Genomic DNA, 72,089 nt, shown 5'->3' on the forward strand with positions numbered 1-72,089 from the left:
TACTATCAAAAGCTTCCTGGCAGTCTTCGGTCCAATCACAAGACTGATCTTTCTGAAGAAGCTTGAATATAGGCACACATGTGGCAGTCATGTGTGAAATGAATCTCGAGATATAATTCAAGCGGCCGAGAAAACCTCTGACTTGCTTCTCAGTTTGGGCGCATGCATCTCTTATATTGCTTTGACCTTGGCAGGGTCAAATTCAGTACCCTTCTCGCTGACAATAAAGCCCAACAACTTACCCGAACGAACACCAAAACTACACTTATTGGGATTCAAGTGGAGTTTGTACTTCCTCAAACGTTGGAATAGCTTCAACAAATGCTCAACATGTTCATCTTCATCAATAGATTTAGCAATCATATCATCAACATATACTTCGATCTCTTTATGCATCATATCATGAAAAAGAGTAGTCATTGCCCTCTGGTAAGTTGCACCAGCAGTCTTTAAACCGGAAGGCATCACTATATAACAGAATGTTCCCTAGGGTGTAATGAATGTGGTCTTCTCTATATCTTCGGGTGCCATCTTGATCTGATTATATCCGGAAAACCCGTCCATAAACGAAAAGACTTTGAATTTAGCTGTGTTATCTACCAACATATCAATGTGTGGCAGAGGGAAATCATCTTTCAGACTGGCTTTATTCAAATATCTATAATCAACGCACATACAAACTTTTCCAACCTTCTTCGGAACAGGTACAATATTGGCCACCCACTGCGGATATTCAGCAGTCACAAGGAAACTGACATCAATCTGCTTTTGTACTTCTTCTTTGATCTTCACTGCCATATCAGGATGAGTTCATCTCAACTTTTGTTTGACTAGCGAGCATTCTGGCTTTAACAACAATCTATGCTCCACAATCTCAGAATCCAACCCATGCATGTCTTGATAGGACCAAGCAAGCACATCTGAATATTCTCGAAGAAGATCAATTAACCCCTTCTTCAGTTCAGGACATAGTCGAGACCCAATCTTGACTTCCTTCATATCATCCTCGGAACCCAAGTTGACTAATTCAATCTGCTCTTCGAATGGATGAATGGCTTTTTCCCCGTGCTCAAGAAGACGAGACAATTCATCACTTACTTCTTCATCACTTTCCTCCTCAGCCTCAAACACAGGGCATTCAAAATTTGGAGAAGGAGAAGGATCATTGTATTCAATGGGGTTAGAAACCAACCTGCATAATGATTTGATATTTTGATTTTAGAGAAGTGATTTGTGACCAAATATTATGCAGATGGACAATTATATTATTTATTTATGTTTTTTGTGATAACCAGAATAAAGCAAAAAGTAAAAATAAAACATCATAGAATGGATGAATAGAATTATATTTTATTGATGACCAAGTTTGAAAATGCCCAAATAATGTTCACTTCTCCCTTAGGCATAGGAGAAGGATTTTCAAAAAACAAATAAAAGTAATTACTTAGATCGATGCATAATAACAGGAATATCAATAGCAGTCCAATTGTTGCAAGCTTTTCCATGCGTCACAAAATTGGTGCAGTCTTCATCTTCATCCTCGTCTAGCACAACAACTAAGTGTTGTTCATTACCAAGAATGAACCCTCCGCTACAGAAACTGGGTTGCACATCTTCAGATCTAACCACAGATGAACCTTATTGGAAACCCAAACCGGCTCTGCTCTTGTTGTCGGAGACCTCTACCATTTGTCCCCACTGATCAGACTGACCCTCCTCAACAATTTTCTTTGCATCTTTGAATGAGGACATGGGTGCCCCAACTTTTTTTTCTTCAGCAATAGATAAGGCTTGGAACGGAGTTCCAACCTCATTCTCAGCTTCTACATAAGAGAAAGATGACAGGTGGCTGACCAACAACAACTTCTCCCCTCCAATAATGACAAGCTTTCCACTTTTAACAAATTTCAGCTTCTGATGCAACGTTGAAGTAACGGTTCCTGCCTCATGAATCCATGGCCTTCCCAACAAGCAGCTATAGGTCGGGTGGATATCCATTACTTGGAAAGTAATTTGGAAATCACTCGGACCTATCTTCACTGGAAGGTCCACTTCACCGATCATATTTTTGCGAGAACCGTCAAATGCCTTGACGATCATGTCGTTATATCTCATAGGAGCTCCTTGGTATGACAGTCTGGACAAAGTTGACTTCGGAAGTACATTCAATGAAGACCCGGTGTCTACCAATACATTGGATAGAGCGTCATTTTTGCAGTTTATTGAGATGTGCAAAGCCAAATTATGATTTCTACCCTCCTCGGGGAGTTCTTCATCACAGAAACTGAGATTGTTGCAGGAAGTGTTGTTTGCCACAATATGATCAAACTGATCCACCGTAACATCATGTTCCACGTAAGCTTGCTCTAAAACTTTCTACAGTGCTTCTCTGTGCGCTTCTGAATTCATTAATAGAGACAGTACTGAAATCTTGGAGGGATTTTTGAGCAACTGCTCCACCATATTGAACTCACTCTTCTTTATCAAACGAAGCACCTCATCATCATCGTTAGACTTCAAGCCGCTGGATTCACCAGACTGACACCTTGGAACGCTAACAGACTCTACCACTGGTACATCAACCTTCTTGCTAACAGACAAATCTTCCACATTCTTTGGGAACACCGGCCCAAAGACACGACCACTACGGGTTACCCTAGTAACATCAGTTATACTTACAACGGAACTGGTCATAGGAAAAGGAACCTCTTGACCATTCTCTAGCATGGTAGCATTGTACTAGTATGGGACAACCTTATCTAATGCATACAGGACGGGGCTCGCTAATCGTATAACCAACGGCGATACCGATTTGTTGCTGACGCTGTTACTGCTGCTGTTGTCGTACTGAATCACCACTCTCTCAGGAGTTTTGAAAACTGGGACTATAACGTTGACATCGTCATCTACATGATGGGACTGAACAATCTGAATCAAACCTCCATCCATCAACCTCTGGATGTCTCTCTTCACAACCATACAACCTCTGGGATTAACACTCCAAATAGCACAACCATCATGATCATGCTCACAATCGCTAATCAAGCAAATATCCTTGTGCATCCTCACCAAGGACCTTCTAAAGAAGCGTACATCAAATACCTTAAACTCGCCAGGACATCCGTCCACCATATTAACAGATGAATTTCCATGGGCAGGTAGTGGGTTAGCTTTGACGTTTGGTGCACGGTCCTTAAGGACACCATTCCACTCTTAACCAGCTTCTGGACTTCATATTTTAACGGGTAGCAGTTCTAGATATCATGACCGGGAGCTCCTTGATGAAAGGCACAATGGAGTTCTGGTTTGTACCACCATGGAAGTGGTTCAGGAATCTGCGGAGGATTTCTCGATTGCAACAGGTTCTTGAGAATCAAAGATGGGTACAATTCAGGGTATGTCATAGGAATTGGGTCGAAAGAGACCTTATTCCTCTCAAAATTTGATTATTGTTGAAGATGATTGTTGGTATTGTTGTTATTATAGGTGTTTGTTCGTTGCGGTGGCGGTTGTTGTTGACGTTGTTGTTGTTGAATTGGTGTTGACTGATTGGTTGAAAATACGGGGATCACAGATGATACTTGATAATGGTGCTTACGGGATGGTTGACTCCTTCTTACATGAGGCCTCCTTTTCCTCCCAACGGTCACTGCATTGGCTTCACTTTCCTTCTTCTTACCAAAATTGTTGTCATACCTCTTGCTGGATGACACTTCCTCTTTAGATAAACGTCCCTCTCGGACACCTCCTTCTAGCCTCATCCCCATGTTTACCATTTTGGTAAAATCACTGGGGGCACTGGCAATCATCCGCTCATAATAAAATGAGCTCAGGGTCTTGAGAAAAAATTTAGTCATCTCCTTCTCTTCCAAAGGAGGGGTAATCTGAGAAGCAAGCTCCCTCAATCTTTGCGCATACTCTTTAAACGTCTCCTTTTCCTTCTGAGACAACGACCTCAACTGGTCCCTATCTGGAGCCATATCAACATTATATTTGTACTGCTTCACGAATGCTTCGCCTAAATCATTGAATGTGCGAATGCTCCCACTATCCAATCTCATGTACCACCTCAGAGCAGCACCAGTCAAACTGTCTTGAAAATAATGGATCAATAATTGATCATTATCGGTTTGAGTAGACATTTTTCTGGCGTATATCACAAGATGACTGAGTGGACAGGTATTCCCCTTGTACTTTTCAAAGTCACACACTTTGAACTTCACCGGGATCTTAACATTTGGAACCAAACAAATCTCCGCAACACTCTTTCCAAACAGATCCTTACCCCTCAAAGTTTTCAACTCCTTATGCAGCTCAAGGAATTGGTCCTTCATCTCGTCCATCTTCTTATACACATCAGGTCCCTCAGACAGCTCAGAATGATAGATGGTGTCTTCCACACGGGGTAGAGTATGCACAACTGGTAGTGGCATAGACATGACCACGCTAGATGCCGACATGGAAGAAAAGGTAGGCGCAAAACCTCCAGGCATAAAATTAGACGGCATTCCCCACGGGAATCCAACAGGCATGTTGGGTGCAAAGTGAGCAGCAGTTGCAGGAATGGTAGAGGTATCAACCTCGGAAATAACAGTCCTCTGAGGAGGAGGAGTTGCAGGCGTTGGAGAAGACTGGCTCTGAGCGGCTAGCACTGACTTCATCATGGCAGTCAGACGGGTGATCTCATCCTTCAAGTCTCTGTTCTCTTGTTCTAGATGCTCCATAATCTTTGAGTGGTTGGCACGAGTATTGTATCGATGAGTCAGCTTGGCTGAAGCACAAAAGAAATACCAATAAGACATCTGGCGAAAGAGAAACCTGTTTATGCAAATGATGCATGAAATGCAATGCTTGATTGTTTTATTTTCAAGGAACTTACTATATTATTTGCAAATGTATATATTCAACAATAATTGCAACAATTTGATATGACCATAAAATCTCTTTTATTTATAATTGGAAGGATTACACTGAGTATAATTTCAGAAACCAAAAATACAAAATACAAGAGAAAATGAGACTAGTCATCCTAAGGATCCATAACAACATCAGAAGATCTGGCTGCAGGCGTATACTTTCTTCAAATGCGTCGGATCTCGGTCTCAAAAGAAGCCTTCATCTGAGTCTTCTCGAGGACAAGCTGGTCAACAATCCTCTTCCAAGCAACGGGAGGTTGAGGCATACTAGAGGAAGATGAAACCTCTGGCTCTCTCTGTCTCTTCATTACTTGGTCTTCCAGTAGCTCAATAAGTGCATCTTTGCCCTTAGACTCAAGTTGCAATTCCTCATACTTTATGCTTAAAGCATGGAAACGCTCTTCCCACATATCCATCTCTTGCTTCATCTTGACGAGCGCGTCTTCCAACTCCTCTACATCTTGGTTAGGGAGAGTTAATGGCTCAACCACAACCATAGACATAGGTCTTTCGCAAGCATAAGGCATCTTCAACTCCAAAGCTCTATTCTTCACCCAAAGAGTGTAAGCTTCCAAAGCTACACAATTACGCGGACCAAGCTCAGATCTTCGTTTCCTATGCACATTATGACAAGCATGCACAATCTTCTGCTTTAAATATTGGGGATCTTTACCCTCTTGATAGAAAATACCTTCTAACAAAGTGTTATTAGGTTTGTCTCTCAAGGGGAACCCAAGTTGACGACAAGCCAAAGCGGGGTTGTAGTTGGTTTCTCCTTGTGTACCTGAGAGGCACATTAGAGAATTCACCACAACAATCAATAATATCCACACTACTCAATGAAGGATCATACCAAACTATATCATCATTAATGAGAGACATAAGTCTCTGAGACCACCGTAGACATTGTTTATTTTCCACAAAAGCAGGCGTCTGAGGCAAGTGTGAAATAAACCACTTGTACAGAAGAGGAACACATCACACAATCGTTCCACCACCCTTAGAATTCCTTAGATGCAAAGAGAAGTACATATCTCCTAATAAAGTAGGCACAGGATTCCTAATCAAGAAAATTCTAATGGCATTAACATCAACAAAACCGTCAATGTTAGGGAACAAAGCCAAACCATAGATGAGTAACACAAAGGTAGCTTTAAAAGCATCCACACTACCGGCTTGAGCAAATTTCATAGCTTCCTTGATGAGGAACTCAGAAGTCAACCTAAACAATCCTCCTTTCTTCACCCAATGAGCCTCTATCTCAGACTTCTTCAAGTGAAGAGCTTCAGCTATAACATGAGATCTGGGAATCTCTTTCAATCCACTAAAAGGCACTTTGTCAGAAACAGGTATTCCCAAGAGATGGGCATACTCCTCCAACATAGGCACAAGCTGATAATCGGGAAAAGTGAAGCAACGGTAGAGAGGATCATAAAATCGAACCAATACACTCAAGAGTCCTTCAACCACATCAGCAGATAAAATAGACAGAAGCTTCTCATGACGTTGTTTGAAGTCCAAGGGATCTAATATAAAAGATGCTAGCTTCCTTAACTCTTTCAAATCCGGACATCTGAAGTTGTACTTCTTAGTGTTCCTTCGTCCATAATCCATGGGCTGAAAATATTTGCAAATAAAACCTCAGTTCCTTGAAGTCATTTTTCATGTGATAAATGTTATGAATGCATGAATGAATGAATGCAACAATCGCAAATAAGGGATCACACACAAGGAAAATAAACAAAGGTCAAGGGATTAATCAAGTCATTGTCAAGATCAATCATCTATTTTGGTGGATTATGGTTTACACCTATCAAAACCCAAGTTCCATTGATATTGACAAGACTTGATTGGATCAACCAAGAATCAAGGGTTTATTATGAGTCACGAGCATGGAGTTTGTGTAAGAACCATCCCAAAGGAGTGAACTAAGGATAAAAACCTGTATATCATGTTCTAAAAAGTTCCCAGAGTCTCAATTCCATCTATCGCTTATTATAGGTTAGGATGACTGACTCATCAACCCATAATATTCTCAAGAGAAACTCGTCTGAGTGTAGTATCACGTAACAACTATTATCAAGTCTACACTTGAACAATCTCCGCACTACGTCCTAAATAGGCCAAGAGGGGTTAAATGTTCTACGGTCCTCAGCTTCTCGGACCCCAAATTAGAGATAGTAATGCCTAACCACAAATAACTTGTGTGACATTCCTAACTCTAAAAGGGTCTCCACTGAGTAGATGGGTCTCAAGCCAACTTGTTAAGGACTACTCCACACAAGTCGAACATGACTATACCATCCTCCTATCTTAATTGCACTCAAGTTCGGGTTAGAACTTATCTCACCACTCAGAGATCACCAAGCACAACAAGCAGATTATATCATACAAGCAAATATACATGCATCAAATATACAATTATATACACACAAAAAAAGTAGGCTAAACCCACTGGAGACTACTCCCCAGCAGAGTCGCCAATTAATTTCTGTAGCGGTAAATTCATGACCATCAAGCTTTGGATAAGCTAGACGTCAATTAAAACCAGAGTCACCACCACGCTTTTATCGTTTCCAAGGGAAAAGAGAAAAGTACGAACAAAACCCAAAAAGATAAGAAGTTTTCAAATCAAAACTAATAAAATGCCAGAGATTACAGGTAAGGGGGTTGGTTACACAGAGGGAAGGTGTTAGCATCCAAAGTGTCCTAGGTACTCCTAGGGAGCCCTTTTTGTGTGCATAAGTGTTTTTGTATAAAATGATGTTTGTAATAAAATAGAGTGGAAGGATAAGAAAAGAATTCATTAATTATATTTTTGTGTTTGACAAGATCTTCGGACTTATGCCTACGTACCAACATAAAATGAGGGATAAAAACCTCGTAGTCCGTGGTATCAATTTCAAAGTGAGTGCATTACTTTTAACAAAATATTAAGTTGAACAAAGGCACCAAAGGCCAAAATGGTTTGAATGGGTGTTAGTTATTTTTGTCTTTTGGAAATTTTAAGTCAAGTATAGTTAAGTTTATTTACAAGTTTATTTAAGAAAAGAAGTTTGAAAATGCAATGGCATAAGGCCAAAGTTTCTAATTTGCAATATGGTCAAAGTTTAGAAATCACAAGCAAAGAAGATTTGAAAAGGAGGGAGAGAGATTTTGAAATTAAATAAATGGGTAGGAGATGAAGACACTAATCCTAAGCATAAATTTAAAAGTTGAGAGTTGAAAAGATCTGACCAATGGGCTGCAATCCAATAGACAAGAATGTCATAAAGAAACCCAAATTTCCCTTGTACTTTAGAATCAAGCAACAATCAATATACAAATAGCAAGTTGGAGAGAAAGGCATGAAATAAAGATAGCCACATCCAAGCTTAGCAACCCCATGATCTTCTTCAAAAATTGCCCATATATCAGATGACTTTAAAAGATGGCATTAGACATAGGTTCAAGATAACAGCTTCACAATGATCATGTTGCAGATGAACTCAAATGGATCTTCAATTTCGTATCAGATGAAAGTTCTCTTTACAAGTACTTGGTTTCATGAAAGTTGGCATTGTCCAAGTCCTTTGCATAGGGAGTGTTGCCTAAATTTTAAGTCCAATAGTCTCAGATCAAACCAACAGTCCACACAAAGTGTTTTTTAGGGTTTTTGTTCTTATTAGGTGCATTAAGGTCAAAAGACCACACAAACACACAAGTATATACAAACATAATATATCACAAAATATGGCCCAAATGGGCAAAGTGAAAATGACTTTAAAGTAAGCAACTTGAATGGTATGAATAATGGCAAATGGATAAAGCTTAAAAATTAAAGTGCATTAAAACTAAATAACTTAAAATTAAATGTTAGTTTTTAGTTGTTAGTTGATTAGAAGTTAGTATTGCTTTTGCTTTGTTTTTGTTTAAGTCATTCTTTGGAGAACACTCAACCCACTTATCACAAGCATGGATCCTTGATCCAAGACATCTTCCAAAGGAAGGAAAAAAGGCCAAGTTTCCATATAATACCATGAAAGAGGGGAGACTTACAATCTCACTAACTAGAATGCTATGCCTTTTGTGTCTTAAATTTAACGCTATGTTAAGCAATCGTAATTGGACTTCTGTAGAAGTCACTACTATTTGAGGTAGAGCAATAGAATTTTGGTGCTAATACATGTTAGAGACATAGTATGATAAACTATGCTCATGAAACATGCCACACACAAAAAGAATATGCAAAATGGGGGACCTAATCTCATCCATACTTATGTTGATTTTGCAATCAACTAGCCTTATGATATAGAGATATCATAGGTCCATGACATGAATGGATAAAGAAGGGGAATGAGATGAAGAGGGAGGGGGAATGGATTAAACACAAATTGGTCAAAGGAGGACTTTCACCAAATTAAGATCATTCATTCATTTTGGGAGATGGAATGTACATTCCATCAATCCCCTAAATCCAATGATCTTAACTTAGCCAACTCAAATCAACCTTGACCAAGGCCCAACAACACAAGTCAAACTAACAAAGTCAATTAAAATGGCTCTACATAATTAATTTGGCATTTAAATAATTAAAAATGATAAAAATATACATTAAATTAAATTATGGTTGGTCAATTTCCTAAAACCTCATCAAAACACCAAAGAAATGGCCATGAGATTTATCACCTTGGAGAAAAAAATTCATAATTTTTGGAAACTTAAAAGTATTTTTCAGCAATTAAAAATATTCACAAAATCAATTAAATCATGAAAAATATTAATAATGATCCAAAAAATAATTTTAATTCAGAAAAGGAAAGAGGATTTTATTTAATTTTTTTGGTGAAACTCTCATATTTTTTGGATCAATATTAAATTTAATATAAATTAATGAAAATAAAACAAATAAAATGAAAATCAATTAATTAGAAAAAACGTGGACCACTTGATCTCCCTCATTAATTGAGGTGGCAGATCAAGTGGACCAAAACACGCGTTCCATGATACACTTGAGTCAGCGCGCCACACCAATGGTATTCAAAAGGAACACTCGTGATTAAAACAAAATGACTTGATCATATGGCTCAGAACCTATCCAGCTCATCACCGGAGCAAAGCACCGGTCGTCTTCTCAAGCGACCTTGGCCGGATTGGTTCTCTCATCACCATCACAAAAATGAAAAAGGAGGACATGATTTTAAAGTAAAAATGGCACTGATCACGAATTTAACCTCAATTCATCCTAACTCTAAGTATATTGAGAGATACATGGAGTTGAAATTTGAGGTACATGAACTGATTTGCTTCAATTTGGCCTCAAAGCAACTCAATCTTCTTGCCTACATTGGTAGAACTTCAGACAACCAAGGATCCAAGAGAGTTGATGAGAATTGAGAGAGAATCGAAGAAAAGAAAAAATCTGGAAAATACCTTCAATGTTGTGTAGAACTTGATCTCTCTTGCTTTGATTCTTGTTTGATCTTACTCAAGAAGCTTGCAGAAGTGGCTTATGATTGAAACAAAGCTTTGGATCCCTGGAGTTTTGAATCTCCAAAGAGTGAGATTCAAACTCAATTTTCAAAAGAATATTCTCAGGTTTTCCTTTCAAATGTGAGGGTTAGAGGTCTTGGATCAAAGGTGGCGTGCAAGGGGTCTCTAATTCTGATGCAAAGGACTCATATTTATAGCTGAAGTAAGTTATATTTTCACCTTCAAAGTTGTTTCCAAATTTGGCAATTGAGTGATGCATGCTTGCATGGACGTGTACAGGCCCATGAAGCTACTCAATTAAGTCCATAATCACATGTAATTGAGTCTGAAAGTGGATTGGAATGCAAGGCAAAAGTGTGCAGTTGTTTGAAGTTGATCTTTGCCAAATGATGATGCCATGTTCAAGCCATGCGTAGACCACTCAAACCATGTCCAAAATGGATGAATTTTGACTCTTTGGAAGGGTTAGATCAAGAGGAACAACTCTTATGTTGAACACTTTTCCATTTGAAACTTGTATCATGATGAATTTTGAGGTGGAAGTTTGGAAATTTCAACATGTCAAAAAGTTTTCTAAGTGTTAAGTCATATGTTCACTTATTCCACCTTGGCTAACGTTTTATGTGAGCTTCAAATTAGAAAAGTGTCTTCACCAAAGTTGTAGCTATTTCAAAAACCTTAAAAATGTCACAAATTTTACCTTAATTGGATTTGGGATGAATGAGTTATGCATTTTTGAAGTTGAGGAAAATCACTTGTTCAATGATATTTGTCCAAAATGACCTATAATGTATCGTCATATCACATGCTCATAAAAGTTGAATTAGCTCTTCCTCAAAACATAAAAGTTGAAGTAGACACCTTGAATTTGATTGTTCAACTTGGAAATATTTCATATCACAAAAACTGAGCAAGTTATGGCCTTGGGAAGTTGACCTCCAAATTAGGGTTTAGACAAAATGACCTATAATCTTTTAACATAAAAAATGACTTTACAAGCAAAACTAGCTCTAGACCTAAACATGAAAGTTGTTTGGAATGTCATTTAGAGTAACTTAGATCTTGAAAGTATTTTAATATGATGAAAATTGTAGGAGATACAGTCTAGGGGACCCCAGTTTTGATCAGATGAATTCCTCTGGTCAACCACCATCAACCACCTTGCAAATTTGCAATTCTCTTGACTTTTGGACTCATGGGAGATCATATATGCATAAGATGATGAAATTTGAAGTGTACCTTGAAATATTTGATCAATTGTTGAAGAAGCTTGTTGAAGATACCCAGATGAACTAGGGTTTCTAAGGCAAACCAATTCCAAACTCTTGAAGAATTCTTGACCAAAATAACATGAAAAGATCATAGGGATTAATATATGATGCCTAGAGCCATTATGGATCATTTATTAGTTGAGCTCTTAGCAATGAGGGTCTTAAACCCTAGATGTGTGCTTGATAAATCAAAGGGGATCAAGTGTTCTACCTACAAAAGAGTTAGACAAATGCAAAGACATATTTTTGGTATTTTTGGTTAGTAAAGATGATGAAATACAAAGTATGATACAATCTCATAGTGCTTGTTGATCTCTCCCAAAACAAACCCAACGAATGAAGGGGTAAGGAGGATGCCAAGGTATGATCCCAATGCTAATGCATATGATGAGATAGCATGAGGGATCTTAGGGTCAAAATTGGGGTCTTACACATGTGCATAAATTATAGAAGGCTAAACAAAGTAACTCGGAAGGATCATTTCCCCTACCGTTTATTGATCAAATGTTGGAACGTTTAGCTAAACACTCTTACTTCTGTTACTTAGACGGATACTCTGGATTTTTCCAAATCCCTATTCACTCAGATGACCAAGAGAAGACAACCTCCACATGTCCATATGGAACTTTCGCTTATCGACGAATGTCATTCGAACTATGTAACGCTCCAGCAACCTTCCAACGATGCATGATGTCCATATTCACATATTTCCTGGATGTTTTCATGGATGACTTCTCAGTATGCAGATCTAGTTTTAAAAATTGTCTTGATAACTTAGAGAGAATTCTGGAAAGATGCGTACAAGTTAATTTGGTGCTAAACTAGTGTCGTACCCCAAAACTTGCCCTCCCTTTTTCACTTTTCATTTGACTCGTGACTTGAAATTCATATGCACACATTCACGCTTCACCCATATGCATCATGCATCCATACTAATAAGAGCATCAATAGATTCAAAGCTTGGTTATTTCAAACCATGGTTTTATCCGAGTGTTAAAGTGTGGTTCATCACACGAGGATAAACCCTAATTTCACGCCCTTTGGGTCTTGATTCATGGAGTTTACACCATGACAGTCATCTATATACTCTAAACCCTAAATCTTGGTATTTGAGCTCTTCGAGATTGCATCATAGTTTTCATTATGCATAAAACATAAACCATTGGGAAAAGATGTTTGACTATGATACCATCCATCATCCATTTTCCACATGTCTACATGGTTGATATTCCGTTTGATTCAGACATTGCCAAGCACTGGTCCACATGTCTTGATTCACCGGGGATTAAATAGTAGTTTGCGTTTCATATGAATCATGTCTTGTTTATAATCCTGTGAAACCCTAGCTCATGCCTCGCAGTTGACTTTGGTCAATTATTGACTTTCTGGTTAACTAGTTGACCAAAGTCAACCATCCATTCCTAAGTCCATATCATCTTGACTTTGGTATCATTAATCATATCCATCCTCCATGTCATTGTGTTCAATTTGTCTCATTTTTAAGCCAAAACAATTCATTTTGTTACTGACTTTTTAATCCAAATGGACTTAAACTTGTGTTTATTCCTCATTTCAATTTACAATCCATAACATAGCATCCAAGACCAAGTCCAAATAGCACCAGTTTCTTTGTTCTCTTTCCATTTTTATCGTCATCACAGATAAATCAAATTTTCAACATAAGTGCTCTGAAATCAAATGGTTGTTTTCTCTATCGTTTCACTCATTCTCCTCGTCATTTTCACATTGATATCTCCTCGTAACCCTTTCGTCCAAAATCGGATTTCTAAAGAACCCTCACTAGGGGAAGTAGATATATGGAATGCTCGGAGACTCATGGAATAGAGACCTTGCAAATGGTGGCTACAAGGACATCGAATAGCTCTACCATGGGAAACTAATGGATATAACAGAGTGGATTGTTATGGAAGCCTCAATCAGAGGCAAAGAGATTTTGTGACGGTGTGGGAATTGCTCATTTGTTAAATGCGAGGTTTGTCCTGCCAAAGTTTGAAGTGGCTTCATTTTGGGAATGAAACAAATGGTTTTATAGATGGATAGGATTTAGATTACTTCATTCAAGATATGGATGGCTTTGTCAAAAACAGCCAAAACGTTACCACCAGAAAAAGCAATAAAAGAGTCTGTTCAAGTGGACTGCAATAAAAGGAAAAGACTATTCTATTACGTGGAAAGCATTATCCCATCTCTATTGAAACACAAACACAATCCAAACACACCAGCAATGTTCCAAAAAAGGAGCAGATATCCTTTGTATGCAAAAACTGCACTGTGTCAAGCTTGTTACAAGGCGTTACGTCTTGCGGAACCATTCAACATTCAATTGCACTTTACATACAAAATTAAACTCCAAACCAACTTTCAAATTACAAAAACCAATTTCTAATTCACTAATTTCAAACCGAATTATAATACATTCCAAAGTTATACATGATTCAAATTATCAACATTTCAAATTTGCACCAAGCTTTCCAAATTCCATGAGCAAGCCTTGCAAGTCCGCTCTCGTTCGGTCATGCCGTCATCCATTCTATCATCTTGGACCTACCATACATAAAAACCAATATTAACACACTAATTATATCCGCCTCATTTCAAATGCATCCATAACAATTTCCATAGCAATCTTCATTTACGCTAACAGAATTTGGAACATCAACTAAAGAAACAACTCAAAATAAATTTCACTTAACTTCAGCTCACTTTCATAACTGAATTAAATTGAGAAAACAACTAACACATTTTAATTTAACATTGCTAACAGTTTGAATTTGGGGTAAATTTGAAATAAATCCCTAACAAACGAATGTTCTAACAACTTGGCAGTACCTCATTGTGGTTCAGAGTGGGGATTTTTTGGCTTTCCCGCATTATTCGCATCCCGCCATTCTCATCCATATAGCTAACCCTGAAAAATTAATTAAAAAGATAAAATCAGCATAGCTCTAACTATTTTCATCCGTTGAGTTTCATAATCCCTTAAGCAGTATGGTAATGGTGTCAAACACCAGCCGATAGCAGCATGACATATACATAAGCTAGTTTAATGCACAATGACTTCACAATTCAATATCAACCAAGCATTCCATGTTCTGCCTTGGTTTTGTATAGCAGGAAAGGTGCAGTATAATTAACCGTTATTTACCGACAATGGCATCCCATTTAAGCTAACATCTAATAGGCAAGTAACTTCAATTTAAATTTGATGTCCAGCAGCATTGCAGTATTATAACAGCACCGCCATTCAACTAACGTTAACGGCATAACAGGGATTAATTAATCTCCTAACTAAGTCTCATAATTGAATCAAAGGCTAACTTATAACTAACTTCAAACAAACCTAACATTCAATATAGATTAATTGATTAAGTTACCATCTAACAAAAAAAAGAGTTCTGAATATTACATTTACATTTCAAGTGACTTTCAATTTCTGAACCTTCACATCTCATTTCTAGTTAACTAACTAACAAAACTAACTAACAGAAAGTGCAACTAACCTGTAACCAATTCTAACCGAATGAATAACAGAAATACACATTTCAATATAATTTGGGGTTAATTTGACTAGAGTTTAACTTGAATTTCTAACAGAATTTGGAAGCAGATAAACTTATAAATAGAACTCACTTCATTCTGCAATTGGCTTTTTTTCTATATCCTGCAATTGGTTTCTCCATTTTTCCATTCGTTTCTCCATGCTGCATTCCGTATCTCCATTCTACAATCTGTTTTTTGTTTTGCAATTTGATGCTGCAATCTGAATATCCTCTATTTTCGCAGTTGGATATTGGCCTGCAAAAGCTTCAATCCTCTCACCTATACGCACAACAAGGGGGAGGCGAAAAGGACTCGATCACAACGACATCGTCACAGAGCTGAGAAGAAGAAGAAGAAATAAGCAGGTGGAAGCATACCGTTTGTTCGTAGGGAGGTCATCGCGCTGACTTCGACGTCGATCCGGTAAGTGTTTCTGAGCTTATTTGTAACATGTTTGCGTCTTTCCCAATTTCACGTTTCGACACGGACTCGAGGCTTTTAATTCTGAATCCAACCGAAACCGAGAATTCGTAATCAACCAAAATCATCGTGAAAATCCTGAACAGAGACGCATCGCGTTTGACGAATTGTTCGTGGAAGAAGCGCTTATACGGATAAGCACGTTTGCTTCTCATCTGAGCTTGGAGGTTCACACCGAAATTGAGATTGAAATTGGAACCTCCATCGTGAAATCGCTTATCACATATTACAACACGGTCGGGAAGCTGGTGTTTGAGATTGATTGAGCGATCGGAATCGCGGTTGCGTGATTTCACCATCTGTATCGAAACCGATGCAATTGGATTTGGATGCAGCTCTGGTTGAATCTATGATTCAATTTCCAGGTCGAATTGGAGTGCGGTTTATGGACGACGGATCGACTCGACTTGAGATTCGATTTGAGCTTGAAGAGTTTCGCTGAAACGTTCTCTTCGTGCGTGCGTTTTGGATCTCCTTTCCTGTTGCTTTCTGTTTTTTATTTATTTATGGATCAAGCCTTTAACCCGATGCGGTATTTCGAGCTGGAGCGGAGTGTCCGCGTTTGAACTTGGAACATGGCTATTCGTTCCGGTGGCAGTTGTTGCGCCTTGATCCTTAGGCCTGAGGTATATTCCTTTGGGAACACCTCCCTCTGCAAGGATATGGTTTTTTGGGGTGTAGCGAAGGCCCAAATAGGCCTTTACGATAAGCATACACCCGTTCAATCCATATCACCCCTATGTGCTGGCCCATTGGTAATTCAATTCTTAATTCTTTTCTTAATCCATGATTAATCCTTAATGATTTGTTTAATTCCAGTTTTTTATTTTTTATTTTATAATTTAATCTTTTAGAGCAAGGTAAATTTTCTTGATTTTAGGATTTAGATATTAGGATTAGTTGATTAGTTAATTATATTTAATTAGTTAGAATTTAGGTGATTAGTTAGACTTAATTCTTGATTTTTCCAGAATTAATTCTCAATTGATTATCCTTGCCATGATTAGAATTTAGTCATTAGGTTTCTTGGTAATCCTTTTGTGGATGTCGACTTTACCTTGATTAGACATTAGGTTAAATCGTTGACCAATAGGATTGTAATTGACCTTTAGATTTGTGAAATGACTATTTTACCCCTAGGTAGAAAAGTCTTGATTTTTTGTATATGCTCCCTTAGCTTAGGGCTTCTAATTGGAAATTCCTGATTTTTGTGCATATTCCCTTAGCTTAGGGTTTTAATTAGAATTGTTTAATGTCACTTAGTTGATTAATTTAATATTTTTATATATAATCAACTATTATTTTAATCTCCTTAATTGGCATTGACCAAAGGACACTTTGGTCAACCAAATCCTTTGTAATCATGTTGTAAGTCCCAAGCCTATTTCAAGTGATCAAAAGACCATTGATCACTTGATATGGCGAGTTCGTTGCACTCAAGCTATTGTGGATATGCTGAATCTCAGGAGCTCAAGACCTCAAGGTTCAAATGCAAGATCAAGAATTTGAGACAACATCAAATCAAGCATAGCTAGCAAAGTGGAATACTTCTCAAGCACAACAAAGGTGTTAACACTTGGTAAATACGATTCAAATTGTACAAAACGAGCCTTAAGTAATAAGGAATGATGAGACAGAGTTTCTCCTATCCTTGTCTAGAGCGACTTTGCGTATGGGGCGTAGGCCCCAGATATTCAAAGCGTTCGCCCTTATTCATAGACTTTAATGCAATTCGAATCGAATAAACTACCAAGTCTTCTTCACACAAAACAACATCAACACAAGGATCAACAATGAAGATTCTTCGCCAACAACTAGTTAGTTAAGAGAAGTATCATGCTCTACGAGCCTTAAGTAGTAAGGAATGATGAAATGGTATTTCTCCTATTGTTGTCTAGAGTGACTCTGCGTACAGGGTGTAGGCCCCAGCTATTTAGATCATTCGGCCTTATTCATAGACTTTAGTGTGATTCCTATCAATCAACTTTCAAGTCTCTTATTAATGCATTCTCTATTCTAATCATTTTAATTAATCATTCAATCATTCTCTTGCCTCAATCACATTGTTTTCAGCCCTAGTGGGCTGAACTACGAAAACTCTGATTTCCTTATTGCACTATAAGGATATGCAGGCAGGAGAATTCAAATTCTTCGCGAGCTACCTTATTTATCAATCTATCATATTTAACGACAGTCATTCAACCCTTCTTCAATGTTAGACTCTCCTCCTGGATGTTTATACGTTTCTTGGGATTATTATCTAAGGGTCACATACCCGTTTCTTAATCAATAGCTTCAGGAATTACCTATCAGTTCAGACTATGGCTTACTTTGTTGCTCGCCCTCAAGGTGCAGACCTTGGCAACCTCCTTTAGCCCATGGAGTTCAGACTCTGGCTTTATCCTTTGCCTCAAGGTGCAGACCTTGGTAATTTCTTTTAGCTCATTGGAGTTCAGACTCTGGCTTTTCTTCTTGCCCTCAAGGTGCAGACCTTGGCAACTTCTTTCAGCCCATGGAGTTCAGACTCTAGATTTATTCTTTTCCCATGAGGTATAGACCATGACATCTCGCCCATACAGTTCAGATTATGGCATCTTTTATTCCTTTCCTATAAGATACAGATCTTGGCATCCTTGCCCGATTAAGTTCAGACTTTGGCTATCTTGATTTTGTCTACACAGTTCAGACTTTGGCATATTATTTTTCCTTACAATTCAGACTTTGGCATTCATTTACCTATCCCTTGGAGTTCAAACTCTGGATATCTCTTTCATTGTCGCATACTTTGGCATCGTACTCTTCTGCCTTGATGGAGTTCAGACTCTGGCGTTCAAATCAGTTCCTTTTCCTTACATAGTTCAGACTATAACATGCTTATACATCTTACCCATGGAGTTCAGACTCTGGCAGCCTTTGACATTAACTCTAGTTCAGACTGTGACATGATATCTTCTATGCCCCCTTTGAGTTCAGACTCTGGGAATCCATTCCTTGCCTTGTATTTAGTTTAGACTGTGGCATTTATCTATCTTGCCTTATGGAGTTCAGATTCTGGAAATATCACGTTTGTCCTTATGGTTGATCACCATCTTTGGTTAGTGCCGCATCCTTGCTTGTTAAGAAATCTACCTTGCCTTTGGGCAATCCTATCGAATCTCTCTTTGTTTTCATCCGTAGTAGGCTGAACTACGATTGCTCTGATTTTCTCATTGCACGATGAGAATACGTAGGCACGAGCGTTCGAATCCTCTGCGAGCATACTTATTTATTATTCCTACCTTAGGGAATTCCTCCACTCATCTCATGGATTCACTCATATTCTACCTTCATTCACTCCATGTGATATATCGGTTATCTTTTAGCCAAATACACTACCTCTTTGCACTTCTTCTTGCATCACCTTGTGAACCAAGAGATGTTTCGGACTATGCCCAAACACCTATTTCTTTGTCTTTTCAGCATTACCCTATAGCGGCAGCCATGCTAGCCCACGTACTGGTAATAGCCACCTTACTCTTGGGTTCATTTTTTCACCCTTGTTGGAGTTCAAAACACAACCCTTTGGTTCATACCGTACTTTGATCATAATTCTTTTCATCTCCCACCATTAGTTCTTTGAACTACAAAGCTCTGAAGTCCTCATTGCACTATAAGGATACGTAGGCATGAGGGCTCCAATCCTCATCAAGCACTTTATCTATTTATCTTCCTTTCCCCATTCTTTTGCGAATAATCTTTAGATATAACACCTATTCGAGCGAGAATAATCAAAACGGTTCCCATGGAGTACCATGGATATTTGGGGTGCTAATACCTTCCATTTGCATAACCGACTTCCATACCCATCATATCTCTTTCCCTCGGGTTTTATCGATGTTTTCCCTTTCCTTCGGGAATAAATAAAGTTTGATGGCGACTATGTTGTATGTTCGAGCGTGCGATACGTTCGGATAGCTTCAACTGGGAGAAATTCCATTTCATGGTGACAGAAGGAATCGTCTTAGGACACATATTATCAAAAAGGGGAATTGAGGTTGATAAAGCTAAGATAGAGATAATAGAGAACCTTCAACCACCTAAAACAATTAGAGAAATCCAAAGTTTCCTTGGACACACCGATTTTTACCAACGCTTTATTAAAGATTTCTCAAAGATAACTAAACCTTTAACCGGTCTCCTAATGAAAGACGTCGAATTCACCTTCGACAAAAAATGTCTAGAGGCGTTTAATATTTTTAAGAAATAATTAATCGCTACCCCTATTATGCAATCACCTGATTAGAACCAACCTTTCGAGATTATATGTGATGCTAGTGATTTCGTTGTAGGCGCTTGTCATACCCCAATTTTGTCCGGCCGTTTGTGGTTTACCCATGAGATCTCTTTGTTTCAAAGGCCCGTTTGCATAAGAGTGTTCATAATCTAAAATGTGGTTTGAATCTTTTTACATTACTAATCCAAAATCTATTTTCTTATTAGTAAGTATTAAGAGCCATGTTATTATTTCTATGATCATTATTTACTAGTCCATTTACACACCCCAAATATTTATGCCAAGTTCTAAATTCTTCATAGGTTCCTAAATTAAATTTGCATTTTTTTGAGACATGTATGTGTTGGTTTTAAATTAAAGCACCATATTTAGAATTGTGTTGTTTTAAATTAAATCACTATATTTGATTTCTTTGTACCTAAGATAGAATTGTGTTGTTTTTGAAATTAAATCACTATATTCGGTTTCTTTGTACCTAAGTTAGAATTGTGTTGTTTTTTAAATTAAATCACTATATTTGGTTTCTTTGTACCTAAGTTAGAATTGTGTTGTTTTTTAAATTAAATCACTATATTTGGTTTCTTTGTACCTAGGTTAGAATTGTGTGGTTTTTAAAATTAAGTCACTACATTTGGTTTCTTTGTACCTAGGTTAGAATTGTGTGGTTTTTTAAATTAAGTCACTATATTTGGTTTCTTTGTACCTAAGTTAAAAGTGTGTTGATTTTAAAAGTTGAAATTGCATTGACATGCCTCATTTTAAATTTCTGGTCATAGTTGGATTTTGATTAAATGATAACATACTAGAAGCAATTTTTTTGGTTGGATAGTGGCCCAAAATAGGTTGTCAAGTGAAACAAGAAGACAAAGTTCAAAATGATTTAAATTAATTAGCATAACTAAAAGTTTTGAAAGGTAATTACATGGTTAAAATTTAATCCAATAATCCAAAATATACATTTAACCTAAAAAATATATAATAATTAATTACATCTTAATTTAATTGCAACTTCAATAGACAAGAAAGAATTCCTAAGAATCATTCTAAAGACCAAAATCAATGGACTGTTGAACCCTCCTTTGGACTTAGGCACGTTTCAAAACATGTTGTCTTGAAGCTTCACGCAGCCCCCATTCCGTTCCATCAAGGTCACTTCACCTGTAACCTGCAAAGAGAAAAAATAGCTTAAATAAAAAGCACTTTTCAGAAGCGCTTAAGGAAGTGAAAAATAACTAAATAAATTACTTGGTTCAAGACTTTACCCAGCAGGTTAACTTGAACATCCAAAAAAGCATTTCAACAATGGCTTAAAACAGTAACAAATCAACAAAAGTGGAATCCCATATAATCTGGAGAAAAAAGCGTACAACAGAAAGGAGTTTTTAAGACTTAAGAAATTATTCATAAAAGGATTTATTGAGAAGTTAACAGGAAGAACACAGAGCAATATTTCTAAAAAGCCCTAAGAAGTTAATAGAAAAAGAACACACACATGAGATAACAAAGCGATTTTTCAAACCCAAAACAACAACACATAATTTTTCTAAAAACCCTAAAAAAAGAACAGGATACAACAAAGCGATTTTTTTCACACATCATAAACACAACAGCAAGAACAACACAGTATTATTTCTCAAAACCCAAGAAACGAAAATAGAGGAAGGAAGTCGCAAAGGTTTGTCTACCTGGTTCCGTTGAGAGCACATCCGTCGGACTAAGTTCCAGGTTGGTTTCTCTTCCTCGCGTTTCCTTCTTTTCGCATTGCCTTCGTGACCGAATCTTTAATGCATGCGAAGCCCTCGCTCTTTTTTGCTTCGAACTGTTGTCGTTGTTGGTTTGGTTAAAAGTTAGGGTTATGTTTGGAATTCAAGATCTGGACGATTGGGTTTGTTTTTTCGGAAATCCGAGCTTGGATTCGAACTCAGAGGGTTTGTTTTAGGTGAGGTAGAGTCGCGTGTGGTTGAGCCACCGTGAGGTTGAGGCGGCGCCGTCGCAGACGGCCGCCCGCCGCTCTCTTTTCCGACGAAGAGGTCAAAGAGAGAGAGACACTCTGTACAGAGCGTTTTCTTAGGGTAGAGAGAGAATAGAAGTGGAAAAGTGTAATTTCGTTTTTCCTATTTTCGTTTAAACTGACCAAGGTGGGTTTCTTTGGGCCTTGCGATTCTGGTCCATCCATTAATCCCCAATAACGTGCACCCCACCTTACAATTTTTTTTAATCATAATTTTACTTAATTATTATCATTCTAATAATCAATTTACTATATATTTCATTTTAATTAGTGGGTCAGGTCATTTAGTTATGAACTAATTTAATGATGGAATTATTTTCTTTTATTAATTAACAAACAATCAAATTTAAACAGACCTAGGAAATTGAGTTAAATATTTTTATTGCATATCATAAACCATGCCTTCCATTATCACATATTTTCTTTCACTTAATTAAGTTAATTAATCAATTGAGATTTTGCTTAATTAATTAATTACTATTAACTAATTTTAATTAATATGATTAGTTGGCTTAAATAAATAATTTTGATAATTAGTTTTAATTAATTTAATTAATCAATTCAATCAAACTTTAATTAATTAATTTGGTTAATTAAATATTGATTGATTTATTTCATTCCAATTCATCATTGATTCAAAATATCCAAACCAATTTCAAAATAAATCACATACTTCTCGATTCAAAGTCGAGCCCATTTTCAAAACACCTCTGTAAGTCGATCGCTTGTAAAAGCATCGCCATCAACCTCACATAGCTTACTCTTGGGCTTTTCTTACAATGAGACCTATTCGGTTTTAATTAATCAATTAGATGGATTATTCACTAAATACATTCAATTCATTCACAAGAATGCAAATTTTAAAACCTCGATCTGACATCGAAAGTTAAATTAAAATACTTAATCACATCTAAACAACACTTCATTTAAAAATGAAAAGGGGGATGGTTTTGAGTTTTTAACTCCTCTCCTCGATTATTTGAATACGCGTTTTCTTACTCGGTTAGTCAAATGGTCGTCATTTCTAAATCATTTAAGTACAAACAAATTAAATCCTTTTATAACAAGAAACCGAAAGGGAGATAACTTTGAGTCTTCAATTTTTCTCCTCAACTATTTGAATACAAGTTCTCTTACTTGGTTAGTCAAATAATTGTCGTTCCTATACCAACTTCCAAACTTCGATTAAATCGAAATATTTTCACAATAAGCTAAATGAAAAGAGAGTTGACTTTGAGTTTTCAACTTCACTCCTCAATTGTTTGAATACGAGTTCTCTTACTCGGTCAGTCAAACAACTGTCATTTTTCACCAATTCATATTGTAAGTCAGATCATTCTCAATCAAAACTATACGAAAAGAGAGACGGTCTTGAGTTTTCAATTCCTCTTCTCAAATGCTTGGATATGAGTTGTCTTACTCAGCCATTCAAGTATTTATCGTTCATGCTAAAATACGTCAACCTTATACAACCTTATTTTCATAAATATTCTGATGAAACAGAAAGCGGTCTAGAGTCTTCTATTCCCTTTCCCGACTATTAGGATACGAGTTGTCTTACTCGAGTATCCGAGTAATCGTCATCCATTCAAAACACCTTAATTATTATCCAATCCTTTTCATAATTACTCAGATGAAACAGAAAGCGGTCTAGAGTCTTCTATTCCCTTTCCCGACTATTAGGATACGAGTTGTCTTACTCAATTATCCGAGTAATCGTCATCCAACCAAAAACATCTCAACACATCAAATCTATCCTTTCCTCGCCCTCGTGCAATCAAAACCAATCAAACAAAACATCAAACACATCAAACCAACTCGTCACCCTCGTGTGATCAAAACTCTTTTAAAAAAGAACACTATTTAATCCTTTCTGATGCGCACAACAAACTAATGCTTAAGCCTCCGCCGAGAGTAGACAAGCCAACGTTTAGCCTTTAGGATGCGATTTAAACAGTCGTTCATTAAAAGACACCAACCAACCGTAGTTCCCCGAACTACGAATGCTCTGATTTCCTTATTATACCATAAGGATACGTAGGCAGGAGATTGCTATATATTCACGAGCACACTAATAAAAAACCTCCCCTTTCCCTTTCTGAGGTTCTCATCCATTTCTATTTTCAACATTTTATAACTTAAAGATAACAAACAAACATAAATTAACACTCGAAACACACATTAGAACTAAAAGGTTCCCGTTGAGTACAACGGACGTAAGGGGTGCTAATACCTTCCTCTTGCGTAATCCACTCCCGACCCCGAATATGGTTGCGACGACCATTATTCCATTCTCTAAAGGTTTTATCGATATTTTCCTATTCCTTCATTGGGATAAATAAAGTTCGGTGGCGACTCTGTTCGAACACTAAATTTTTCCGCGACCATCGCGAGGAATCGTATTTTTCGAGATGCGACAGATGGCGACTTTGATGGGGACTAGATCCAAGCAAAAGAGAGTGAAGCCTAACTTAGTTAAGTTGATGTATTGTGTGTTAATTTTATCTGTTTGTTATTTATTCTGTTATTATTATACTGTCATGATGATTGTATTGTGATTTATTGAATATGTCTTATTTGGGGTTCTCTGGTCGGTGATACTTTGTGAGATAGGCTCTCTACCCGAGTCTGAGAAAAACCATAAGATTAAGTTGGTGGTTGCATAGTGGGCACCCACAAGGAGTCTTCCTTGTTGGGAAGAAACGAAGACCCCGCCTAAAGGAGATTCTCTTGAAATATTATTGCCCGACGAGTTTTCGTCACGACGATAGTATTCTCAAGTTGGATCAATGACTCTAGGGACCTTTTAACCCATTATATCCAGTGGTTATGTAGTATTTACCTGAAAAGTCCAGACTTATTAGGTTAATACGAAAACCCCAATCAGATGAGACCCCTTGGGCGTATTACTACCTTACAGTGGTATTCCCAACCTCGATCTATGACTCTGAGAACCTTATTAGAACCTTGGACTCGAGAGTTGTGTAGTATGGGCCCACTAGGAGTTTTCCTCTTTGGGACCATACGAAGGCCTCACCCAGATGAAACTTTATTTGGGGATGTTATTTGCAGATGAGTTTTCATCATGACAATAATTTTCCTAGATATTGATTGATGACTTTGGGAACTTTTAACTTTAGCATCCTCCTAAAAGGGTTTTGTTAGTAACCAAGAATACCCACTCTCATGACTTATATATCAACCTACATGTGGCACGCATAATATCATTCATAGCATAACATTCATAATATTTTATTTCCAAGGAATTTGAGTATCATGAGTTGCAGGAATTCAAGAAACATGGAATCAAGCAAAAGAAACATTTACTCTTTCAAGTTCAAGGATCCCGATCTGAAGAATTTACGTAACTTGGTCTCTCAGATGCACCCTGTATACAGAATCAACTTTGGAAAGAATTATGGCAATTTGCTCAGCATCCTCAATCAACAAGTGGACCATACAACCTTGATCACTTTAGCCCAGTTTTATGACATACCTTTAAGATGCTTCACATTCCAAGACTTCCAGCTAACACCAACGTTGGAAGAATTCGAGCGTCTTGTTAGGATTCCTATGAAGGACAAGTCACTATTTGAAGGGATAGATGAATCTTTGCCCCTCGAGGTCATTACTAGTGCGCTTCACATGGATGAAAAGGAAGCAAAGGATAACTTAGAGACCAAAGGGAATACCAAAGGATTTTCACTAAGTTTTCTTTTGGAAAGAGCTCATACCCTATTAAAGGCAGAAAGTTGGGATGCTTGTTACTCTGTTATTGCATTGGCCATCTATGGCGTCGTCCTGTTCCCGAATATGGATGGTTTCATAGACATGACTGCCATTTGTGTTTTCCTTACTGGGAACCCAATACCCACTTTGTTAGCCGATGTCTATTATCACATAAGTCATAGATATACTAAGAAGAAGGGATTGATTGCTTGTTGTGCTCCTTTATTGTATCAGTGGTTTCTAGAACATCTTCTGAAGACAGGTGCTTGGGTTGAACAATCAGATGTTAGTTGGCCTCAGAGATTGGGATCACTCCGATCTGAAGATCTCTCTTGGTACTCCAAAGAATATATCAACATAGACATCATATTCAGTTGTGGAGATTTCCCAAATTTACCGTTCATTGGAACTCAAGGATGTGTAAATGTTAATCCAGTTCTATCACTCAGACAACTTGGCTACCCAATGGAAGGCCCTCCAGAGGCAAATTCTTTGGAAGCTTTCTTGTTACTTGACTTTGGGGTTGAGAATCCTAGCTTATTCCAGCAAATCAAAGAAGCTTGGAAGAATATCAATCGAAAAGGGAAAGCTGAGTTAGGGAGAGAAAATAGGATTACAAAAGAACCATATTTTCAGTGGGTAAAGGAAAGGTTGCAAATAATTAAAATGCCATTTGTCATTCGGACACCTATACCTCTTCCTGAACCTAAGCTCACCCATGTCCCTATTGAAGAAATGGAGGAACTCAAGACCACCATGGCAAAGCTAGAAAAAGAGAATGAAGAGCTGCAGACAAAACTCCAACAAACCATCAATGAGAAAAATAATATGAAGTGGGAGCTTGAGAGAAAAGAGGCACAACTTCAAGCCCACGTGGAAAAGTTCAACAAGGAGGAGCATAAGAGAAAGAAGATCAAAGTGGGATTAGAACAGGCTGATCATTGTTTGGATACTCTTAAGGGTCAACTACGACAAGCTCAGAAAGAATGTCAAGACAATGAGCGTTGGTGGCATCTAGCCACAAAGGAGAACAAGACAATAAGGGATACACTTGGGGCTCAGATAAAAGAACTCACCAATTTTGTTCGTCATGCAAAAGCTCAAGTAGATCAGGAGCGCCGACTCAAGAAAATAGCCACTGAAGCTTCTAGGGTGTCATGTAACACCCTTCTAAAATACCCCCAATAATTTAATTAAAATAATAAAAATATAACATCAGAGTAATTATGCCCTTTAAGGGTGTCACACAATCTTCCACACCATTCAACAATATAGAGGTCATGCTCTTTTATTAATTTAAAACTTAAACAATTGCATAAAACACAGCGGATATAATTTCATCAATCATGTAAAACATTACATGGAAAATGGTTCTCAACCAACAATAAAACATTCAAAACAAGTTAAGACAACCCATCCCGATGTTACATCTATCAGAGCACGACCCTCTACGGAGACTACACTAGACTCCAATAATTAGCTTCTACTCAACTCATTTCTCGTTACCTGAAAAATAGTTGTAAGGGTGAGTTCTGTAACACCCCGATAATAATATAATAATTATTTAAATTAAGTTAATAATATGTTTATTAATTTAATTAGATAATTGAATTATTATTATTATTATTTTGGAATAATAATTATTGGGATAATTATTTATTGGAATAAAATAAGTTGGAATAATAAAAAGTCCCATTTTTTTGGTAAAAAGGGTTTGCACGTGAAAAGGAAAACACAGAGAAGCGGTTGAAAGTGGAAAAAGGGCAAAAAGGCAGAGCAAGAGAAGAGGAAAAGCTTGGAGCTCAGAGATTGCTGGATTAACTCAGGTAAGGGGGGTTTTATCATCGATTAACGGGTATTATGGGATGATATGTACTGGGTAGTAAGAAACTATTGTTTTACCTCTGATTAGATTGATGCATGATGAATTGTGAACCCTTTGGATGAACGAAATTGGGGTATAATTGAGAAAGAATTCGTAGGAATTAGATGTAAAAGTGTCAAATTTTGTGTAATCGAATAAGATACGAATTGTGTTGAAAATATGAATGATTTCTGTGTAGAAATTGGACTGTGGAAGGTTTGATTGGGTAGATCTCGTAGCAGAGAAAGCCATGGCAGATCTGAGAGTTCTGGTCTCTGGTCATACGCGTATGGCACTAGGCAATACGCGTATGAGATGGCTGGTACGCGTATGGCACTAGGCAATACGCGTATGGATGAGGAAGATGAAATTTTGAACGTGAAATGGTCTCTGGTGGTACGCGTATGGGGAAGTGATACGCGTAGCATACGCGTATGAGACAGGTGATACGCGTATGGGTTGGGCGAGGAAATGCGCAATACGCGTATGAGAGTGGGCATTACGCATATGGATTTGGTCAGGCGTGGGCAATACGCGTATGGGCATAGGCAATACGCGTATGGGCAGAATTGTGTATTTTCTGTGCTGTTGTTGTGCAGTTTTGGTTGTTTAGGCTGAGTGTTGTAATTCAGCTGATGTATGACATATTAGGGATCATTTCCCGTGGCTTTGAGTAGTATAGGTATTAGTAGAGTGTACTAATACTGTGGTTGTTGTTTGTCATGATCTGATATGCTTATGTGATAAAATATTGAGGATGCCTGATGATATGCATATCATTGTGAATGTATATATTATGCATGGCATAGCCTTTGGGGCTGTAGCTAATTCCCATGGTGAGGAATTAGTGAGTGAATCATTGTGGATTTGTTGTTGATGTTTGCATGCTAGATGATTAGTGTGCATAGTCTAGCCTTCGGGGCTGTAGCTAATTCCCACGGTGAGGAATTAGTGAGTGAGTCATTAGATCTCAAATGAGTGGGACTAGTGAGCTTAGTAGCCGTATCTGGATTTGATCGGTGAGCTTGAACTGTATGTTCAAGAATAGTCGGTACCGCATGTGTGGAGTCTCATTTCATAATGAATGTATGGCATATAATATGAATGGATGTATTCCAGTATTATATGTGTGTTATGTGTTGTGTTGTTGATGTTGAGTATGGTTGAGATTATACATATGCTATATGTTACTGTTGAATATGATGTTTGAACGGATATTGCCGTTGCTGAGTGCGTAGTCTGATTAGGGTGAATTGATGTGTTATTTACTTAGCATTACATGTTGTTCTATAATGCTTATTATATTGATTGAGGAACTCACCCTTACATCTATTTTTCAGGTAACGAGCAGTGAGTTGAGTAGAAGTTAGTGCTATGGAGTCTAGCGTCGTCCTTAGTGGGTCATGCTCTGGTAGATGTAACATCGGGAGGGAATGTTTGACTATGTTTTAATTTAGTTGTTGATTCAACTTTACATGTAATGTAGTACATGATTTGAATGTCGATGTTTTGTACCCGCTGCGAATTATGCAAAAGAGTCTTATTTTGATTTAATAAATGAGCATGACAGGATATTTGATAATTGTTGTGAAATGATTGTGTGACACCCTTCGGGGCATAATTGCTCTGATTGATATGTTATTATTTTAATTAAATATTTTGGGGTATTTAGAAGGGTGTTACATTAGTGGTATCAGAGCCTGGTCGGTCGAGTCGAGTCGTAATTATTCTGTTTCCCCTGTACGGTATAGGTGTTGTGTAACCTATCAGTACTCATGGTTTTAGTTTGTTTGGGTTTTCAGAATAGAGATGGCTGGAAGAGGTAGAGATGATGCTGCAATTGCTGAGGCTCTGGGTATGCTAGCTGGAGTACTTGGAGGAAATCCGAATGTTGTGGGAATGGGAGCTGCTCGTCAACTGAGTGAGTTCCAGAAGAACAATCCTCCAATGTTCAAGGGAGCATACGATCCAGATGGCGCTCAGAAGTGGTTGAAGGAGATCGAGAGAATCTTCCGAGTAACTGAGTGTGCCGAGAACCAGAAGGTCAGGTTCGGTACGCATATGCTATCAGAAGAAGCTGATGATTGGTGGGTTGCTACCCGCACTGAGTTGGAAGCTGCTGGAGGTGCTGAGATCACTTGGGCTGTGTTCAGAGAGAGATTTCTGAGGAAGTACTTTCCAGAGGATGTCAGAGGGAAGAAAGAAATATAATTCTTGGAATTGAAGCAGGGTAACCGGTCTGTTACTGAGTATGCTGCTAAGTTCACAGAGCTGTCAAAGTATTATACTCCCTACAGTGAGGCTACTGGGGAATTTTCCAAATGTGTGAAGTTTGAGAACGGGCTGCGTCCCGAGATCAAGCAGGCGATTGGATATCAGCGGATCAGGGTGTTTTCTGATTTGGTTGACTGTTGCAGGATTTTCGAACAGGATTCCAAGGCTAGAGCAGAGAGCTATCAGCAAAGGGTTGATAGGAAAGGCAAGAGTCAGAATGACCGTGGAAAACCGTATGCAGCTGGCAAAGGTTTTCAGAGACAGAGTGGGATGAAGAGGCCTAGTGGGGGAGACTCTAGTGCCCCTGTTAAGTGTTATAGATGTGGTCGGGCTGGACATCGTGTCCATGAGTGTACCAGTGCTGAGATGAAGTGTTTCAAGTGTGGAAAAGGTGGTCATTTGGCTGCAGAGTGTCGGTTGAAGACTGTGACTTGTTTCAACTGTGGAGAAGTGGGTCATATCAGTCCACAGTGTCCTAAGCCGAAGAAAGAGAATCAGTCAGGAGGCAAGGTCTTTGCTTTATCGGGTTCTGAGACTTCTGCAGATGATCGTTTGATCCGAGGTACGTGTTATATTAATGGCTTTCCTCTTGTAGCTATTATTGACACAGGTGCGACTCATTCTTTTATATCTTTGGATTGTGCTGTGAAACTTAAGTTAGAGATATCTGAGATGTTGGGTAGTATGGTGATTGATACTCCTGCGAAGGGTTCAGTGACTACTACTTCGGTTTGTTTGAATTGTCCTTTAAGTATTTTTGGTAGAGACTTTGGGATAGACCTTGTGTGTCTTCCACTAGTGCAGATTGATGTTATCCTGGGTATGAATTGGTTGGTGTTTAACCGAGTCTCTATCAACTGTTTTGATAAGACTGTGATATTTCCTGGGATTGAGGAAGGAAAGAGTTTGTTTCTATCTGCAAGACAGGTGAATGAGGCAGTAGTAGATGGGGCAGAGTTGTTTATGCTGTTAGCGACTATGGAAGCTAAAGATAAACTGGTGATTGGTGATCTAGCTGTGGTGTGTGATTTTCCTGATGTGTTTCCGGAAGAGGTGAATGAATTGCCGCCAGAGCGTGAAGTTGAGTTCTCGATTGATTTGGTACCTGGTACTAGACCGATATCGATGGCTCCGTACCGTATGTCTGCTGTTGAGTTAGCTGAATTGAAGAGTCAGCTGGAAGACCTGTTGGATAAGAAATTTATTCGTCCGAGTGTGTCACCGTGGGGTGCACCAGTGTTGTTGGTTAAGAAGAAGGAAGGTACTATGAGGTTGTGTGTGGACTATAGGCAACTGAATAAAGTGACGATCAAGAATCGGTATCCTTTGCCGAGGATTGATGACTTGATGGATCAGTTGGTTGGTGCGAGTGTGTTCAGCAAAATAGATTTGAGATCTGGGTATCATCAGATACGTGTGAAAACTGAAGATATTCAGAAGACTGCTTTCAGAACAAGGTATGGACATTATGAGTATTCTGTAATGCCGTTTGGTGTGACTAATGCGCCTGGAGTATTTATGGAGTATATGAATAGGATTTTCCATCCGTATCTAGATCAGTTTGTCGTGGTGTTTATTGATGACATTTTGGTGTATTCGAAATCTGAAGAAGAGCATGCTGAGCATTTGAGAGTGGTTTTAGAAGTTCTCCGAGAAAAGAAGTTATTTGCTAAACTCTCTAAATGTGAATTTTGGTTAGAAGAGGTGAGTTTTCTTGGTCATGTGATTTCAAGAGGTGGTGTTGCTGTTGATCCTTCTAAGATAGAAGCGGTGTCTAAGTGGGAAGCTCCGAAGTCTGTTGCTGAGATTCGAAGTTTTCTTGGTTTGGCTGGTTATTATAGGAAGTTCATTGAGGGATTTTCTAAGTTGGCGTTACCGTTGACGATGTTGACTAGAAAGGGGCAAGCGTTTGTTTGGGATTCGAAATGTGAAGAAGGTTTCCAAGAGTTAAAGAGAAGGTTGACTACTGCTCCTATCCTGATATTACCGAGTTCGTCGGAACTATTCGAGGTTTACTGTGATGCTTCATTGTTGGGTTTGGGTGGTGTGTTGATGCAGAATAAGCAGGTTATAGCTTATGCTTCGAGACAGCTGAGGGTTCATGAGAGGAACTATCCGACACACGATTTAGAGTTGGCAGCTGTGGTGTTTGTTCTGAAGTTGTGGAGGTGTCATACCCCAAAATTTGCCCATTAGTATTTCAAGACATTTCAGGGCACTCCGACTCATTTTTATGACACTTAAAGGAACAAAGGCCCAGCTCGCGAATGACCCAAATTGGCCTACTCGCTACACGCTCACCTAGTGATAATATGAAAGTGGTTTATTTGGAAGCGGAGGAAAAGGGGTGCAAAAAGGAAAGAAAACGATCCAAACAGCAAAGCCCAACCCAAAGTACAAGAACACGGGTGTGGCATCTGTGACGAGCGTCACAGAGGCTGTGACGAGCGTCACGCCTACCCCTGTGACGGGCGTCACACATGGTGTGACGAACGTCACACCATTCCCCTACTTTGTGGGCGCAGGCAACGCTTCGGAGACTTGAAGATCCGTTGGGCCCTAGATCCACGCGCGCGTTGAAGACTTTTTGGGCAGCATGCATGACCTAATGACACCAATATAAATAGCCACCTTGAAAACCTAAAAGGGGGAGCTTTTTCCGAGATTCTTTTTCCTTTGCCGTTTTCGCCTTTGCATTTTTTCTTCTTTTCCAGCAGCTTAGGCATTGTGTTTTACAAGTGCTACACTATTTCTTTTGCAATTCCGGATTCCCTTTTGGTATTTAGTTAATTCTTTTCGCACAATAGTTTCTACAACGGAAACTATTGTGTGCCCTTTTACCGAATCTAATCTTACGGCGGCAGCAAGGTCACCTCCGCTCAATTCTATCCGATCGGCCAATTCAAGGTTGCGACTCAATTGCAAACAGGTTTGCGTTACTATTATCGCTTTATGTTCCTAATTCACATGTGATATCATAATTGAGATTCATAAATATATTTGAGGCTTTGCATGTAACTTAAGTATGCCTGGATACTTTGAATTGTTGTAATGGATGCCGCTGTTCTTCGTCCTATTTTGATCTTTGCCCATCTGACCTGTTTTATCATAACCATGCTTTGTTTACCTATTACTTTGGTGCAACTCTCGATTGCACCCTGATTTGGTATTCTAACCCGTTTGCTGAATTTTGCAAAGGTTCATATGTCCCGGGAAAAGATTGCTGTTTAGGTCTCCCACTTTATTTGTGGGATACCCTTGTGGAGATTCACCCTAAGTGGCCTAATTAATTTTAATGTGTTCATTTTAATGTCTTAATTTTAATGTATTAATTTTAATGTATTAATTTTAATGCATTGATTTTAGTATGGACTTAATTACTTAATTGACTTTAAAATATGACCTTTAAATAAGTGATCTTGGACCTCTCTTTGCTGCCTTACGGTATTACGATAACGGTCATGTCCCGCGAATGTAGGGATACACTTAGCAAAGACCCTTCGATTAAATCATCATAAAATAAATCATGGTCCCTCGGATGTTGCCTTCAAAAATACGATTTTGTCCCTCGATGACCCTTCGGTATAGCCTACGGTTAAATGATGAAAGTCCCTTCGAATGCTAAGGTATCCTCACAACTGTTGCCTTCAATGACCTATCGATGACCCTACGATGACCCTTCTACATCCCAAGGATGAAACTACTTACTTCTCAATAGTAAGGACAATTTTACCCTCATAAGGATAGGAAACGCCCGGAAAGACCTCGGACAGGTATAACCTTAATTGCTCATTCATAACAAAAAAAATGCTTTTCACACCTCACACCTTTCAAACATCCTTTTTTAGAAAATCACCACTTAGCATACATCCGTACTAGGATCATTGCCGGGTTATATTTTTCTAAACTACTTTCAAAAAACTATACGAGATAACCACTTTGTATACATTCATGCAAGAATCATTACAAAGTTAAATTCTCGTTTTCAAAACATTTTTCATACATTTCTCAACCACTTTTTTTCAAACAAGGAAAACATAAATGATTGAGCAATTAAGAGCCCATGGATAACCATGGATACAAAGGGTGCTAATACCTTCCCTTTGTATAAAGTACCTCCCGAACCTAAGAATTTAAAATTAAGGTCTTTCCTGTTCTTTTCCGCCTTTCCTTATGGGATAAAAGAAAAGTCGGTGGCGACTCTTGCTAACCGCGACATTGCGATTAAAAATCCAATAAAGTCCAGTTCACCGTATGACAGAACTGGCGACTCTGCTGGGGATTACAAAGAGAGGTCCATCTTAAAAAAAAAAAAATCATTTATGTTTTATTATTCCTTCTTTTAAGGGGGCTTTGAGTGAAAGATCCTACACCCGGATCTAGTGTACCTTAGGTAAGTAGCAATAGATCATCGCGACTATCCGGCGTATACTGGAATGGTCAAAATGATAGCTACGGTTAATGTGACACTTTGGTTGTCCTGATGGTCCTCATGTTATTTGAGGAAAAATTTGGCTTCCGCGTGGTGTCATCAAAGCATTAACCAGACCTTTAGAACCCTAATTGACTCATCCTAGCCATTAGAAAGTAGTGAGATAACTGGCTTCGGTTCCGACTGAGGTTGGTTGATACTCGATACTACACTCTTTGAGATTGGACTTTAGGGAAGCTTCGGTCAACCACTTGGTGTTGCACTGAAGTGGACCTAAAGAAAGATCGATGATCTGAGATCCTTCTAGAACCCGGTTATTATTCTAGGACAGGTTGAACCAACCAAACTTCAGTGGGGAGGGTACTTACCTATGGAACTCATGCAAGCCTTAAAACCTAGGAATAATTGTTGTGTGACATGCTTGTGCTTGCATAACATCATAACATCATAACATCATAACATCATCATACTAACCATTTCAAGGACTTAGGAATTTAGCTTTGCTCTGTTGAACAGGTTATGGCTTCCAGGAAGACCATCCGGATCAATTTTGTAGCAATCTCTCCTCAACTCAAGGATTTAGTGTCAGAACTTCCCGATCATGCTCAGTTCAGCAAGAAACACGGTCATCTCCTCAATTTGGTTACCACTGGTTTCAAAGAAGATATGATGAGAGTCCTATTCCAGTTCTTCGATCCCAAACATCATTGCTTCACTTTCCCAGATTATCAGTTGGTACCCACATTAGAAGAATTCTCCCAGCTGCTTGGGATACCTATCCTGGATCAAATACCTTTCAGTGGTTTAGAAAAGAGGCCAAAATCTGAAGAAGTTGCCGCAGCTTTACACATGACGAAGTCCGACATCGAAGCTAATTGGGTAACAAGGAGTGGAGTTAAGGGTTTACTTGCCAAATTCCTGACAAATAAGGCCCGAGAATTCTTAAAAGTTATGAACGTCCGTGCTTTCGAAGACATCCTGGCATTGCTAATCTATGGCTTGGTGTTATTCCCTAATCCAGACCAATTCATAGACATGAATGCTATTAAGATATTTCTCACTCATAACCCTGTACCTACCTTGCTGGGAGACATTCTGCATTCCCTCCACACTCGTACCATGAAAAGGCAAGGGACTCTCATGTGCTGCATACCTCTATTGTCTAGGTGGTTTATTTCACACCTTCCTCAATCAGTCTTGAAGAATGAGCAAAATCTGAGATGGTCTCAAAAGATAATGTCACTCTCCCATTCAGACATCTGTTGGTGTCCTCAGTTCAAGGAAAATGTTACCATCATTGATCGTTGTGGCGAGTTCCCTAATGTACCACTCCTAGGGATAAGGGGAGGTATTACTTATAATCCTGCCTTAGCCCTACGTCAGTTTGGGCATGCTCGAAGAGATGGTCCACATGAAATGATTATTCAAGGTACAGTGTTTGACTATGACAATGACTCTCAAGGTCTCCGCCAAAGGTTTGTACGAGCTTGGGGCATGGTGAAAAGAAGCAATTTAGGAAAGAAAAATTCTATTCCTATGGAGCCTTATCTCAGATGGGTGCGCGCCAGAGCTCGCGAACTTGTCATGCCATATCTTGCGGTCGGACCATTGACTGTTGAATCAGAGGCCGAAGGAGCTACTTCCCAGATCATTCCTTATCCAGATATGCCTACTGATGTTGAGGAATTGAAAAGATCCTGGACCCAGTTGAGAGAAGAGAGAGATACTTTCGAAGCTCAGTTCAATGCAGAAAGGAAGAAAGTGTTAGAGCTCACCAGTCAGCTTAATGAGGAACGAAGACTCAATGCATATCTTCGCCCGAAAAGAAGTCGCCCCTGGGAGACTTGAGCTTTGTATTTTTACTATTATTCCTTTTGTAATGAACATTGAAAAAAAGTAGCAATAAAACATTTCCCTCTTGTTGGGGATTTATGCAGAGTTAAATTCCAAAAGTCCTTGAAAACATTCCATACATTGCATAGCATAACATTGCATAACAGGTATTCTACAAGTTCAATGTTCTCACGGTCTTCATTGCAAACAGAAAAATGGATCTCGAACAGACTGTCAAAGATCTCCAGACTCAGAATGCTCAATTCAAGGAGATGATGTTAAGCTTATCCAAGGGGCAGGAGGAACTGAAGGCTCTGTTGTTCGAAAAGAAGAAAGACAAGAAAGCTGTGAGTTTCATTAACCCGGGAAGAAGGCGTAAAGGACAGGCTATGGGAATCAAATTTGGAATCCCGAATGGTCCAGAAGAGGGGGCGGAGAATGACTCAGAGGAAGAGAAGGCTGATTTCTCCAACCCTGAGGATGACGACGAGGACTATGAAAATGAACAGTACTCTCCAAGAGATGATAAGTACAAATTGCTGGAAGAACGCATGCTAGCTATGGAAGGTCAGAAGACGCCTGGTCTAGATTTCGAAAGTTTGGGTCTGGTCTCCGATGTGACCATTCCCCGCAAATTCAAAATCCCCACTTTCACTAAGTACGATGGTGCATCCTGTCCTCAAATGCATTTAAGGGCTTATGTGAGAAAGATTCAGCCGCACACCACTGACAAGAAACTATGGATCCATTTCTTCCAAGAGAGCCTGTCTGGCACTCAGTTGGAATGGTATTATCAGCTCGACAGCTCTGACATCCGCACCTGGACTGATTTAGCGACAGCCTTCTACAAGCAGTACCAGTACAACTCTGAGTTAGCACTTACCCGGCTACAGTTGCAGAATATGGCCATGGGATCTAAAGAAAGCTTCAAAGAGTATGCTCAGAAATGGAGAGATTTGGCTGGCAGAGTCAAACCCCCTATGACTGATCGAGAGTTAGTGGACATGTTCATGGGTACGCTGACTGGCCCATTCTACAGCCATCTACTGGGAAGTTCTTCATCAGGTTTCACTGAACTTATACTGACAGGTGAACGGGTAGAGAGCGGCATTCGAAGTGGAAAGATACAGGCAACTACTTCTGCAAGCACCAAAAAGTCCTATCAGGGAAAGAATGAATCAAATGCTGTGTACAGTGAAAGGAAGCATAACAAGAAGAATCGTGACCATATTGTTGGGGCAGTTACAATTGCCGCCCCGCCAGCTCAAAACTTCCAGCAAAGACCAGACAGACCAAGAAGGCAGTTTAGCAAACTCAATATGACTTTAGCACAAGCACTGCAAAGTATGCTAAAGGTAAACTTAATCACTCTCAGAGGTCCTCCTGCAAATGTCAACACTACTTCGCCTCGTTATAATCCCAATGCCAGGTGTGCATATCACTCCGATAGCCCCGGACACGATACAAACGATTGTTGGTTGTTGAAGAACAAAATTCAGGATATGATCGACGCTGGGGAAATTGAGTTCGAGCCTCCGGAGACTCCTAATGTCATCACTGCCCCTCTGCCTAATCATGACAAGACTGTCAATGCTGTGGAGGATACTGATAACGGTTGTGACTTGGATAGCTGGATTCTCCCAATAATTGATGATGGACTCAATAATTGGAAGGCTGAAGACACTATCCCGATTTTCTCTAGTCAGGAGTAATTGTTATTGCTATTTTAGTGTTTCAAAGCATTGTGTCTATACCCGGGGCATAATAGCTAATTTTTCAAGGGTTTGTCATTCTCATAAGCATATTCATATTCAATAAATCAATGGACTTTTTGCATTCAAATATTGCGCTCTTTATCTTTCCTGTCATTTTTCAAATAAGCTATGCTTTCTTGCACACACTCACGTAACAAATTGCGTATCCACATCCACTCTGGATCCTGTTGATAATAGTTCTGCTACTTTTCATTATGACTTCGAAAATCCGATCTACCAAGCCGAAGATGGAAGTGAGGAAGATTGTGAAGTACCTGAAGAACTTGCCAGACTGTTACTGAAAGAAGAAAGGACTGTACAGCCGCATGAGGAGTCAATTGAAACTGTCGATCTGAGTACTAAAAGTAGACAAGAAAGAAGTCAGAAGCCTCTTGGGGCACTTGAATTACATTGCCCGGTTTATATCCTACTTGACTGCTACTTGCAAACCTATCTTCAAATTACTGAGGACAGTCAAGAGATGATGAATGTCAGGAAACTTTTGATAAAATCAAGAAGTGTCTCCAAGAACCTCCAATTCTGACACCACCAGTTGAAGGAAGACCTCTAATCATGTATTTGACCGTGTTAGAAAATCCAATGAGGTGTGTTGGGGCAACATGACGAGTCTGGTCGAAAAGAGCATGCCATATACCGCCTTAGCAAAAGGTACCGACTGTGAAACAAGATACTCATAGCTCGAGAAAGCTTGCTGCGCTTTGGCTTGGGCTGCTCGCCGACTAAGACAGTACATGTTGAATCATACCACTTTATTGATTTCTAAGATGGGTTCTATCAAATATCTATTCGAGAAACTTGTTGTCTCCTGAAAGAGTTATCACTGATAATAGTGCTAATTTGAACAACAAGATGGTTACTGAACTCTGCACGCGGTTCAAAATAAAACACTCTAATTCTTCTCCGTACCGGCCAAGGATGAACGGCGCCGTGGAGGCTGCTAACAATGTCCAGAAGCTTATACAAAAGATGACAGTAATGTACAAAGACTGGCATGAGATGTTACCATTTGCTTTTCATGACTATCGCACTTCAGTACGCACTTCGACAGGGGCAGCTCCGTTCTCTTTAGTCTATGGAATGGAAGCCATCTCACCAGTGGAAGTTCAGGTTCCCTCGCTAAGAATCATGAAAGAGGCGGGCTTAGATGAAGAGGAACGGATTCAGACTCGACTCGATCAGATAAATTTGATGGATGAGAAGAGACTTGCGGCTGTATGTCACGGGCAGATATATCAGAAGCGCATGACCAGGGCATTCAACAAAAAGGTCAAGAGACAAGTGTATCAAATTGGCGACTTGGTGATCAAGCGTATCATTCTACCACAAGGGGATCCCAGAGGCAAGTGGACTCCCACATACGAAGGGCCATTTGTGGTTAAGAAGGTATTCTCTGGTGGAGCCATGATACTTGCTACAATGGATGGCGAAGACTTCCCGCATCCTGTGAACGCGGACATAGTTAAAAAATACTACGCATAACAGAGACCCGCTAGGTCGACGTACCTAGGCAAAAGTAAGGGCATCCCGGCGAACCAAAAGGGTTCGGGCAAAAATTAGGGATAAACATATAAAAATGTACACCCGGCAAGTCGAAAACCTGAAAAGGCGGCTTGGGCAAAAACGGGTATCCTGGTGGACTGAAAACCTGAAAAGGCGGTCCAGGCAAAAATTAGGGATTCAAGCGTATGACTATGTCCCGTTCTCTGTCAGCTTCAACCAAGTTCAAGGGACTGAACAAGCCAATCACCTCTATCCGACAGCAGGAGATGAGATGCTTGAAGACATGATGACAGTAGTGGAATTAAAATCAATAGGACTTCTTCCACATAGCTTTCTCCTTGTTTTCGACAATTTCCTCTTACTAGGATTTCTGTCTCCCTTACACAAGTTGCCTGTTTATGGGCCCTCTTTCGAAATCAATACAATTTTATCTCCAAAAAAGATGCTTTTGTTTTCACTTTTTCTGTTTTGTTTGCGTAAATGTCCATTGATTTAACTTGAATTGACTTATGCACTTGAATATGACCAATGTTTACAAAAATGCATGCCTAAAATAGCAATAGCAATTACTACACGACTTCGGGATCGAGGAGAAGGTCTAACCACGCTTTCCAAGGAGGCTGTTACTAATTCGATTCCCCGGCAACGCCAACTACTCCCCAGAAGAGGTCGGCACCGCCCTACCGAAAGGTCATCCCTTCCATCCCCAGCCAGGCCCCGTTGGACAGAACCCAAATCCCCAGCTAAGGAAGGGCCATCAATACAAATATCTCCGACCCGAAGACTGAGATTTGTTTCCCCAGTAGAGTCCCCTGGAAGAACGTTTCAGATACATAGTGCATTCATTACATCACTTCACATCACATACCTACATACAATGTTCATTCCGCATCATATACATTACATCATTTCACAGCCCACGCATGCATACAACATTTGCATCTCATGCACCATGACATGGCATGAAGCTAACTTTATTTTTCAGGTTAATTATCCTCTTGATACAATCAAAACAAAGGTCCATTCAGACGGGCATCCTTATCAATTACATTCAGGATTCAACTACATCTTTCGGATATACTCCATGTCACCATTCATTCTGACATCCTCCTAACGATGGCATCTATAAGCCCATCCCCAGTAAATTGTTGCAAATACTATCAGATACAGCCTAGCGTACGGTTCACTCTGATTCAGCTCAACCTATGACCTTCAACAACTCAGATACGATCTAGCGTACGATCCATTCTGACCTTCTTCAAATCTTCAAATACCACTCAAATACAGTCTAATGTACGACCAAGTTGGACCTTCAAGTCAGATTCTGCAAATACAGTCTAATGTACGACCAAGTTAGACCGTCAAGTCCTCGGACAACTCAGATAAGGTTTAATGTACGACCAAGTTAGACCTTTATCTGCTCAGATGCTACCTTCGGACAGGTACATTTCTGAATGGTAGTCTAGTATACGACTACTCCCTTGCTCAGGTGCTACCTTCGGACAGGTACATTCCTGAATGGTATACGACTACTCCCTTGCTCAGGTGCTACCTTCGGACAGGTACATTCCTGAATGGTAGTCTGGTATACGGCTACTTCCCTGCTCAGGTGCTACCTTCGGACAGGTACATTCCTGAATGGTAGTCTGGTATACGACTACTCCCTTGCTCAGGTGCTACCTTCGGACAGGTACATTCCTGAATGGTAGTCTGGTATACGACTACTTCCTTGCTCAGGTGCTACCTTCGGACAGGTACATTCCTGAATGGTAGTCTGGTATACGGCTACTCCTTTTCTCAGGTGCTACCTTCGGACAGGTACATTCCTGAATGGTAGTCTAGTATACGACTACTTCCTTGCTCAGGTGCTACCTTCGGACAGGTACATTCCTGAATGGTAGTCTGGTATACGGCTACTCCCTTGCTCAGGTGCTACCTTCGGACAGGTACATTCCTGAATGGCAGTCTGGTATACGGCTATTCCCTTGCTCAGGTGCTACCGTCGGACAGGTACATTCCTGAATGGTAGTCTGGTATACGACTACTCCCTCTTCAAGCAGATTCAGCCTAATGGACGGCTCATTCTGCAACTCAGAACCGATCTGGCGTACGATCCGTTCTGATCTTTCATCCCCATCAAAGTCACCTGCCTAACGAACAGCTCACTCTGGTATTCAGATACGGTCCAGTGTATGACCCATTCTGATCCCTTATCCCCAGCAGTATATAGCATACTCTGACTCCCCAGCAAAGTCAACAGCATGATGGATGATTCACTATACGATCTAGCGTATGACCCGGTATGACACCCATGTCTTCAGATATCGTCTAACGTACGACACAGTCTGAAGCTCCCCTCATCAAACTTCCTGGATGGCATCTTTAAGCCCATCTCCATCAAGACCAATTGACAAGCGCAAATTTTCGGGGCATTCTAGTGTTCAATAATCTTCCACCTCCAGACCACGAATGATGCACATACCATTCTACTCTCTCGGTTCAAGAATATTGAACAGGGGCAGCTGTCATACCCCAAAATTTGCCCATTAGTATTTCAAGACATTTCAGGGCACTCCGACTCATTTTTATGACACTTAAAGGAACAAAGGCCCAGCTCGCGAGTGACCCAAATTGGCCTACTCGCTACACGCTCACCTAGTGATAATATGAAAGTGGTTTATTTGGAAGCGGAGGAAAAGGGGTGCAAAAAGGAAAGAAAACGATCCAAACAGCAAAGCCCAACCCAAAGTACAAGAACACGGGTGTGGCATCTGTGACGAGCGTCACAGAGGCTGTGACGAGCGTCACGCCTACCCCTGTGACGGGCGTCACACATGGTGTGACGAACGTCACACCATTCCCCTACTTTGTGGGCGCAGGCAACGCTTCGGAGACTTGAAGATCCGTTGGGCCCTAGATCCACGCGCGCGTTGAAGACTTTTTGGGCAGCATGCATGACCTAATGACACCAATATAAATAGCCACCTTGAAAACCTAAAAGGGGGAGCTTTTTCCGAGATTCTTTTTCCTTTGCCGTTTTCGCCTTTGCATTTTTTCTTCTTTTCCAGCAGCTTAGGCATTGTGTTTTACAAGTGCTACACTATTTCTTTTGCAATTCCGGATTCCCTTTTGGTATTTAGTTAATTCTTTTCGCACAATAGTTTCTACAACGGAAACTATTGTGTGCCCTTTTACCGAATCTAATCTTACGGCGGCAGCAAGGTCACCTCCGCTCAATTCTATCCGATCGGCCAATTCAAGGTTGCGACTCAATTGCAAACAGGTTTGCGTTACTATTATCGCTTTATGTTCCTAATTCACATGTGATATCATAATTGAGATTCATAAATATATTTGAGGCTTTGCATGTAACTTAAGTATGCCTGGATACTTTGAATTGTTGTAATGGATGCCGCTGTTCTTCGTCCTATTTTGATCTTTGCCCATCTGACCTGTTTTATCATAACCATGCTTTGTTTACCTATTACTTTGGTGCAACTCTCGATTGCACCCTGATTTGGTATTCTAACCCGTTTGCTGAATTTTGCAAAGGTTCATATGTCCCGGGAAAAGATTGCTGTTTAGGTCTCCCACTTTATTTGTGGGATACCCTTGTGGAGATTCACCCTAAGTGGCCTAATTAATTTTAATGTGTTCATTTTAATGTCTTAATTTTAATGTATTAATTTTAATGTATTAATTTTAATGCATTGATTTTAGTATGGACTTAATTACTTAATTGACTTTAAAATATGACCTTTAAATAAGTGATCTTGGACCTCTCTTTGCTGCCTTACGGTATTACGATAACGGTCATGTCCCGCGAATGTAGGGATACACTTAGCAAAGACCCTTCGATTAAATCATCATAAAATAAATCATGGTCCCTCGGATGTTGCCTTCAAAAATACGATTTTGTCCCTCGATGACCCTTCGGTATAGCCTACGGTTAAATGATGAAAGTCCCTTCGAATGCTAAGGTATCCTCACAACTGTTGCCTTCAATGACCTATCGATGACCCTACGATGACCCTTCTACATCCCAAGGATGAAACTACTTACTTCTCAATAGTAAGGACAGTTTTACCCTCATAAGGATAGGAAACGCCCGGAAAGACCTCGGACAGGTATAACCTTAATTGCTCATTCATAACAAAAAAATGCTTTTCACACCTCACACCTTTCAAACATCCTTTTTTAGAAAATCACCACTTAGCATACATCCGTACTAGGATCATTGCCGGGTTATATTTTTCTAAACTACTTTCAAAAAACTATACGAGATAACCACTTTGTATACATTCATGCAAGAATCATTACAAAGTTAAATTCTCGTTTTCAAAACATTTTTCATACATTTCTCAACCACTTTTTTTCAAACAAGGAAAACATAAATGATTGAGCAATTAAGAGCCCATGGATAACCATGGATACAAAGGGTGCTAATACCTTCCCTTTGTATAAAGTACCTCCCGAACCTAAGAATTTAAAATTAAGGTCTTTCCTGTTCTTTTCCGCCTTTCCTTATGGGATAAAAGAAAAGTCGGTGGCGACTCTTGCTAACCGCGACATTGCGATTAAAAATCCAATAAAGTCCAGTTCACCGTATGACAGGAGGCATTATTTGTACGGATCAAGATTTGAGGTTTTCAGTGATCATAAAAGTTTGAAGTATTTGTTTGATCAGAAAGAGCTAAATATGAGACAGAGGAGATGGTTAGAATTTCTGAAGGATTATGATTTTAGTTTGAATTACCATCCGGGTAAAGCAAATGTAGTGGCTGACGCATTGAGTAGGAAATCATTGCATATGTCTATGTTAATGGTTAAAGAATTGGATTTAATTGAGCAGTTTAGAGATTTGAGTTTGGTGTGTGAAAGTACTCACAATAGTGTTAAATTGGGAATGTTGAAGTTAACGAGTAATATTTTGGATGAGATCAGAGAGGGTCAGAAATCCGATATGCTTTTGGTTGATAAGTTGACTTTAGTGAATCAAGGTCAAGGTGGTGAATTCAGAGTTGATGAGAATGGTGTTTTGAGATTTGGTAATCGGGTGTGTATTCCGGATGTTACTGAGCTTAAGAAGAGCATTCTTGAAGAAGGACATCGTAGTGGTTTGAGTATTCATCCTGGAGCTACGAAGATGTATCATGATTTGAAAAAGTTATTTTGGTGGCCGGGAATGAAGAAAGAAATTGCGAGTTTTGTTTATTCTTGTTTGACTTGTCAGAAGTCAAAGATTGAGCATCAGAAGCCGTCTGGGCTAATGCAACCGTTGGCTATTCCAAAGTGGAAGTGGGATAGTATCAGTATGGATTTTGTTTCTGGTTTGCCGAGGACAAGTAAGAATTTTGAGGCTATATGGGTAATTGTTGATAGATTGACAAAGTCGGCTCATTTCATTCCGATCAGAATGGATTATCCGTTAGAGAGATTAGCCGAGTTGTATATTGAGAAGATTGTAAGTTTGCATGGTATTCCGTCGAGTATTGTTTCGGACAGAGATCCTAGATTTACATCGAAATTTTGGGAAGGATTGCAGAAGGCTTTGGGAACTAAGCTGAGATTGAGTTCTGCATATCATCCGCAGACTGATGGTCAGACTGAGAGGACGATTCAGTCATTAGAGGATCTTTTGAGAGCTTGTGTTTTGGAAAAGGGAGGTGCTTGGGATTGTTATTTACCTTTGATTGAGTTTACCTACAACAATAGTTTTCATTCGAGCATTGGTATGGCACCGTTTGAAGCCTTGTATGGTAGGAGATGTCGGACACCTTTATGTTGGTATGAGTCCGGTGAGAGTGTTGTGGTTGGACCCGGAGATTGTTCAACAAACTACGGAAAGGATTAAGATGATTCAGGAGAAGATGAGAATTGCTCAGAGTCGTCAGAAGAGTTATCATGATAAGAGGAGGAAGTCACTTGAGTTCCAAGAGGGAGATCATGTGTTTCTTCGTGTTACTCCGATAACTGGTGTTGGTCGAGCTTTGAAGTCAAGGAAGTTGACACCTCGATTTATTGGTCCTTATCAGATTTTGGAGAGGATAGGAGAGGTAGCCTATCGTATCGCTTTACCGCCGTCGCTTGCAAATTTGCATGAGGTTTTTCATGTGTCTCAGTTGAGGAGGTACATTCATGATCCGTCGCATGTAGTCCAAATAGATGATGTACACGTGAGAGATAACCTGACTGTGGAAACATCACCTATGAGGATCGAGGATCGAGAGTTGAAGCAGTTGCGGGGTAAAGAGATTGCCTTGGTAAAGGTAGCTTGGGGAGGACCAGCAGGTGGCAACGTGACTTGGGAACTGGAGAGTAAGATGAAGGAGTCTTACCCAGAGTTGTTCGCTTCAGGTATGTTTTCGAGGACGAAAACTCTTTTAGGGGGGGAGAGTTGTAACACCCCGATAATAATATAATAATTATTTAAATTAAGTTAATAATATGTTTATTAATTTAATTAGATAATTGAATTATTATTATTATTATTTTGGAATAATAATTATTGGGATAATTATTTATTGGAATAAAATAAGTTGGAATAATAAAAAGTCCCATTTTTTTGGTAAAAAGGGTTTGCACGTGAAAAGGAAAACACAGAGAAGCGGTTGAAAGTGGAAAAAGGGCAAAAAGGCAGAGCAAGAGAAGAGGAAAAGCTTGGAGCTCAGAGATTGCTGGATTAACTCAGGTAAGGGGGGTTTTATCATCGATTAACGGGTATTATGGGATGATATGTACTGGGTAGTAAGAAACTATTGTTTTACCTCTGATTAGATTGATGCATGATGAATTGTGAACCCTTTGGATGAACGAAATTGGGGTATAATTGAGAAAGAATTTGTAGGAATTAGATGTAAAAGTGTCAAATTTTGTGTAATCGAATAAGATACGAATTATGTTGAAAATATGAATGATTTCTGTGTAGAAATTGGACTGTGGAAGGTTGGATTGGGTAGATCTCGTAGCAGAGAAAGCCATGGCAGATCTGAGAGTTCTGGTCTCTGGTCATACGCGTATGGCACTAGGCAATACGCGTATGAGATGGCTGGTACGCGTATGGCACTAGGCAATACGCGTATGGATGAGGAAGATGAAATTTTGAACGTGAAATGGTCTCTGGTGGTACGCGTATGGGGAAGTGATACGCGTAGCATACGCGTATGAGACAGGTGATACGCGTATGGGTTGGGCGAGGAAATGCGCAATACGCGTATGAGAGTGGGCATTACGCGTATGGATTTGGTCAGGCGTGGGCAATACGCGTATGGGCATAGGCAATACGCGTATGGGCAGAATTGTGTATTTTCTGTGCTGTTGTTGTGCAGTTTTGGTTGTTTAGGCTGAGTGTTGTAATTCAGCTGATGTATGACATATTAGGGATCATTTCCCGTGGCTTTGAGTAGTATAGGTATTAGTAGAGTGTACTAATACTGTGGTTGTTGTTTGTCATGATCTGATATGCTTATGTGATAAAATATTGAGGATGCCTGATGATATGCATATCGTTGTGAATGTATATATTATGCATGGCATAGCCTTTGGGGCTGTAGCTAATTCCCATGGTGAGGAATTAGTGAGTGAATCATTGTGGATTTGTTGTTGATGTTTGCATGCTAGATGATTAGTGTGCATAGTCTAGCCTTCGGGGCTGTAGCTAATTCCCACGGTGAGGAATTAGTGAGTGAGTCATTAGATCTCAAATGAGTGGGACTAGTGAGCTTAGTAGCCGTATCTGGATTTGATCGGTGAGCTTGAACTGTATGTTCAAGAATAGTCGGTACCGCATGTGTGGAGTCTCATTTCATAATGAATGTATGGCATATAATATGAATGGATGTATTCCAGTATTATATGTGTGTTATGTGTTGTGTTGTTGATGTTGAGTATGGTTGAGATTATACATATGCTATATGTTACTGTTGAATATGATGTTTGAACGGATATTGCCGTTGCTGAGTGCGTAGTCTGATTAGGGTGAATTGATGTGTTATTTACTTAGCATTACATGTTGTTCTATAATGCTTATTATATTGATTGAGGAACTCACCCTTACATCTATTTTTCAGGTAACGAGCAGTGAGTTGAGTAGAAGTTAGTGCTATGGAGTCTAGCGTCGTCCTTAGTGGGTCATGCTCTGGTAGATGTAACATCGGGAGGGAATGTTTGACTATGTTTTAATTTAGTTGTTGATTCAACTTTACATGTAATGTAGTACATGATTTGAATGTCGATGTTTTGTACCCGCTGCGAATTATGCAAAAGAGTCTTATTTTGATTTAATAAATGAGCATGACAGGATATTTGATAATTGTTGTGAAATGATTGTGTGACACCCTTCGGGGCATAATTGCTCTGATTGATATGTTATTATTTTAATTAAATATTTTGGGGTATTTAGAAGGGTGTTACAAGTTCCTCAATCAATATAATGAGTATTATAAAATATCATGTTATGTTAAGTGATTCAACACACTTCATCACTCTAATCAAAACACACATTCAGGAACAGCATATTAATTCAACATCATACTCGATAACAACACAACAAATACCAACACCAATACACGTGTAATATTGGAATACATCCATTCATATTACACGCCATACATATATTATGCAATGAGACTCCATGCATGCGGTACCGACTATTTTGTGAACATATAGTTCAACCTCACCGTCCAAATCCAGGCACGGCTACCAAGCTCACTAGTCCCACTCATTTGAGACATAGTGACTCACTCACTAATCCCTCACCATGGGAATTAGCTACCACCCCAAATGGGCCATGCTATGCACGCTAATCACCTAGCATGCAAACATCAACAACAATCAAAATGATTTACTCACTAATTCCTCACCATGGGAATTAGCTACCACCCAAATGGGCCACCATATGCATGCTAATCACCTAGTAATGCAACAACAACAACAACACAAGAATAGACGTATGCTCACACTCTAAGCCATAAAACGGTCTATTCACAAATGCATACATTCACATCATCATGTATACCATCACATATCATCAACAAAAGCATATCATATCATGCCACATAATTAATCATAGTATTAGCACACTCTACTAATACCTATACTACTCAAAACAACGGGAAATGATCCCTACTACGTCATACATCAGCTAAGTTACCCCACTCAGCCTAAACAACCAAAACTGCACAACCACCGTGCAAAAAAACCACAAGTCTGCCCATACGCGTATCGCCTATGCCCATACGCGTATGGCGCATTTCCTCGCCCATCCCATACGCGTATCGCCCACGCCCATACGCGTATGCTACGCGTACCACCTCCTCATACGCGTACCAACAGAGACGCTTTCACGCTCAAAACATCATCTCTTTCACTCATACGCGTATAGCATACACCATACGCGTACCACTCCAGGGATACGCGTATCACACGCGTATGGCGCGTACCAGCGCCAAAACCCCCATTTTCAAGCCATCCCATACGCGTATTGCCTAGTGCCATACGCGTATGACCAGAATCCAGTTTTCCAGATCTGCTATGGGTTTTCTCTGCTACGAGATCCTTCAGATCCAACCTCTCACAGTCCAATTTTCATACACGTTCGTTCGTTTTATCAATTACAACTCGGATACATTCAACTTCTCAAATTGCTAACCTTACTACATCTAATTCCTACAATTTCATCAATTATCCTCCAATTTTCGTTCATCAATATATTTCACAAATTCATCACATATCATTTCAATCAGAGTCAAATTCAGAGGTTCATCACTACCCATTACATGCTATCCCATAAGACCCATCAAACGATGATAAACCCCCCCTTACCTGAGTTAATCCGGCAAATTCCGTTAGCTTTAAGCTTTTCCTCTTCTCTTGCTCTGCCTCTTTGCCCTTTCCCACTTTCAGCCGCTTGCTCTGTTTTCCTTTTCACGTGAAAACCTTTTTCCAAAAATTGGGACTTTTTATTATTCCCACTTATATACTCCAATAATAAAATCCAATAATATTATTCCAAAATAATAATAATAATAATAATCCAATTATCTAATTAAATTAATAAATATAAATATATTATTAACTTAATTTAAATAATTACCATATTATTATCGGGGTGTTACAACTCTCCCCCACTAAAAGAGTTTTCGTCCTCGAAAACATACCTCAAGCGAACAACTCTGGGTAAGACTCTTTCATCTTACTCTCAAGTTCCCAAGTCACATTGCCACCTGCTGGTCCTCCCCAAGCTACCTTCACCAAGGCAATTTCTTTACCCCGCAACTGCTTCAACTCTCGATCCTCGATCCTCATAGGTGATGTTTCAACAGTCAGGTTATCTCTCACCTGTACATCATCTACTTGGACTACATGCGACGGATCATGAATGTACCTCCTCAACTGAGACACATGAAAAACCTCATGCAAATTCGCAAGCGACGGCGGTAAAGCGATACGATAGGCTACCTCCCCTATCCTCTCCAAAATCTGTTAAGGACCAATAAAACGAGGTGTCAACTTCTTCGACTTCAAAGCTCGACCAACACCAGTTATCGGAGTAACACGAAGAAACACATGATCTCCCTCTTGGAACTCAAGTGACTTCCTCCTCTTGTCATGATAACTCTTCTGACGACTCTGAGCAATTCTCATCTTCTCCTGAATCATCTTAATCTTTTCCGTAGTTTGTTGAACAATCTCCGGTCCAACCACAACACTCTCACCGGACTCATACCAACATAACGGTGTCCGACATCTCCTACCATACAAAGCTTCAAACGGTGTCATACCAATGCTCGAATGAAAACTATTGTTGTAGGTAAACTCAATCAAAGGTAAATGACAATCCCAAGCACCTCCCTTTTCCAAAACACAAGCTCTCAAAAGATCCTCTAATGATTGAATCGTCCTCTCAGTCTGACCATCAGTCTGCGGATGATATGCAGAACTCAATCTCAGCTTAGTTCCCAAAGCCTTCTGCAAACCTTCCCAAAACTTCGATGTAAATCTAGGATCTCTGTCCGAAACAATACTCGACGGAATACCATGCAAACTTACAATCTTCTCAATATACAACTCGGCTAATCTCTCTAACGGATAATCCATTCTGATCGGAATGAAATGAGCCGACTTCGTCAATCTATCCACAATCACCCAAATAGCTTCAAATTCCTACTTGTCCTCGGTAAACCCGAAACAAAATCCATACTGATACTATCCCACTTCCACTCTGGGATAGCCAACGGTTGCATTAGCCCAGACGGCTTCTGATGCTCAATCTTCGACTTCTGACAAGTCAAACAGGAATAAACAAAACTCGCAATTTCTCTTTTCATTCCCGGCCACCAAAATAACTTCTTCAAATCATGATACATCTTCGTAGCTCCAGGATGAATACTCAGGCCACTACGATGTCCTTCCTCCAGAATACTCTTCTTAAGTTCGGTAACATCCGGAATACACACCCGATTACCAAATTTCAAAACACCATTTTCATCAACTCTGAATTCACCACCTTGACCTTGATTCACTAAAGTCAACTTATCAACCAAAAGCATATCGGATTTCTGACCTTCTCTAATCTCATCCAGAATACCACTCGTTAACTTCAACATTCCCAATTTAACACTATTGTGAGTACTCTCACACACCAAACTCAAATCTCTAAACTGCTCAATTAAATCCAATTCTTTAACCATTAACATAGACATATGCAATGATTTCCGACTCAATGCATCAGCCACTACGTTTGCTTTACCCGGATGGTAATTCAAACCAAAGTCATAATCCTTCAGAAACTCTAACCATCTCCTCTGTCTCATATTCAGCTCTTTCTGATCAAACAAATACTTTAAACTTTTATGGTCACTGAAAACCTCAAATCTTGACCCATACAAGTAATGCCTCCATAATTTCAGAACAAATACCACAGCTGCCAACTCTAAATCATGTGTCGGATAGTTCCTTTCATGAACCCTCAGTTGTCTCGAAGCATAAGCTATAACCTGCTTATTCTGCATCAACACACCACCCAAACCCAACAATGAAGCATCACAGTAAACCTCAAATGATTCCGATGAACTCGGTAATATCAGAATAGGAGCAGTAGTCAACCTTCTCTTTAACTCTTGGAAACCTTCTTCACATTTTGAATCCCAAACAAACGCTTGCCCCTTTCTAGTCAACATCGTCAACGGTAACGCCAACTTAGAAAATCCCTCAATGAACTTCCTATAATAACCAGCCAAACCAAGAAAACTTCGAATCTCAGCAACAGACTTCGGAGCTTCCCACTTAGACACCGCTTCTATCTTAGAAGGATCAACAGCAACACCACCTCTTGAAATCACATGACCAAGAAAACTCACCTCTTCTAACCAAAATTCACACTTGGATAGTTTAGCAAATAACTTCTTTCCTCGTAGAACTTCTAAAACCACTCTCAAATGCTCAGCATGCTCTTCTTCAGATTTCGAATACACCAAAATGTCATCAATAAACACCACAACAAACTGGTCTAGGTACGGATGGAAAATCCTATTCATATACTCCATGAATACTCCAGGCGCATTAGTCACACCAAAAGGCATTACAGAATACTCATAATGTCCCTACCTGGTTCTGAAAGCAGTCTTCTGAATATCCTCAGTTTTCACACGTATCTGATGATACCCAGATCTCAAATCTATTTTACTGAACACACTCGCACCAACCAACTGATCCATCAAATCATCAATCCTCGGCAAAGGATACCGATTCTTGATCGTCACTTTATTCAGTTGCCTGTAGTCCACACACAACCTCATAGTACCTTCTTTCTTCTTAACCAATAACACTGGTGCACCCCACGGTGACACACTCGGACGAATAAACTTCTTATCCAACAGATCTTCCAGCTGACTCTTCAATTCAGCCAACTCAACAGCAGACATACGATACGGAGCCATCGATATCGGTCTAGTACCAGGTACCAAATCAATCGAGAACTCAACTTCACGCTCTGGCGGTAATTCATTCACTTCTTCCGGAAACACATCAGGAAAATCACACACCACAGCTAGATCGCAAACCACCAGTTTATCTTTAGCCTCCAAAGTCGCTAACAGCATAAACAACTCTGCCCCATCTGCTACTGCCTCATTCACCTGCCTCGCTGATAGAGACAAACTCTTTCCTTCCTCAATCTCAGGAAAAATCACAGTCTTATCAAAACAATTGATATAGATTCGGTTAAACACCAACCAGTTCATACCCAGAATAACATCAATCTGCACTAATGGAAGACACACTAGGTCCATCCCAAAGTCTCTACCAAAAATACTCAAAGGACAATTTAAACAAACTGAAGTAGTAGTCACTGAACCCTTCGCAGGAGTATCAATCACCATACTTCCATGCATCTCAGATATCTCTAACTTAAGTTTCACAGCACAATCCAAAGATATAAAGGAATGAGTAGCACCGGTGTCAATAATAGCCACAAGAGGAAAGCCATTAATATAACACGTACCTCGGATCAAACGATCATCTGCAGAAGTCTCAGAACCCGATAAAGCAAAGACCTTGCCTCCTGACTGATTCTCTTTCTTCGGCTTAGGACACTGTGGACTGATATGACCCAACTCTCCACAGTTGAAACAAGTCACAGTCTTCAACCGGCAGTCTGCAGCCAAGTGACCACCTTTTCCACACTTGAAACATTTCTTCTCATTACTGGTACACTCATGGATACGATGCCCAGCCTGACCACATCTATAACACTTAGCAGGAGCACTAGAGTCTCCCCCACCAGGCCTCTTCATCCCACTCTGTCTCTGAAAACCTTTGCCAGCTGCATACGATTTTCCAAGATCATTCTGATTCTTGCCTTTCCTATCAACCCTTTGCTGATAGCTCTCTGCTCTGGCTTTGGAATCCTGTTCAAAAATCCTGCAACAATCAACCAAGTCAGAAAACACTCTGATCCGCTGATACCCAATAGCCTGTTTAATCTCGGGACGCAACCCGTTCTCAAACTTCACACACTTAGAAAATTCCCCAGCAACCTCATTATAGGGAGTATAATACTTTGACAGCTCTGTGAACTTAGCAGCATACTCAGTAACAGACTTGTTACCCTGCTTCAATTCCAAGAACTCTATCTCTTTCTTTCCTCTCACATCCTCTGGAAAATACTTCCTCAGGAATCTCTCTCTGAACACTGCCCAAGTAATCTCAGCATTCCCAGCAGATTCCAACTCAGTGCGGGTAGCAACCCACCAATCATCAGCTTCTTCTGACAGCATATGCGTACCGAACCTGACCTTCTGGTTATCGGCACACTCAGTCACTCGGAAGATCCTCTCTATCTCCTTCAACCACTTCTGAGCACCATCTGGATCGTATGCTCCCTTGAACATTGGAGGATTGTTCTTCTGGAATTCACTCAGTTGACGAGCAGCTCCCATTCCCATAACATTCTGATTTCCTCCAAGTACTCCAGCTAGCATACCCAGAGCCTCAGCAATCGCAGCATCGTCTCTACCTCTTCCAGCCATCTCTATTCTGAAAACCCAAACAAACTAAAACAATAAGTACTGATAGGGTTACACAACACCTATCCCGTACAGGGGAACAGAATAATTACGACTCGACTCGACCGACTATGCTCTGATACCACTAATGTAACACCCTTCTAAAATACCCCCAATAATTTAATTAAAATAATAAAAATATAACATCAGAGTAATTATGCCCTTTAAGGGTGTCACACAATCTTCCACACCATTCAACAATATAGAGGTCATGCTCTTTTATTAATTTAAAACTTAAACAATTGCATAAAACACAGCGGATATAATTTCATCAATCATGTAAAACATTACATGGAAAATGGTTCTCAACCAACAATAAAACATTCAAAACAAGTTAAGACAACCCATCCCTATGTTACATCTATCAGAGCACGACCCTCTACGGAGACTACACTAGACTCCAATAATTAGCTTCTACTCAACTCATTTCTCGTTACCTGAAAAATAGTTGTAAGGGTGAGTTCCTCAATCAATATAATGAGTATTATAAAATATCATGTTATGTTAAGTGATTCAACACACTTCATCACTCTAATCAAAACACACATTCAGGAACAGCATATTAATTCAACATCATACTCGATAACAACACAACAAATACCAACACCAATACACGTGTAATATTGGAATACATCCATTCATATTACACGCCATACATATATTATGCAATGAGACTCCATGCATGCGGTACCGACTATTTTGTGAACATATAGTTCAACCTCACCGTCCAAATCCAGGCACGGCTACCAAGCTCACTAGTCCCACTCATTTGAGACATAGTGACTCACTCACTAATCCCTCACCATGGGAATTAGCTACCACCCCAAATGGGCCATGCTATGCACGCTAATCACCTAGCATGCAAACATCAACAACAATCAAAATGATTTACTCACTAATTCCTCACCATGGGAATTAGCTACCACCCAAATGGGCCACCATATGCATGCTAATCACCTAGCAATGCAACAACAACAACAACACAAGAATAGACGTATGCTCACACTCTAAGCCATAAAACGGTCTATTCACAAATGCATACATTCACATCATCATGTATACCATCACATATCATCAACAAAAGCATATCATATCATGCCACATAATTAATCATAGTATTAGCACACTCTACTAATACCTATACTACTCAAAACAACGGGAAATGATCCCTACTACGTCATACATCAGCTAAGTTACCCCACTCAGCCTAAACAACCAAAACTGCACAACCACCGTGCAAAAAAACCACAAGTCTGCCCATACGCGTATCGCCTATGCCCATACGCGTATGGCGCATTTCCTCGCCCATCCCATACGCGTATCGCCCACGCCCATACGCGTATGCTACGCGTACCACCTCCTCATACGCGTACCAACAGAGACGCTTTCACGCTCAAAACATCATCTCTTTCACTCATACGCGTATAGCATACACCATACGCGTACCACTCCAGGGATACGCGTATCACACGCGTATGGCGCGTACTAGCGCCAAAACCCCCATTTTCAAGCCATCCCATACGCGTATTGCCTAGTGCCATACGCGTATGACCAGAATCCAGTTTTCCAGATCTGCTATGGGTTTTCTCTGCTACGAGATCCTTCAGATCCAACCTCTCACAGTCCAATTTTCATACACGTTCGTTCGTTTTATCAATTACAACTCGGATACATTCAACTTCTCAAATTGCTAACCTTACTACATCTAATTCCTACAATTTCATCAATTATCCTCCAATTTTCGTTCATCAATATATTTCACAAATTCATCACATATCATTTCAATCAGAGTCAAATTCAGAGGTTCATCACTACCCATTACATGCTATCCCATAAGACCCATCAAACGATGATAAACCCCCCCTTACCTGAGTTAATCCGGCAAATTCCGTTAGCTTTAAGCTTTTCCTCTTCTCTTGCTCTGCCTCTTTGCCCTTTCCCACTTTCAGCCGCTTGCTCTGTTTTCCTTTTCACGTGAAAACCTTTTTCCAAAAATTGGGACTTTTTATTATTCCCACTTATATACTCCAATAATAAAATCCAATAATATTATTCCAAAATAATAATAGTAATAATCCAATTATCTAATTAAATTAATAAATATAAATATATTATTAACTTAATTTAAATAATTACCATATTATTATCGGGGTGTTACATGTCACCCATGGTATGGGAGGAGAAATGTCGAGAAGTAAGAGATGCCAGGGAGTCTGTAAGCTATTGGAAGAACCAGCTAGAGTCATTACGCCAAGACAACTCCATATGATTGAAAGAGCGAGACTATGTGATTGAAGATTATGAATCCTTTAAGAAGACCATAGACTTCTTACAAGGGGACAGGGATAAGTTTCGTGCAAAACTCGATGGGCTAGTAGGATTCTGTAATTGGGCAGCTAAAGAATTGCCATGGAGGTTGAGAGACACAGTCGAAGAGTTGAAAGAAGATAGTACTCCTTCAGCCATAATCAATTTCGTTCTGCTCTGCAAAGGGTTGTTGAAGAGATTTAATGAGGAACTAGAAGAGCTTCAGGCCAGAAAACCAGCTGTTTAATTTGCTTATGTCTTGTATTTTGTTCCTTTAACAAATGTACTTTTGAGCTATGACTTTTTTGGACCTCTATGTTATGTATTAGAATGAATGACGTTTAAAAATTACTCCATTATTGCTATTCTAAGTATTTTTTTGTTTGTTTCTTCAAATTACTAACAACTAATGAAACTCGAATGACTCCCTGGAAATAAAATATGCATAACATTTGCATCTTCATTATGCATCACACTTCATGAAAATCAAAAAAACTTACCCAACCTTTTTTACCCTTTATCCAGCCACACTGACTAATCAACACCGGTACGAGATGCGAAGCAAATACAAGATGACATTAGAACAAGTTGAGGCCAACTAGGTTACCATGAGGAGAGACATCAATACGATCCAGGAGGAGATGGATTAGCTATTGGAGACAATGCTTGCAATCACTCAGAGAGAGAGGAGCGAGGAGGAAGAAGCTAGGGCAAGAAGGAATGATGGCGCACCAGGTCTGAGTCCCCAAGACGAAAGTTACGTCCCCACCAAGAAGAGATTGGTTCAGATACCAGTAGGAGGCAAAGGAGATGGAGACCGTGCAGAACCTTCTGATACATCTACTCATCATGGATCCGAAATTGGAGATGACCGGTATGATGCATTCTATATGCCTGATCAACCAAAGCCTAAGATACTTTCAGATCCTGCTGCAGATAGGCTCCGTGCCCTGGAAAAGAAAATCAAAGCCATTGAAGGAAACAACATCTTTGGTGCTTCTGCCATGAACATGCGTTTGGTATCGAATTTAGTCATCCCGGCAAAATTTAAAACCCCTGATTTCGAGAAATACAAAGGACAGACTTGTCCAAGAAGTCACCTGGTGATGTACTTCAGGAAAATGGCTGCTCATACCGAAAATGACAAACTACTTGTACATTGTTTGCAAGACAGTTTGAGTGGAGCATCTCTGAGATGGTATATGAGTTTAGAACAGGGGAGAATTCAAAGTTGGGAGGATTTGGCTGACGCATTTCTTCGTCAGTACAAATACAACTTGGATATGGCACCCGACCGAATGCAGTTGCAGGGGATGACCATGAAGGAGAGTGAGTCATTCAAAGAATACGCCCAGCGGTGGAGAGAGTTGGCTGCTCAGGTAGAGCCACCATTGTCTGAGAAGGAAATGACCGGTATATTTGTGGACACCTTGAAGGACCCATTCTTTGATCGGTTAGTGAGTAGTGCCGCATCTGACTTTGCACATCTAGTTACAATTGGAGACCGCATAGAGAAGAGGTTGAGGGATGGAAAGATTCCTGGAGCAGTGATAGCACCTAGCGCACCAAAGAAATATTCTGGGGGTTTCCCGAAGAAAAGAGAAGGAGAAACAAACGCCATATCCAGAAACTACAAAGGAAAGCAACAAGCTTCATATGGCCAAGTTGCCGCCGTGGTACCCATACCCTATCAACAGCCAATGCAACAACAACAAATGTATCAGCCACAACATCATCAACATCATCATCAGCAAAATACCGCACCACCAAGACAGTTCAAGCCAAGACCTCCAAGAAGGCAACTTGATCCTCTACCAGTACCTTATAGTCAGATATTCCCATATCTGCAGAAGGATGGCCTTCTAACATTGAGGGAGTTAAAACCAGTTGTTTTCCCATATCCATCTGGATACGACGCTAATGCCCATTGCTAATTTCACATGGAAGCACCTGGTCATACCCTGGAAAACTGTTTCGCATTTCAGAATCGGGTACAAGACTTGATCGAAGCCAAGGCCATTCCTTTCACTCCAAGACGCCCGAACGTGAACACCAACCCTATACCGACGCATAAGGATGCTTCCGTCAGTGCCATTGAGGAGAGTGATCAAGGCAAATTGATCCGTAAGGTTGAAGAGATTCAAACCCCTATCACCATGATAGGAGCACAATTGCTGAAGAGTGGTCTGATCCCGGAAGAGCTGGTTGAGGAAGAGAACAATGAAGAGTTGAGGAGTTTTATACAACAAATGCTGGATTGAGGCGAGTTACAGATAACTTACCGTGTCAAGAGCAAGCGCCAGGAAGAGATAGCCGTGGTAGATATCCCCTATGATGAGGTCAAAGAAGAAATACCTATAAGCCCGTTGGTGATAGAGTTCCCAGCACCATTCGAGTATAAAAATGAGAAGGCAGTCCCATGGTGAAGGAGAATTGCCATCCAAGGCGTAGCGGAATTTAAAATTTTCTCCATTTAGTGATCCTTACGAATGGGCATGATCAGTGATAGAATCGTTACCTCTTGTGGCGATCACGAACGTTGAACGATGATAACGTCTCTACTCAGTCCACACGAACGGATTCCTTCAATCTCAGTGCTAGCTGGTATGAATGAAGGCTTTGAGTGAGAGAGAGAGAGGGAAACGAAATTCCAAGTCTTCACTTGAGTGTTAGTCTCAATGACAATGCTTCTACCCAAGGGTTCTATTTATAGAACCACTTGTGTGGGCTTCAAGCTAAAAAGCCCACTTAAGTGTATTTTGGCCCATATCTCATGATATGCCAAAATCACTTAAGTATTTGGTACCTTACCATATTTCGTCTTCCACTTAAGTGCATCGTACCTTACGGTGTTCCTTAGTTACTCTATTTCTCATCAATCCGTCCTTTGTGTGTGACCCTGTAGGTTTTCGCGACGTTGACAATTATATTAAATCACGCATTTAACATAATAAACAGTGAGCGGTATCTAGCAACACATCACTGCTACCCAAGACACGAAAATATCATGTGATCTGACAAAACCTCCTGTGATAATAATTATGTGTATAATTACCCTTTTGCCCTTATGTCTATATTGAACACAAGGTATAGACCGTGTCATCCTTGTCCAGTTCAATATTGGGCCCATAGACATTTATCCTGTTACGTAGTGTCGTACCTCGAAAAATATGGGGATACGACTTCAAAGCGAAACGCGATCACACGCTCGCAATGATGGACTGAACAGAGTCGCCACCGAACTTTATTTATTCCTAAAAAGGAAAGGGGAAATATCGATAAAACCCAAGACAAAACGACAATGATTATTGGTCGTCGCAACCAAATCAGGGTTCGGGAGTCGATTACGCAAGGGGAAGGTATTAGCACCCCTCACGTCCGTTGTACTCAACGGGAACCATTAGGTCAGTTGTGTGCATTAATGTTAGTTGAATTGTTAGGCTTTTCAGTTTATTAGGTGGGAAAGAAAGAATAGAAGAGAGGAGAAAGTTTTTGGATTTTGACGAAGGACTAAACCTAAGTTTTTTATTAGTGGGCCTGACAAGATTTAAAAATCCTGCTCCTACGTATCTCGAAAGAGAAATCAAGGCTTACATAGTTCTGGGTAGAAAAATGTTTGTTTGTTGGTCGATTTTAGCGAAAGTCATATTGTATTAATCGACGAAAACATTATTTTACCCAAAACAGATGAGGAGTGAACGCATACCACACATCGAACGGATTTATAAATCTACATTCGGAAAAGCGTCATTATCTCTACTCAACAATCGTGGCTGAAACATTGTTTTGTATCACTTAAGACAAGATACCTTTCGTTTATGAAAAAGGTTTTTGATTAATCGCACGGCGGCGAGAAAAAGTTTGATTGGTTGGATGTATTTTGAGTGATGGCGAGAACTTGGATGAGCGAGATATACATCTCGAATCCTAGCCTCAGGAGTGCATGGTATACACCATGTTCCATTTCCATCTTTATTGAAAAAAGGTTACGATAGGAATTAAGTATTTTGGATTTTGATTGAGAAAGGGTTTGAAGAAACCGCAATGACAATTTTAGACGATGGCGAGAGTTAAGATTGGCGAGGCATACGTCTCGAATCTTAACCTCAGGAGTGCATGGTATACACCATGTTCCATTTCCACCTTTATTGAAAAAAGTGTTAAATAAGATTTAGGTATCTTAGATTTGATTGAGAAAGGGTTTGACGAAACCACATTGACAATTTTAGACGATGGCGAGAGTTAAGATTGGCGAGACATACGTCTCGAATCTTAACCTCAGGAGTGCATGGTATACACCATGTTCCATTTCCACCTTTATTGAAAAGTGTTTAGATAGGGATTAGGTATTTTGAGTTTTGTTATGAAAATGACTTGACCTAGATCAAGTATTGATGGATGTTGGAGAAAAGATTTGAATGAGTGTTTGAGGGAAACAAAGTGGATAAATTTGGATGATGGCGAGAGCTAGGATTGGCGAGATATACATCTCGAATCCTAGTCTCAGGAGTGCGTGGTATACACCACGTTCCATTTCCATCTTTATTGAAAAAAGTCTTGAATATGAATTAATATTTTTGAGTTTTTATTAAAAAAATGGCTTGACGTTGGATCAAGCATTTGATGAAATTTGAGAGAAATGGAATAGAAGGGAGGAATGAGTTGATTTGTTTATTGAGAAAATACTCGACGTTGGATCGAGCCATATTTTTTTGCATTTTTGAAATTGTTGATTTTATTCTTGTGTTAGTAGCTAACTAAACAACCAAACAATAAAGAAATAAAATAGTACAAGATTATTACACATCGGGGGAGTGGGGTACATTTTGTCAAATGGGGATTCAAAAAAAATCATGAAATAATTAAAACGGACCCAAACAAATAAATAATGCAATGCATGAGTGTAAGTGCAAGAGAACCGGCTCATTGTAAGAAAGCCCAAGAGTAAGCTATGTGAGGTTGACTGCGATGCTTAAAAAGCAATCGACTTACAAGGGTGTGAAAATGGGCTCGATATTAAATCGAGAAAAAGTATGATTTTTATAGTTTTCAAATGGTTTCAAGCACATGATGCAATTAAAAGAAAAACAAATCTATATTATTAAACAATAATAAAAAAAACTATGAGTAATAAAGCATAAACATAAAGAAAATGTTAAAAGAAAAAACTACACATAGGGGTATTGAACCCACTACACTAAAGACATAGAAAACACTCCTCTCCACCAGATCACTTACCAACTAATTGTTATTTCAATACTAATTTAAATATATAAACTAAAATAAATTAAAAAGGATTAAAATAAAAAAATAAAAAAAACTAAATAATAAAAAAAGGTAGAATAACCTAATTAATCCCAACCACTTGTCTGTTGGGTTTCCAAAGGGGAATAAGTTGGAAATGGTAAAAAAAAAAGAATCAACTTTAATCGCCAATATTAATATCTACTGGGAAAAACCAACAGTCACTTAAAATGGAATTAAAAGGGTTTTTAACCACGCTTAAAGTAAATAAAAAATAAAAAAAGAAAATGAAACGAAATCTCAGAACTCTTCCTCTCTCAATCCCTCCATCCCATTCCAATCTCAACGATGCTCTCTCAACCTCTCACGCCCTCCTTCCATCTTGTTCACAAACCTCTCTCTCAAACGCTCTCCCTATCGCTCTCACTCAAACTCTCAATATCCTTCCATCGCTACCATCACGTCCCACACCCAAACGCCCATATCTCACTCAATCGTGTAAGAAAGCAAATGTCTGAAACGAAAAACTCACCTTCGGCGATGACAACGGCAACGATGAAGCTCACAGGTTTGTTCTTGATTTGGTGATTAGGGTTTGGTATCCTTTCCGCCGTTCCTCTTTTTTCGAATCCCCTCTCTCACTGATTTCTTCTGTATTTATCCTCTACGAATTAGGGTTTCAGATTGGTGTATAGAGATCAAAAGAGGTTTCTGCCAAAACACTTTTTTTGTGTTCAGTATTGGATTGGTCCTGTTTGATGCTGCAATTTGAAAAGGTATTCTGAACTTAGCTTTTTCTAATCGCTTTTGTCTTAATCCCAAATTGGGAAATTTCTGGATTTTAACACTTGGCAATTACTTTGTGTCACTGCAGTGAAAAAATGCACATCGGTTTCGGTTTCTCACAGCCTTGTTGGTGTACTCGGTTTTGGGTGGCCCGTAAGAGGATTCGTTGCTGCAGGATAATGAGTTTCCAGTTCAAGTCCCTCCTTGATGTAGTTTTTCTGTGTTAAAAGTTGGTCAACATAAACAACCACCGTTTCCTCTAGGTAAGTTTCAACAAACCTCCTAAAAGACCTTTTGTTTGATGCGCAGCTTGTAACACCCTTCTAAAAATACCCCAAATATTTAATTAAAATAACAACATATAAATCAGAGTAATTATGCATTTAAGGGTGTCACACAATTATTTCACACCATTCACCATAATATTTAGTCATGCTCATTATTTAATTCAAAACATAAGGCATTGCACAATACGCAGCGGATAGAGATCAAATCGATCATTCAAAACATATATCATATTACATGTAAAATGGTTCACAACCAATCAATAAAACATTCAAAACATCCCATCCCGATGTTACATCTATCAGAGCATGACCCACTAAGGAGACTACACTAGACTCCAAGCACTAGCTTCTACTCAATCACTGCTCGTTACCTGAAAAATAGTTGTAAGGGTGAGTTCCTCAATCGATATAATAAGCATTATAAAATATCATGTCATGTTAAGTAATTTAACACATTAATCACCCTAATCACATAACACATTCAGTAACGGTACATCAACTCAACATCATACTCAATACCAATACAACTCATACTCATACTCAATATCAACACAAATACACGTATAATATTGGAATACATCCATTCATATTATACGCCATACATATATTATGCAATGAGACTCCATGCATGCGGTACCGACTCTTCGTGAACATATAGTTCAACCTCACCGTCCAAATCCAGGCACGACTACCAAGCCCACTAGTCCCACTCATTTGAGACCTAGTGACTCACTCACTAATTCCTCACCATGGGAATTAGCTACCACCCCAAATGGGCCATGCTATGCACGCTAATCACCTAGCATGCAAACATCAACAACAGTCCATAACGACTAACTCACTAATTCCTCACCATGGGAATTAGCTACCACCATAAAGGCCACAATATGCGTGCTAATCACCTAGCAATGCAACATCAACCACAATAATCCACAATGGACCTATGCTCACACTCTTAGCCATAAAACAGTCCATTCACAATCACATGCATAATATATACATTCACAACATTATGCATACCATCACACATCATCAACACATGCATCAAAACATCATATCATGTCAAATAATTAATCACAGTATTAGCACACTCTACCAATACCTACACTGCTCAACACAGCGGGAATTAATCCCTATTACATCATATGCCAACATAGGCCAACCCTCAAATAAGCATACCATATTTAAATAACAATTTTTCCACTTTGCAACAGTGTTAACCGGTTAACACCCTGGGTTAACCGGTTAACGCAAGACAGAAAGCTGTTCCTGCGCTAACACAAAGCAGAATGCAGAATTCTCCGCATTTTCCGCCGTTGGAGGACTTCCGGACCTCCGATTTCAATTCCGTAAAAAGCTATACGTTCGGGAAAACACGACTCACAAAATTACAGATTCAATTACAGTTTTTAACACAACTCATCCATCACAATTTTCAACATTCGTCATCCCAATTAGGGTCAATTCAACGGTTTATCACTACCCATTACATGCTAACCCATAATACCCATTAAACGACGATAAACCCCCCTTACCTGAGTTAATCCGGCAACTTTGAGCTTCAAGCTTTTCCGTTCTCCAACCCTTGCTCTCTAGCTCTTCCTCTTGCCCTTTCTCCACTTTCTCAATCACTTCTCTGTTTCACGTGAAAACCTTTTCTTTACCAAATAGACTTTTTTTCTTATTTCCAACATATATATATTTTCCAATACTTATTATTCCAATAATAATAATAATAATCCAATAATTACAATTATTTAATTAAATTAATAAATATAATATTAACTTAAATTAAATAATTATCTTATTTTTAACGGGGTGTTACACAGCTTCCTTAACAACCTCGAGAAACCCCTTACAAGTATCTTCAAAATTAACCTGCTCTGCATAGTTTTGTGGAAGGACTTCTATGGTGCTATTACTGAGCTCCATTGCAAGATCATAGCAGCGTAAGTTATTGTTTATCCTGAATGGTTGCCAAGGAAATTCGGTATAGCATAACATCAGTGCTATTGTCTCGGACGATTTGAACTTGCTCTCCAAATATCCTGCATAGACCAACAACATCTGGGGTGTATAGCTTCTCATTTTTAGAATCATTCAATCTTTGATTTGCTTCTGTAAAAACCTTTCATTCCATCATTTAATATTCCTTCAAACTGAATATTCAATACACCCAATCCAATAGGTATTTCTTCGGAAAACTCCAATACCAGGATTTCATCATCTTCAAATAATTCAATTTTTGTAGGTTAGAAAACTTGTTTGTAATGACTAAGCTTGGTTGTGCTAATGACAGGTACTAATGGATGCAGGACTAATCCATGGCCATTTCCTTAAAGTGAGGCTTGTAATACAATTGTGCATCCCCTGAACACCGGAAATGCAGAAAAGTATGATGAGCACCCACATAAACCATGCTGTCATGAAGAAGAACAGCAGAACAAGAAAGGTAGATGCTGCTATGACAAATACGACAGCGGCCTTTGAATTAATCTTAAGAACTTGCTTATCATCACCATCTCTTGTTGTGAAACTGGTATTTGGTTTTTTTTATTGCAGGGCTATGATTGTTTTTACAATTGCAGGATTCACAACTTCCCAACTTTGCCCATTTTGCTGCTGTAAGTCTTTGTTCTTGAATTCCTCACCAAACAGCATTTTCTCAAACTTGACTAACTTCCTTCTCTTTTGCCTTGGGATCATTATTGTAAGCAAGCATCTTACAACTATCTTGCGACCCCCGACTCAAATTTGTACGCCGGTCATGCCTGCATCAAGATATTCTATTTGAACTATGGAAGAAAGTACTTTGTGCTGGTAGGCTCTCATCCTCAGTATCTCCAAATATCAACCTGATTAATTTAATTCAATTTTGTACATATTGATGTTTGTAGGAATGAGGGGTGAGGCTTCTCGATCAGGATTTGGTGTCTTGCAGTCCTAGGAGATACTACTGTTAACATAATAACCGATCCTCCTTTCTGAACTGAGCATTAAAGTCAGCTCAAGTGATTACATATGGCTGCACGCGGCCAATCAGCAGAGCAAAAATAGTTATGACTATTGTATATAGTTCCATCATTCTTAAAATTGGAATTCTGTCAAAGAAACTGCAGAGAAATTGTTCCGTCATTGGTCCGAAACATAAAAATGTTTTGTTGCTTGTATGAATCAAATTCGCAATATTATTTTCCAAAGTTGTTATCTTTAGTAGTTCCTAGTTTTGGCATTAAAAGAAAAGGTAGATTTGTATCAATATTGTGTATGAGGATCATCTCCTGCAGCCGTCATGAGAAATTGCATGAAATCAAGCCCTTAAATATAAAATCTGCAACTCAATAAATTGAATGACCGGATATTCAACTTCACTCCTTGTATGATATAGGTACACGCCCTATGCTATAAATGAAATACATATCATTCAAGTTGGTTAACACAAAGGAGATAGCTTTGAGGGTTTTAGCAGGCTAGCACCATAACGTAATGAATTATAAGCACTTTTCCATTTCCAAACTTTTCATTAGCTGCTCTCGTCATGCTCTTTCAAAAACTCATAAAAGCTTGGATCCTTTTGCTGAAGACCTTCAAGTTTAGGGACATTCTCTTCGAGATTCAATAATTGGAAGGCGGATAGAACAAGTTCACACAAAAAAACTAGGATCTCTCTTTGTATCTTAGAAACTCCATGTATTCATGCGGTGATGTTTTAAGGTGATGCATGTAAATGAATGAATGACGTAATTGAAATATGAATGATTATGAAGAATTCCTTCAATATTAATGGATTTCCTTTTTTTTTAATGTGAATGAAGCAAATATGAATGTAAATTTGGAACGTAAAAAATGTAAATAAATATGATAAATAAAAATAAACATGAAATAATAAATATGATCATGAATGAAGGATATGAAGGTGAGTGAAGAAAGAATGCAAACGAGTGATTGGTGGGAAGAAAATTTCAAGGCCAAAATCGGGGTATGACAGTTGCCCCTATTTAAGCGTCTTCAACTAGAGAATATGAAGCAGGACACTCTTCATATGATCATAGTGGGAGATGGTTAAATACTAAGAAGACCCGGATTTTGATCCTGAATCCCTATGGCATGATGTGATATGATATGATATGATATGATATGATATGATGCATGGATGCATGATTCTTTTTTTGTAATTTTTATCTGCTAGGGATATGGTGGACCCCTGACAGGAGATGCTACTAGATAGACCAAGTTGCGGGGAATGCTGATGGTCCACAGGAAGACAGACAAGTGGTAAGAAACAAACTCGCTGGGGAAAACAAATTCTGCTGGAGAGTCAAACACACACACTGGGGAGTAATCTAAGTGGGATTTGATAAGCCGCATTCGGAGTACAAGAGATTTAGGGAGTAAGTTCACATATGACTTACCGGACCTGAATAAGGAAGAAAATGCATAACAGGTTCAGACACAACAAAACAGGTTCATATATGACCTGACAATGCTGGGGAATAATCATGGAGAATAACTCTTCAGAACAGGTTCATGTATGACCTGACACCGGAATAAAGCTCAACAACAGGTTCATACATGACCTGAATAGTATTGAACAAATAGAGAAAAAATCTTCAGAGCAGGTTCAAGTATGACCTGACCCCGGAATAAAAGCTCAACAACAGGTTCATACATGGCCTGAATAGTATTAAACAAAAAATTGGAAAAACTCTTCAGAGCAGGTTCAAGTATGACCTGACCCCGGAATAAAAGGCTCAACAACAGGTTCATACATGACCTGAATAGTATTGAACAAAAATTGGAAAAACTCTTCAGAGCAGGTTTGAGTATGACCTGACCCCGGAATAAAGCTCAACAACAGGTTCATACATGACCTGAATGGTATTGAACAAAAATTGGAAAAACTCTTCAGAGCAGGTTCAAGTATGACCTGACCCCGGAATAAAACTCAATGATAGGTTCATACATGACCTGAATAGTATTGAACGACAGGGAAAAAATCTTCAGAGCAGGTTCAAGTATGACCTGATACCGGAATAAAGCTCAACAACAGGTTCATACATGACCTGAATAGTATTGAACAAACAGGGAAAAAATCTTCAGAGCAGGTTCAAGTATGACCTGACACCGGAATAAAGCTCAACAACAGGTTCATACATGACCTGAATAGTATTGAACAAACAGGGAAAAAATCTTCAGAGCAGGTTCAAGTATGACCTGACACCGGAATAAAGCTCAACAACAGGTTCATACATGACCTGAATAGTATTCAACAAACAGAGAAAGAATCTTCAGAACAGGTTCATGTATAACCTGATACTGGAATAACAACAATTGGACTCTGACCGTAAGCAATGGACTACAACCACCCTTTAACGGATTTTGCCAACAATAATTGGACTTGAAAATGACCATGAAAACCGGATGTTGGTTTAAGGATACCAAAGACAAACTGGAATTAGAGGTCCAAGGACATAGGATCAACAGCGAGACCTAGGTCAATGCACAATGAGTACGAAGTACATCTCGGCTATGCATGATTTGAATTTTTTGCATGATATATGAATGATCATGATTATGAGAATGCTGGCACTTAGCAGATTGGGTGTTTGTAGGGACAGAGATTCTGATTCTTCAACACCAATAACTCATACCCGTACAATTGACAGGCGCATCCAGAGGAGAAACTATCATGATTGACAGTTATAAACAACCAAAGGTCCATCCTTCTAGAGGATTCATAAGTTGTACTCCATGGGGACTTTTGTTGGTGATCCTGGAGTATTTATGCAAACTTTGAGCCTTTTGGGGAAACAAATGATTTTCCTTCGATTTTCACATGTATCAAAGTAAATTTGTTCTAAGTTTCAAATTCTTTTTCCAAGTTTCAAAATTTCATTATTAACAAATAAATGACATTTTGCATAACAAAGAAAGCATAGATGAACACAAATTAACAATGATTGGGAAAACTTGTATTTTATTCAAGAATGGTAGCACACAAATGGCGTAGCTCCATAGATTGTTACAATTTTTTTGAAAATGGCAATAAGGAAAGGTTTACATTGAATTCAGTGACCACTAACATCCTTAATAGATATGATCCCCCAAAAACCTTGCTCCTAAGGGGAGTGACTGGATTAATCTTCCACCTCAAATTCTTCGGTGTAAATCAGTAACAACTGATGCAGTTTATGCCTTTATGCCCCTAACTTTTTCCTGGATCGCCCTTTCGGGTTTTCGATCCACCGGGACGCTCCTTTTTGCCTAAGTCGCCTTTTCAGGTTTTCAACTTAGCGAGCTACCATTTTTATTCATCCCTAACTTTTGCCTGGACCGCCCTTTCGGGTTTTCAGTCCACCGGGATACCCTTTTTTGCCTAAATCGCCCTTTCAGGTTTTCGATTTAGCGGGTTTTTGTTAGGCATAGTATTTTTTAATTGCATCAGAGTTCACGGGGTGTGAGAGCTCTTCATCATCCATAGTTGTGAGAATCAAGGAACCTCCGGAGAAAGCTTTCTTCACAACATATGGGCCTTCATAATTGGGAGTCCACTTCCCACGTGAATCCTTGTGTATTGGCAAGATCTTCTTAAGCACGAGGTCTCCTTCTCTGAATTCCCGAACACGTACTTTCTTGTCAAAAGCTCTTTTAAGCCGTTTCTGGTATAATTGTCCATGGCACAAAGAAGTCAATCGCTTCTCATCTATGAGGTTCAACTGATCAAATCTATTTTGAATCCACTCAGCCTCTTCTAGCTTGGTTTCCATCAAGATTCTCATTGAAGGTATCTCTACTTCAATTGGGAGAACTGCTTCCATCCCATATACCAAAGAGAACGGGGTTGCCCCTGTTGAAGTGCGGACGGAAGTCCGATATCCATGCAATGCGAAGGGTAGCATTTCGTGCCAATCCTTATAGGTTTTTACCATTTTCTGCAAGATCTTCTTGATGTTTTTGTTAGCGGCTTCAATAGCGCCATTCATCTTTGGACGATATGGTGAAGAATTATGGTGCTCAATCTTGAAGCTCTCGCATAATTCTTTCATGGTCTTATTGTTTAGATTCGTCCCATTATCTGTGATGATCCGACTTGGAATTCCATAACGGCAAATGATCTCTTTCTTGAGAAACCGTGCAACCACTTGTTTTGTCACATTAGCGTAAGAGGCGGCTTCTACCCATTTAGTAAAGTAATCAATGGCAACCAGGATGAAGCGGTGACCATTGGAAGCTTTAGGCTCGATGGCGCCAATCATGTCGATGCCCCACATTGAGAAGGGCCAAGGTGACGTCAAAACATTGAGTAGGGTCGGAGGCACGTGTACCTTGTCGGCATAGATTTGGCATTTATGACATTTTCTAGCATAATTGAAGCAGTCGGATTCCATGGTCAACCAGTAATAACCAGCTCTCAAAATCTTCTTGGCCATGGCATGTCCATTGGCATGAGTCCCAAAGGATCCTTCATGAATCTCCTTGATCAACATGTCCGCTTCACGTCCATCCACGCATCTGAGCAGAATCATGTCGTGATTCCTCTTGTACAACACACCATTGCTCAAGAAGAATTTGGATGCTAACTTCCTCAATGTTTTCTTGTCAAGGTTTGTTGCATCTGTTGGATATTCTTGATTTTGCAAAAAGCATTTGATGTTGTGAAACCAGGGTTTACCATCGGCTTCCTCTTCAACTGACTGGCAGTAGGCAGGCTCAATTTTCCGCTCAATCTGAATGAGAGGTGCTTCATTAAGGAATCTAACTTGGTACATTGAAGCCAACATAGCCAAAGCATCAGCAATTTGATTTTCAGTTCTCGGAATATGACGGAAAGTGATTTCGTCAAAGTATTTTATTAATTCCACGACATAGGCACGATACGGGATCAGCTTGGTATCACGGGTTTCCGATTCGCCCTTGACTTGGTATATCACCAAGGCTGAGTCTCCACATACTTCGAGGATTTTGATTCGGAGATCAATTGCTGCTTCAAGGCCTAGGATGCACGCCTCATATTCTGCTATATTGTTCGTGCAATTAAAACACAACCTTGCTGTGAAAGGAATGTATCCACCATTTGGATTCAACAGGACAGCTCCTACGCCATGCCCCATGTAATTGGAGGAACCATCAAACATGAGCTTCCACCGAGATCCGGGCTCAGGTCCTTCATCAAGTCCTGGGATTTCACAGTCTTTCACTACCATAATGTCTTCATCCGGGAAGTCAAACTTCAACGACTGGTAATCTTCAACGGGCTGGTTTGCCAGGTAATCAGACAACACACTCCCTTTTATGGCTTTCTGAGACACATATTGGATGTCGTACTCGGATAGCAACATCTGCCAACGGGCGAGTCTTCCAGTCAAAACGGGCTTTTCAAAGATGTACTTTATTGGATCCATTTTTGAGATCAACAAAGTAGTGTGGCAAATCATGTATTGTCTTAGACGACGAGCGGCCCATGCTAAAGCACAACAAGTTTTCTCCAAGAGTGAGTATCGGGATTCACAATCGGTAAATCTCTTACTTAGATAATAGATGGCATGCTCCTTTCGACCGGTTTCGTCATGTTGTCCCAACACACATCCCATTGACTTTTCAAGCACAGTTAAGTACATAAAGAGTGGTCTCCCCTGAACAGGTGGAATTAGAATAGGGGGCTCTTGCAAGTATTGTCCGATTTTCTCAAAAGCCATTTGGCAGTCAGAACTCCATTCAACTGCTTGATCTTTTCTGAGCAACTTGAATATAGGCTCACATGTGGCCGTCATATGAGATATAAACCTAGAGATGTAGTTCAAACGTCCCAGGAATCCTCTAACTTCTTTCTCTGTACGCGGAGCAGGCATCTCTTGTATAGCTCGGACCTTGTCAGGATCTACCTCAATTCCTCGTTGACTAACAATGAAACCAAGCAACTTTCCAGATCGGACACCAAAGGTGCATTTAGCAGGATTTAGTCGTAGTCGAAATTTCCGAAGACGCTCAAATAGCTTTTGCAAGTGGTCTATGTGATCCTCTTCACTTTGGGATTTTGCAATCATATCATCCACATAAACCTCAATTTCCTTATGCATCATATCATGGAAAAGGGTGACCATTGCTCTTTGGTAAGTTGCCCCAGCATTTTTGAGACCGAATGGCATTACCTTGTAGCAAAATGTTCCCCAAGGGGTGATGAATGTGGTCTTTTCCATGTCTTCTAGATCCATCTTGATTTGATTATAACCCGAGAATCCGTCCATAAAGGAGAAGACTGCGAACTTAGCAGTGTTGTCTACCAGAGTGTCAATATGTGGCAGGGGGAAATCGTCCTTTGGACTAGCTTTGTTTAAATTCCTATAATCAACACACATCCTGACCTTGCCATCCTTTTTGGGTACTGGCACAATGTTGGCTACCCATTGAGGGTACTTTGCAACTGCTAGAAAACCGGCATCAAATTGACGTTTCACCTCGTCACAAATCTTCAGAGCCATGTCGGGTCTTGCTCTTCGGAGCTTCTGCTTC

At 39.5% G+C, this 72,089-nt stretch overlaps 1 long non-coding RNA gene and 1 pseudogene across 1 annotated transcript; one reads left to right on the top strand and one right to left on the bottom strand.

Annotated features, from left to right (window-relative positions):
- Positions 1-13,905: 13,905 nt before the first annotated feature.
- Positions 13,906-16,357, bottom strand: LOC127119072 (uncharacterized). The gene is made up of 4 exons (XR_007802590.1): positions 15,598-16,357; positions 15,311-15,499; positions 14,510-14,588; positions 13,906-14,224 (listed from the first exon to the last, which is right to left on the bottom strand). It is a non-coding gene; the product is annotated as an uncharacterized LOC127119072 (long non-coding RNA).
- Positions 16,358-29,880: 13,523 nt separating this feature from the next.
- On the top strand, positions 29,881-45,657 carry LOC127122801 (uncharacterized; annotated as a pseudogene).
- The last annotated feature ends 26,432 nt before the right edge of the window (positions 45,658-72,089 follow it).

The sequence above is a fragment of the Lathyrus oleraceus genome, chromosome 2 (genome assembly GCF_024323335.1).
Source record: "Lathyrus oleraceus cultivar Zhongwan6 chromosome 2, CAAS_Psat_ZW6_1.0, whole genome shotgun sequence".
Lineage (NCBI taxonomy): Eukaryota > Viridiplantae > Streptophyta > Magnoliopsida > Fabales > Fabaceae > Lathyrus > Lathyrus oleraceus.